The sequence below is a fragment of the Phallusia mammillata genome, chromosome 6 (assembly GCF_965637545.1).
Source record: "Phallusia mammillata chromosome 6, kaPhaMamm4.hap1.1, whole genome shotgun sequence".
Lineage (NCBI taxonomy): Eukaryota > Metazoa > Chordata > Ascidiacea > Phlebobranchia > Ascidiidae > Phallusia > Phallusia mammillata.
In genome coordinates this window covers 23,703,233-23,775,321 of record NC_137257.1, presented here as the reverse complement: position 1 = coordinate 23,775,321, position 72,089 = coordinate 23,703,233, and the positions used below count along the sequence as shown (strand labels likewise).

General features: G+C 39.1%; 3 protein-coding genes and 1 pseudogene across 3 annotated transcripts; 3 read left to right on the top strand and 1 right to left on the bottom strand.

Annotated features, from left to right (window-relative positions):
- The first annotated feature begins 5,511 nt into the window (after positions 1-5,511).
- LOC145234643 (atlastin-2-like) lies at positions 5,512-8,786 on the top strand. Its single transcript, XM_080099357.1, has 12 exons — positions 5,512-5,687; positions 5,768-5,899; positions 6,046-6,201; positions 6,276-6,332; positions 6,387-6,618; positions 7,025-7,200; positions 7,271-7,339; positions 7,404-7,601; positions 7,674-7,736; positions 7,875-8,039; positions 8,163-8,234; positions 8,298-8,786. Exons 1-12 carry the CDS (start codon positions 5,643-5,645, stop codon positions 8,568-8,570), a joined length of 1,638 nt encoding a protein of 545 aa, XP_079955483.1. The 5' UTR covers positions 5,512-5,642; the 3' UTR covers positions 8,571-8,786.
- Positions 8,787-39,824: 31,038 nt separating this feature from the next.
- On the top strand, positions 39,825-44,047 carry LOC145234094 (caspase-6-like). The gene is made up of 6 exons (XM_080098872.1): positions 39,825-39,990; positions 41,096-41,217; positions 41,325-41,507; positions 41,769-41,952; positions 42,869-42,949; positions 43,548-44,047. The coding sequence occupies exons 1-6, from the start codon at positions 39,915-39,917 to the stop codon at positions 43,706-43,708; spliced, it is 807 nt and encodes a 268-aa protein (XP_079954998.1). The 5' UTR covers positions 39,825-39,914; the 3' UTR covers positions 43,709-44,047.
- A 6,479-nt stretch (positions 44,048-50,526) lies between these two features.
- LOC145234538 (uncharacterized) lies at positions 50,527-57,833 on the bottom strand (annotated as a pseudogene).
- Positions 54,884-61,260, top strand: LOC145234536 (atlastin-like). The gene is made up of 13 exons (XM_080099253.1): positions 54,884-58,069; positions 58,128-58,321; positions 58,402-58,533; positions 58,680-58,835; positions 58,910-58,966; positions 59,021-59,252; positions 59,658-59,833; positions 59,904-59,972; positions 60,037-60,234; positions 60,307-60,369; positions 60,496-60,678; positions 60,814-60,885; positions 60,949-61,260. The coding sequence occupies exons 1-13, from the start codon at positions 58,039-58,041 to the stop codon at positions 61,258-61,260; spliced, it is 1,875 nt and encodes a 624-aa protein (XP_079955379.1). The 5' UTR covers positions 54,884-58,038.
- The last annotated feature ends 10,829 nt before the right edge of the window (positions 61,261-72,089 follow it).

The following is a 72,089-nucleotide window of genomic DNA, read 5'->3' as shown; positions in this document are numbered from 1 at the left end:
CTGTTGTTTCGTATTTTTCCCGGTTGGGACTCGCTACCCAAGCTGAATACAACGTTTAAGCAAAATACACAACTTAGCAAAACCAAACCTCAAGCGAACTACTGAAAGGCGATTTTCACAATTACTCTCTTTGTTAGTTGTGATCGCCTAAAGGGGCATTGATGTGCCATTAAGTACGGATGTGGGGGTCATAAGCTTTCGGCGACCCAACATCCACTAAGACTGAACAAAAATCAAAAAATATTGCTTTCCTGGTGCAGAGTACAGTACCATGGTCCTAAAAGTGTTATGACATCGAATACTGCGTTTTTTGTTGCCTTTAGGCCGCAGACTGCCTATCCTGGTTTAGATATTGGTTGAATTTTTCAAATACAATCTCATTTACAATTTAACGCATTGGTGAAAAACTAAAGGTCGTTCTGCCGGCGAAGTCTTGCTCTAAAGGTACCCCGTGACTGTGCAACTGGTAAATCAAAGTTCAATTTTTGTATCTTTCTAGTACCTGTAAATGTGTGTCTGTGATTCGGTCAGCCAACCTAGTCGATAGAGCTACTAACACTCACAGCACACACGGTTTGCTAATTACCGATGAAGGGCGTAAATAGCGGAGCTATTTTTAAAAAAAAGTGAAACTGGGATAGCGTTAAATTTACCTAAATTTACCATCAACAACTAGGTTTTTAGGTTAATTTTATTGTTGTTATTTTTATGGAACCTCAGAATAACTCTTATAGCCCTAACCGTCAGCATTTTTTTTTTCACAAATTGCATTTAAAATGTTTAAGTGCGCTGAGTGTATGTGTTAGTAGTCTTTCTATCTAATTCGGAATGTAATTACGTGCATTCATTTACCTTTTCGGACTTTTCTCTTCAGGAAAGCACAAAAAAGGCAGCAAAGGGGAAAACTATTCAGATATTGTGGATTATATATCAGCCTTTGTTTTTTGGGAGAAATAAAAAGATATGTCCGAAGCATTTAACAGCCCGATACAATTTTTGACTTTTTCCGGTCACGCTTTTTAGGTTTTGGGTAAATACTGTTTGTTGTATTAGGAATGTGCCACAGACGTGCTGTGTATCGGTTATCAAATTTTTATCAGTTGTAGCCTATAGGTTTTCAACAACGAACAATGCTTGTCTGCATGGCAAGGTAGCAACCATCAATAAATTTAAACAATGAAATACGACTCCAATGACGCTTTAACGATAAAAAGCCACTGTTGTTTCATAAATAGACATTTTCTCGTTGCGGTCCAACAAGGTTACTCTCAAACCGTAATTTGACTCATTTGTTTTTAAATAAAACGGGAAGAGGTTCAATAAAATTCCAGAAATTCTCTTGAACCATGAGCAATATAATTTTAGCACAACAGAAAACAATTCCTAATTATTTTCAGCAAATAGTGCAATGCACGATGCTTAACCAAGTAACCGAAAGTCAAAATACTGGGCAAACATTCAACCGACATACAAAAAACATTTGGATGGGTACTCATAGTGGTCATTTTGGGTTCTTCTTGTGGCCCATATATAACCAAATTATGCAATGAGCGATAAGCGAGCAACACTTAGTTGGTAAACTAATGTTTTAAATTTTAACTGAACTTTACGAACAAAATCATTGATTAAAACAGGAGTTACAGCAAATCAGCATAGAATGGCAAAATTTTTTGGTTCCGCTGTCAAAGCTAAAGTTTGCTCAACGTATTACAATGTTGTTGCCGTAACTGTAGCAACGCGGGACCCGTGTTTACTATTTCAGATATCGGTTGATATTGAATTTTCAAATACAATGCGATTTGTATTTTAACCCTTCATGGATGAACTATAGGTCGTTCCGCCGGTGAAACTAAAGTTTGGCTCAATATGGATGGCGTGACTGTTCAACTTGGGTTTGTAAGTGCCATGCGTAGTACAAAACAAACTGTGGGCATCACTTTATATCATGTTCATTTACTCCACAAAATCAAACGAACGTTTACATTCGCTACACACTTTGTTTTGTAAAAAGCTTCAAGTAAATTATAAATAACGTACGTTTGGCTGAACATTTGTCATCTCAAGTTTAATTTTACAAACCCATCTCATATCTCTGTTGAGTGGTAAAATGTTTCTGTTAGTTGCGTTTCTGGTAATATTTGTGAAGGTGACTTTAAAACTATTTTGGGTGCCTTTGTGGTACCTGTACATGTGTGTCTTCTACCCAGTCAGCCAATCTAAATCCAACTGAAGCGTGCATTCATTTACATTTTATTTCACCACCGGAATTCAAACAAAGGAGGCGTCAGCAAACCTTTTGTAAAGTTGTTTGTAAGGCTCTTCTCAGTAAGGTGTAGCTGATGTGCCTAAACACGGCAACTGAATCGTCAGAACTCAAAGGGGATGACAATCATTAGTCCGACGTATGGTGATTTATCACCCTTCTTTTGTGGAAATTAATAGATAATTCCTAAACAGTTTACCCCAACCAGTGGCGTTAGTTTTTGTTAGCTAAAAGCGTCGTTCTACGGGGTTTTTGTTTTTTGTTCCTTTTGAGTAATTAGTTGGCGTATTTGCTAGCCTGGCAACCAAGTTTTATTTCTTTTTATGTAAAGTCATCGCTACAATATCTTTGATATCTAAAATGCCTTTTACTGATCCGATACTAGTCAAGCAGTAGCATCAATTAAATCGATTTGTTTCTCGCCCTGTTTCCTGGACAACCAAACCGCTTGCTTAAGGTTGAAATAAACGCTTTAGGATTGATTCCAGTAATGAATATATGTTCACCTTGGCTAAATACGAGGCGTTGCGTTTTGCGTGTCAACAACGTTTAAGCAAAATAAGCACCTTAGCAAAACCAAACCTTAAGTCAGTGGTTCCTAACCGGGGTGCCAATTGCAATGCTCAGGGGTGCCGCGAGGTATATATTTTGCAATACTGCGACGCATTCTTTATTTTAACGTTATACTGCGACCCATTTCTTCTTTATTTTAACCCCATAAGTGCGGGATTTATTTATTTCTAACCGAGTTTCAGTGTGAATTAAGTTTCGCGTCTCGCAGTTATTCCCAGCTCCTTTCTGGAGAGTCACTGCGTGGGGAAGTCGCTGGCGGTAAGTAGATACTCCGCGGTAGGCCTTTGGATTCTCGCCCAGGATAAAAAAGAGTGAAAGAGATTTCGACTCGTTGCGTTTCTATCCATAAAAAAGTTTGAATAGCATAATGATGGAAATTTAAAGCGTATGCACAAGCAGATGCCCCTCGACGCGTTCTGGATAAAAATTTAAAATGAATATCCTTGCGTTGGAAAGAAAGCCACTGTGTTTTTGTTGCAGTTTTTCTCGTCATACCTATGTGAAAGTGCATTTTGCGTATTAACGTAACATAAAAACTAAAAAACGAGAACGACTACTTATAGTCGAGAAAGAAATGCTGGTGGCTTTATCGAATATGCCTTCACATATTAATGGACTTTGTGCAAGAAGCCAAGCCCAATCTTCACACTGACATTGAAAGAAATACATTTATTTACGCGCCCAATACTGTACAACTCATTCTGTGTTGTTTTATACAGTTATTTGAAATACAGAAACCTCTTGATCCAGTTTTGCCAGGGTGCCGCAAAATATTTATTTCTTTGATAGGGTGCCGCAAGGTCAAAAAGGTTGGGAACCACTGCCTTAAGTGAACTACTTAAAGGCGATTTTCACAGTTACTCCCTTTGTTACTTGTGATTGCCTAAAAGGGCATTAATCTGCCATTAAGTACGGGTGTGGGGTCAAAACTTTCGGCGACCCATCTTGGTTCAGCTATTGGTTGAATTTTCATACTATGTAAATTACAAAAAGTGCATCACAATATACCACAACCGTTTTTATTGGGGTAAATCAATTACCGTACAGGTTCTAGTACCTGTGAATGTGTGTCTGTGATTCGGTCAGCCAATCTAATTCGGAATATAGTTACGTGCATTCATTTGCCTTTACGAACTTTTCTCTTCAGAAAGGCACAAAAAAACTGCAAAAGGGAAAGCTTTTTACATATTGTGGATTATCAGTACTTTTTTGTGAGAGAAATAAAAATATATGTTTAAATCATTTGACACCCCGATACAATTCATGACTTTTCCGGTCAAGTTTAACGTTTTTGTTTGGTAAATACTGTTTGTTGTGTTAGAAATGTGCCACAGTCGTGTGTATCGGTTATCAAAGTGTAATCAGTTGTATAGGATAGGTTATCAACAATGAACAATGCTTGTCTAAAGAGGTTGCAACCGTCAATAAACGCATACAATGAAATACGACCCCCATGACGCTTTAACGGCAAAGCCATACTTGTTTTATACATAGACATTTTCTCGTTGCGGCCCACTAAGGTTACCCTCCAACAGTAATTTGACTCATTTGTTTTCATTAAAAATAGGGACTGTTGGGAAGTTTAATAAAATTCTAGAAAACTTAGGTTTGTATGAAGTATCATGCACAAAACAAGGCATCACTTTTGTATCATGTTTGTACAAAACGAGGGCATTGTTCGTTTACTCCTAAAAAATGATACGAACGTTTACATTTGCTATATACTTTTGTTTTGGAAAAAAATAACTTGAAGTAAATGATAAATAACGTGTACATGTGTGCATGTGTGATACATGTTTGTGGTACGAGTACATGTGTGTTTAGCCCCAACCAGTGGCGTTGGAATTTGTTTTCCAGCAGGCTATTATGGAACAGTTTCAAGGTTTTTGTTAGCTAAACGCGTCGTTCTACGGGTTTTTTGTTCCTATTTGTGTAATTAGTTGTGCTTAAGAGTTTCGTGGGGTATTCAAGTTTTTTCAGCAATGTTTTTGAGAATTTTGGAAAATAAAATTTGTTCCATTTTGGTAAGTAAGATTTTGATGTTGAATTTTGGTAAATAAGATTTGGGAATGCGGTTTCGGTGCTGTATAACAAATTCGTTTTGCATAATCAGTCATCAATTTATATCAATTCGAATCTTTGCATTTGTTCAAAAAACAAACATGAGCAAAGTTGTAAAAATGGATTCATTAAATTTTTATCATTTGCTTCTATCTAAAATAAACGCAACGAAAGGGCTATACATAAAAACGTGGTTTTTGGCGTCACATATTTTACGCCGTGCAAGCGCAATCCATTACCGAAACTTGAATGTCGTATTGTTTTAGTTCATACGATCTGGTTTCTGGAAAAGAAAAATTCATATCGGATTTAGCCCGCTTTGGTCACTCTGTTGCGACGCTCTTGAGGAGCGAGTAATAAAAGCAATATAAATAGAGTGGTATAGAAATTAAGCGTAAAGTTAAGATAAACATTTTAATTGACATAATTAGTTGCAGATTTGCTTTATTATTACACAAATTTAAACAACATTTTTTGAGCTTGCAACCGTTTTGTAACTACCGCATCATATCGGAACAACAAGAAGACATGGGTGAAGGTAGGAAATTTATTTTAACAAACGATTGGATTATAAGTGTTTTCGAATGTTTTTTCAGCGCTTTGGATAACTCGTGTGAAGAATAAAAAAACAATCGTCATCAATAAAGATGCTGTTGACAAACTGTTTGCCAACGATGAAGTAAAGAATGCTCCAATCTGCATTTACTCTATTGCTGGTGCAACAAGAAAAGGAAAATCTCTCTTTATGTCCCTTATGCTTCAGTATCTAGAATTTAAGTCCAAAAATGAGGTTTGTGACATATTCTTTTTTGGGCAAACATTAAAGACCTAAGAGCCATGTTCTAAAAAATACAACTTCCATATTTCCAGGCAAATCGATGGAGGAGAAACGAATCTGTTGCGTTGAGCAAGGGATTTGAGTGGAAAGATGGACCAGATGGTGTCACACAGGGCATTGTTATTTGGAGCAAACCGTGTTGGCTTGAAACAAATGAGGGAAAAGTAAGGACCTGAATAATTAATAAATACACTCAGCCTAAAATCAACTAACGGCATATTCCTGAAAATATTTTCTGTTGCTGCCAGGCATAATATATAAAGAAATGGTGCTCTTCTGGCAAATGTTTACACATATACATTATTTTTAGGTTGCTGTTTTTCTCATGGATACCCAGGGTTTATTTGACAAAGAAGCTTGTGAATCTGTTGATATGCAACTTTTTACTTTGAGCACTTATCTGAGTTCGTATCAGATATTCAACTTGGATACGGTGATTGATGCCAACGACCTTGATAAACTTAAGGTAAATCAAGAAATTGAGTCGCGAGTATACAGCAAATAAAACACCATTTTTTCACTTTTGTTTTTCATATGCAGGTGTTTTGTAACTTTTACGATAAAGTTATCTCAGAAGACAAATGGAAATCATATCAGGTAAAATTTTATTGGTAGATACATCATTGAAGGGTTACCGAATGTTATGTTTAGTGTTTACTATTTTTATTGCGGAACTGGCAAAACATGGACTACGAATTCGGGCATGTTGGAGGGAGAAGATACACAAAGACAAAATTCGAAGAAGGCGAAGTGTCCGCCGAGGTGGCGGGCATGTACAAAAAAATTAAGCAATCGTTTCAATCACTTGATTGTGCATTGTTGCCGCATCCTGGGAAAAGAATCACCCAGCGCAGACCCAATGCTGGAGTTCCAACGATTGATGGTAAGTAAAGCTTTCTGGTTTGGAGCGGAATAGTGTTACCATGAGACTAGTTCTGTAGGCCACGTATTTCACAAATCCCACTTAACTAGCCTGTGAAGTTGTTTTTTGTTGCACAAATGTATTCAAAGCGATTAGAAGAACACTTTGCAGTGTTCTCGATTATGTGTGCCGGTCATACATTTTTTAGTAGAAGGAGTCTATAGAAGAATGCAAGAAGGCCAAGTAAACGTAACTGAATGTATTAAATTTGGGTAGATTTTTAATTTTACGGGTGCTCCACTGCTGTTATATGCATAATAAAAAAAAACGATTTTTGGTTCCTGTTTACGCTATGTTTGACGGCAAACTTTCACTGTCGAATATGAAGTGGAATGATAACAAAATATTCTTATTTTTTTTCATACAGATGTTGATGATGACTTCCTGGAAAGTTGTGATTTAGTGTTTGAGGAAATGTTTTCCAACCCAGCAGTAAAAAAGCTGAGAGCTGAACCATTGGTTGGAATCGATATTACAAACTTGGCTTACACAATCTCAAACCTGATGGAAACTCGTCAGTTTAACGAACACGTCATGTACAAAGTACAAAATGATATTAAAACGTGAGAATAGCAGTAGTTTTTACAATTAATCTGGCTTTTTATTGTTTTAGGCTTGTGTACAAACTCACCTGCAAAAAATTACAATTCGATGCGAGGAAGGTTTGTTCAACTCCATCAAGGTCAGCATAGCGTCAAGTTAAGTAATAAACTACATTCAAAACATTTTTGTTTCGACTTTTTCAGGGGAAAATGGAACGCAAGTATCGATCGAAACAGGAAATCAAACAAATCCACAGCGAGGCTGTTCACGATGCCATGCAGAATTTTGACTCGGAAGCAAAGGACGGGAATCCTGCTGAAATCCGTCGACATCGCGACAAGCTGTTTAGCTCCTTGATGGACCGTCATTTTATGTTTGATTGCTACAACAATTACTTACAGGTACGTTTTTTCAACTGAAAGTGTTGTTGTTTCAACCTTTTTGTTTCGTACCTAAGTAAAGCTTTTCTACAGGCAGGAGTGATCGAACTGTATGAAATATTACTAAAGGAATGTGCTGAACATGTTCTCACAAAGGTAAAGCTCGCTTACTTTTCCGTTTTTTTGTTAGAGTGTGTAGGAAATGGAAATTTTTAACCTCATACCTACATGAGAAATCGCACGATTTCATGTTTTATTTGTATTTCTTTCTGGTCAAATTATTTTGTTTTTCAGAACAATGGGACTCCTTTGGATCAAAAATTGGAAGCTACACGGATGTTTAAAAGTAAATCTGTACAAGATCCACTTGACGCTGAGATTAGAGAAAAATTTATAAACAGACTTGGCAATTTATTTGATAACCAAACTGGTTACGAGTTCAGAACCATTTTAAAGAAAGTAAGAGTGTGAAGTTTGTTTTGTTTTATAAGATGAAAAAAATGAGGAAACCGTGGACTAACAGGGTTATTCAGAAATCTATTTTAAATAGCTAGCAAATTTGACTTCTGCTTATTTTTTAAGGAAACACAAAATGAGACACTGATAAAAACTCAAAACGCAGTGTTGTGGCAAATTTGCAAAGAAATGAATCAAGTTGGTAATTTATATTAGTTTGGTCCCATGATAACATATTTAGACATGTTTATTATCTTGCAGCTGTTAAGTGGCAAAAGTGCAACCGAGCAACATATGAGGCAAATACAAACAGAGGGTTTAGATCAGTTTGAACAAGAGATCAAAAATATGGACCTTCCAGTCTTAACACATGACCAAAAATCATCCTTTGAAATTGCACTGGAAGCTCAAATGTCCAATTGGAAGAAAATCAACATGTTCCATTCAGAGGCTTTTCCAAACTCGACCGGGTGGGATGAGTTTAGGCGTAAACTAAAAAAAGCTATCACATATCCGTTCAGTCAATGGCAATAGAAAAAAGTCATTTTTCGCAGGCCTGAAAGTTGGCGTTAGACAACGAGGGCAATAGTCATAAATGTGCTAACTGCACACACCTATCATCTTTGTATATAAGTGTGACCGTAGTTTTTATTCTAGCCTACCACTGAAACCATTAACGTAGTGTGGATAACACTTCTTGTAAAAATTCGATTGAGTAGAATGTAAAAATGTGTGTTAGTATTGCTTGGATTTGAATAAAGGCATAAAAACGAATGGCAAGTCTGTGCAGTGACAGCACCTTTAAAACTATTATTTTTTATAAGACAACGCACATTCGTCATACATTAATAGCTCACAGGTGTCAAAATGTAAACAGCGACGGAATGTAACACAAGTCCAACATGGCCTGTTTAGGGGCGTGTGAATACATTTCAGAACCGCATTGGAACGGAACGATTACAGGCAAAACATCAGGAAGTTGAAACACATAGAGTTTGTCATTTTGATATCCATCTCTATTTTAATATATTTAAAACACGATACACCAGGCCCATTGAAGGCGCCATACCGAATATGCCGCTAACTAGGCATTCACTATAGAGGATTTCCGAAAACATAGGCAGATAGTTTTCTACACAAACCAGACCAATACCTGAAAAAAATAACATTCCAAAATACTGCATATATCAGTGGTAGAAGTGCTAATAAAGTTGTCATTACAATAGTGGCCATAAATGCATGTAAAAAACTGTGAATAACATTAGGACCAAAATTTAAATTTTCTCCTTGAGATTCACTAAAAAGTAGTGTGGTATTACTGAATATAGATGAACACCCTTTTCAACACAATAGATTTGATTGTACCTGAATATGGTTTTTTTCCCTATTATTCCTGCTTAAAAAACACATTTCAGGTTCTTATTTAATAAAACAAACACAAAGCGTTTCGACAAATGCTAACCCTATCCAACACACAGCAAAATTTTGATTGTAAATGGCTACATTCAACAACACATTTATGTCAGTCTCAATCAACAAATGGTTTTGCCTCAGCAGACAATTTAGTTGAGGCATGTCGGCCTTGTGTAGAGTCGTACGTACCCGTTTGTTACCAAGTGTAGAATCGTACGTAAAAACGGTCATCTTTGAGAGCCTACATCTCGGCTTTGCGACGAGCTAGCTACAAGCGGGAGCCATCGCAAGAAAGCTTAGGGCCCCTACCGTCGATTGATGCACCCCCGGTAGATATGTCACCGGAGGGCGCTGCACAGTGCCCCCTCTCCCAAAGGACCTTTTTTAAAAATGGTAATTGTGACGTCACAAAGTCATTTTTTGGAATTCGAAGTCGGCAAAGACGGTAAAAAGTAGATACAAGCCTCAAGAAGGCTGATGAGCAATTTCAAGTCGATCGCTTGATTACTTTTCTCTCAGCAGACAATTTAGTTGAGGCATGTCGGCCTTGTGTAGAGTCGTACGTACCCGTTTGTTACCAAGTGTAGAATCGTACGTAAAAACGGTCATCTTTGAGAGCCTACATCTCGGCTTTGCACGAGCTAGCTACAAGCGGGAGCCATCGCAAGAAACCTTAGGGCCCCTACCTTCGATTGATGCACCCCCGGTAGATATGTCACCGGAGGGCGCTGCACAGTGCCCCCTCTCCCAAAGGACCTTTTTTAAAAATGGTAATTGTGACGTCACAAAGTCATTTTTTGGAATTCGAAGTCGGCAAAGACGATAAAAAGTAGATACAAGCCTCAAGAAGGCTGATGAGCAATTTCAAGTCGATCGCTTGATTACTTTTCTCTCAGCAGACAATTTAGTTGAGGCATGTCGGCCTTGTGTAGAGTCGTACGTACCCGTTTGTTACCAAGTGTAGAATCGTACGTAAAAACGGTCATCTTTGAGAGCCTACATCTCGGCTTTGCGACGAGCTAGCTACAAGCGGGCGCCATCGCAAGAAACCGTAGGGCCCCTACCGTCGATTGATGCACCCCCGGTAGATATGTCACCGGAGGGCGCTGCACAGTGCCCCCTCTCCCAAAGGACCTTTTTTAAAAATGGTAATTGTGACGTCACAAAGTCATTTTTTGGAATTCGAAGTCGGCAAAGACGGTAAAAAGTAGATACAAGCCTCAAGAAGGCTGATGAGCAATTTCAAGTCGATCGCTTGATTACTTTTCTCTCAGCAGACAATTTAGTTGAGGCATGTCGGCCTTGTGTAGAGTCGTACGTACCCGTTTGTTACCAAGTGTAGAATCGTACGTAAAAACGGTCATCTTTGAGAGCCTACATCTCGGCTTTGCGACGAGCTAGCTACAAGCGGGCGCCATCGCAAGAAACCTTAGGGCCCCTACCGTCGATTGATGCACCCCCGGTAGATATGTCACCGGAGGGCGCTGCACAGTGCCCCCTCTCCCAAAGGACCTCTTTTAAAAATGGTAATTGTGACGTCACAAAGTCATTTTTTGGAATTCGAAGTCGGCAAAGACGGTAAAAAGTAGATACAAGCCTCAAGAAGGCTGATGAGCAATTTCAAGTCGATCGCTTGATTATTTTTCTCTCAGCAGACAATTTAGTTGAGGCATGTCGGCCTTGTGTAGAGTCGTACGTACCCGTTTGTTACCAAGTGTAGAATCGTACGTAAAAACGGTCATCTTTGAGAGCCTACATCTCGGCTTTGCGACGAGCTAGCTACAAGCGGGCGCCATCGCAAGAAACCTTAGGGCCCCTACCGTCGATTGATGCACCCCCGGTAGATATGTCACCGGAGGGCGCTGCACAGTGCCCCCTCTCCCAAAGGACCTTTTTTAAAAATGGTAATTGTGACGTCACAAAGTCATTTTTTGGAATTCGAAGTCGGCAAAGACGATAAAAAGTAGATACAAGCCTCAAGAAGGCTGATGAGCAATTTCAAGTCGATCGCTTGATTACTTTTCTCTCAGCAGACAATTTAGTTGAGGCATGTCGGCCTTGTGTAGAGTCGTACGTACCCGTTTGTTACCAAGTGTAGAATCGTACGTAAAAACGGTCATCTTTGAGAGCCTACATCTCGGCTTTGCGACGAGCTAGCTACAAGCGGGCGCCATCGCAAGAAACCTTAGGGCCCCTACCGTCGATTGATGCACCCCCGGTAGATATGTCACCGGAGGGCGCTGCACAGTGCCCCCTCTCCCAAAGGACCTCTTTTAAAAATGGTAATTATGACGTCACAAAGTCATTTTTTGGAATTCGAAGTCGGCAAAGACGGTAAAAAGTAGATACAAGCCTCAAGAAGGCTGATGAGCAATTTCAAGTCGATCGCTTGATTACTTTTCTCTCAGCAGACAATTTAGTTGAGGCATGTCGGCCTTGTGTAGAGTCGTACGTACCCGTTTGTTACCAAGTGTAGAATCGTACGTAAAAACGGTCATCTTTGAGAGCCTACATCTCGGCTTTGCACGAGCTAGCTACAAGCGGGAGCCATCGCAAGAAACCTTAGGGCCCCTACCTTCGATTGATGCACCCCCGGTAGATATGTCACCGGAGGGCGCTGCACAGTGCCCCCTCTCCCAAAGGACCTTTTTTAAAAATGGTAATTGTGACGTCACAAAGTCATTTTTTGGAATTCGAAGTCGGCAAAGACGATAAAAAGTAGATACAAGCCTCAAGAAGGCTGATGAGCAATTTCAAGTCGATCGCTTGATTACTTTTCTCTCAGCAGACAATTTAGTTGAGGCATGTCGGCCTTGTGTAGAGTCGTACGTACCCGTTTGTTACCAAGTGTAGAATCGTACGTAAAAACGGTCATCTTTGAGAGCCTACATCTCGGCTTTGCGACGAGCTAGCTACAAGCGGGCGCCATCGCAAGAAACCGTAGGGCCCCTACCGTCGATTGATGCACCCCCGGTAGATATGTCACCGGAGGGCGCTGCACAGTGCCCCCTCTCCCAAAGGACCTTTTTTAAAAATGGTAATTGTGACGTCACAAAGTCATTTTTTGGAATTCGAAGTCGGCAAAGACGGTAAAAAGTAGATACAAGCCTCAAGAAGGCTGATGAGCAATTTCAAGTCGATCGCTTGATTACTTTTCTCTCAGCAGACAATTTAGTTGAGGCATGTCGGCCTTGTGTAGAGTCGTACGTACCCGTTTGTTACCAAGTGTAGAATCGTACGTAAAAACGGTCATCTTTGAGAGCCTACATCTCGGCTTTGCGACGAGCTAGCTACAAGCGGGCGCCATCGCAAGAAACCTTAGGGCCCCTACCGTCGATTGATGCACCCCCGGTAGATATGTCACCGGAGGGCGCTGCACAGTGCCCCCTCTCCCAAAGGACCTCTTTTAAAAATGGTAATTGTGACGTCACAAAGTCATTTTTTGGAATTCGAAGTCGGCAAAGACGGTAAAAAGTAGATACAAGCCTCAAGAAGGCTGATGAGCAATTTCAAGTCGATCGCTTGATTATTTTTCTCTCAGCAGACAATTTAGTTGAGGCATGTCGGCCTTGTGTAGAGTCGTACGTACCCGTTTGTTACCAAGTGTAGAATCGTACGTAAAAACGGTCATCTTTGAGAGCCTACATCTCGGCTTTGCGACGAGCTAGCTACAAGCGGGCGCCATCGCAAGAAACCTTAGGGCCCCTACCGTCGATTGATGCACCCCCGGTAGATATGTCACCGGAGGGCGCTGCACAGTGCCCCCTCTCCCAAAGGACCTTTTTTAAAAATGGTAATTGTGACGTCACAAAGTCATTTTTTGGAATTCGAAGTCGGCAAAGACGATAAAAAGTAGATACAAGCCTCAAGAAGGCTGATGAGCAATTTCAAGTCGATCGCTTGATTACTTTTCTCTCAGCAGACAATTTAGTTGAGGCATGTCGGCCTTGTGTAGAGTCGTACGTACCCGTTTGTTACCAAGTGTAGAATCGTACGTAAAAACGGTCATCTTTGAGAGCCTACATCTCGGCTTTGCGACGAGCTAGCTACAAGCGGGCGCCATCGCAAGAAACCTTAGGGCCCCTACCGTCGATTGATGCACCCCCGGTAGATATGTCACCGGAGGGCGCTGCACAGTGCCCCCTCTCCCAAAGGACCTCTTTTAAAAATGGTAATTATGACGTCACAAAGTCATTTTTTGGAATTCGAAGTCGGCAAAGACGGTAAAAAGTAGATACAAGCCTCAAGAAGGCTGATGAGCAATTTCAAGTCGATCGCTTGATTACTTTTCTCTCAGCAGACAATTTAGTTGAGGCATGTCGGCCTTGTGTAGAGTCGTACGTACCCGTTTGTTACCAAGTGTAGAATCGTACGTAAAAACGGTCATCTTTGAGAGCCTACATCTCGGCTTTGCGACGAGCTAGCTACAAGCGGGCGCCATCGCAAGAAACCTTAGGGCCCCTACCGTCGATTGATGCACCCCCGGTAGATATGTCACCGGAGGGCGCTGCACAGTGCCCCCTCTCCCAAAGGACCTCTTTTAAAAATGGTAATTGTGACGTCACAAAGTCATTTTTTGGAATTCGAAGTCGGCACAGACGGTTAAAAGTAGATACAAGCCTCAAGAAGGCTGATGAGCAATTTCAAGTCGATCGCTTGATTACTTTTCTCTCAGCAGACAATTTAGTTGAGGCATGTCGGCCTTGTGTAGAGTCGTACGTACCCGTTTGTTACCAAGTGTAGAATCGTACGTAAAAACGGTCATCTTTGAGAGCCTACATCTCGGCTTTGCGACGAGCTAGCTACAAGCGGGCGCCATCGCAAGAAACCTTAGGGCCCCTACCGTCGATTGATGCACCCCCGGTAGATATGTCACCGGAGGGCGCTGCACAGTGCCCCCTCTCCCAAAGGACCTCTTTTAAAAATGGTAATTGTGACGTCACAAAGTCATTTTTTGGAATTCGAAGTCGGCAAAGACGGTTAAAAGTAGATACAAGCCTCAAGAAGGCTGATGAGCAATTTCAAGTCGATCGCTTGATTACTTTTCTCTCAGCAGACAATTTAGTTGAGGCATGTCGGCCTTGTGTAGAGTCGTACGTACCCGTTTGTTACCAAGTGTAGAATCGTACGTAAAAACGGTCATCTTTGAGAGCCTACATCTCGGCTTTGCGACGAGCTAGCTACAAGCGGGAGCCATCGCAAGAAACCTTAGGGCCCCTACCGTCGATTGATGCACCCCCGGTAGATATGTCACCGGAGGGCGCTGCACAGTGCCCCCTCTCCCAAAGGACCTTTTTTAAAAATGGTAATTGTGACGTCACAAAGTCATTTTTTGGAATTCGAAGTCGGCAAAGACGGTAAAAAGTAGATACAAGCCTCAAGAAGGCTGATGAGCAATTTCAAGTCGATCGCTTGATTACTTTTCTCTCAGCAGACAATTTAGTTGAGGCATGTCGGCCTTGTGTAGAGTCGTACGTACCCGTTTGTTACCAAGTGTAGAATCGTACGTAAAAACGGTCATCTTTGAGAGCCTACATCTCGGCTTTGCGACGAGCTAGCTACAAGCGGGAGCCATCGCAAGAAACCTTAGGGCCCCTACCGTCGATTGATGCACCCCCGGTAGATATGTCACCGGAGGGCGCTGCACAGTGCCCCCTCTCCCAAAGGACCTTTTTTAAAAATGGTAATTGTGACGTCACAAAGTCATTTTTTGGAATTCGAAGTCGGCAAAGACGGTAAAAAGTAGATACAAGCCTCAAGAAGGCTGATGAGCAATTTCAAGTCGATCGCTTGATTATTTTTCTCTCAGCAGACAATTTAGTTGAGGCATGTCGGCCTTGTGTAGAGTCGTACGTACCCGTTTGTTACCAAGTGTAGAATCGTACGTAAAAACGGTCATCTTTGAGAGCCTACATCTCGGCTTTGCGACGAGCTAGCTACAAGCGGGAGCCATCGCAAGAAACCTTAGGGCCCCTACCGTCGATTGATGCACCCCCGGTAGATATGTCACCGGAGGGCGCTGCACAGTGCCCCCTCTCCCAAAGGACCTTTTTTAAAAATGGTAATTGTGACGTCACAAAATCATTTTTTGGAATTCGAAGTCGGCACAGACGGTAAAAAGTAGATACAAGCCTCAAGAAGGCTGATGAGCAATTTCAAGTCGATCGCTTGATTACTTTTCTCTCAGCAGACAATTTAGTTGAGGCATGTCGGCCTTGTGTAGAGTCGTACGTACCCGTTTGTTACCAAGTGTAGAATCGTACGTAAAAACGGTCATCTTTGTGAGCCTACATCTCGGCTTTGCGACGAGCTAGCTACAAGCGGGCGCCATCGCAAGAAACCTTAGGGCCCCTACCGTCGATTGATGCACCCCCGGTAGATATGTCACCGGAGGGCGCTGCACAGTGCCCCCTCTCCCAAAGGACCTTTTTTAAAAATGGTAATTGTGACGTCACAAAGTCATTTTTTGGAATTCGAAGTCGACAAAGACGGTAAAAAGTAGATACAAGCCTCAAGAAGGCTGATGAGCAATTTCAAGTCGATCGCTTGATTATTTTTCTCTCAGCAGACAATTTAGTTGAGGCATGTCGGCCTTGTGTAGAGTCGTACGTACCCGTTTGTTACCAAGTGTAGAATCGTACGTAAAAACGGTCATCTTTGAGAGCCTACATCTCGGCTTTGCGACGAGCTAGCTACAAGCGGGAGCCATCGCAAGAAACCTTAGGGCCCCTACCGTCGATTGATGCACCCCCGGTAGATATGTCACCGGAGGGCGCTGCACAGTGCCCCCTCTCCCAAAGGACCTTTTTTAAAAATGGTAATTGTGACGTCACAAAGTCATTTTTTGGAATTCGAAGTCGGCAAAGACGGTAAAAAGTAGATACAAGCCTCAAGAAGGCTGATGAGCAATTTCAAGTCGATCGCTTGATTACTTTTCTCTCAGCAGACAATTTAGTTGAGGCATGTCGGCCTTGTGTAGAGTCGTACGTACCCGTTTGTTACCAAGTGTAGAATCGTACGTAAAAACGGTCATCTTTGAGAGCCTACATCTCGGCTTTGCGACGAGCTAGCTACAAGCGGGCGCCATCGCAAGAAACCTTAGGGCCCCTACCGTCGATTGATGCACCCCCGGTAGATATGTCACCGGAGGGCGCTGCACAGTGCCCCCTCTCCCAAAGGACCTTTTTTAAAAATGGTAATTGTGACGTCACAAAGTCATTTTTTGGAATTCGAAGTCGACAAAGACGGTAAAAAGTAGATACAAGCCTCAAGAAGGCTGATGAGCAATTTCAAGTCGATCGCTTGATTATTTTTCTCTCAGCAGACAATTTAGTTGAGGCATGTCGGCCTTGTGTAGAGTCGTACGTACCCGTTTGTTACCAAGTGTAGAATCGTACGTAAAAACGGTCATCTTTGAGAGCCTACATCTCGGCTTTGCGACGAGCTAGCTACAAGCGGGAGCCATCGCAAGAAACCTTAGGGCCCCTACCGTCGATTGATGCACCCCCGGTAGATATGTCACCGGAGGGCGCTGCACAGTGCCCCCTCTCCCAAAGGACCTTTTTTAAAAATGGTAATTGTGACGTCACAAAGTCATTTTTTGGAATTCGAAGTCGGCAAAGACGGTAAAAAGTAGATACAAGCCTCAAGAAGGCTGATGAGCAATTTCAAGTCGATCGCTTGATTACTTTTCTCTCAGCAGACAATTTAGTTGAGGCATGTCGGCCTTGTGTAGAGTCGTACGTACCCGTTTGTTACCAAGTGTAGAATCGTACGTAAAAACGGTCATCTTTGAGAGCCTACATCTCGGCTTTGCGACGAGCTAGCTACAAGCGGGCGCCATCGCAAGAAACCTTAGGGCCCCTACCGTCGATTGATGCACCCCCGGTAGATATGTCACCGGAGGGCGCTGCACAGTGCCCCCTCTCCCAAAGGACCTCTTTTAAAAATGGTAATTGTGACGTCACAAAGTCATTTTTTGGAATTCGAAGTCGGCAAAGACGGTAAAAAGTAGATACAAGCCTCAAGAAGGCTGATGAGCAATTTCAAGTCGATCGCTTGATTATTTTTCTCTCAGCAGACAATTTAGTTGAGGCATGTCGGCCTTGTGTAGAGTCGTACGTACCCGTTTGTTACCAAGTGTAGAATCGTACGTAAAAACGGTCATCTTTGAGAGCCTACATCTCGGCTTTGCGACGAGCTAGCTACAAGCGGGCGCCATCGCAAGAAACCTTAGGGCCCCTACCGTCGATTGATGCACCCCCGGTAGATATGTCACCGGAGGGCGCTGCACAGTGCCCCCTCTCCCAAAGGACCTCTTTTAAAAATGGTAATTGTGACGTCACAAAGTCATTTTTTGGAATTCGAAGTCGGCAAAGACGGTAAAAAGTAGATACAAGCCTCAAGAAGGCTGATGAGCAATTTCAAGTCGATCGCTTGATTACTTTTCTCTCAGCAGACAATTTAGTTGAGGCATGTCGGCCTTGTGTAGAGTCGTACGTACCCGTTTGTTACCAAGTGTAGAATCGTACGTAAAAACGGTCATCTTTGAGAGCCTACATCTCGGCTTTGCGACGAGCTAGCTACAAGCGGGCGCCATCGCAAGAAACCTTAGGGCCCCTACCGTCGATTGATGCACCCCCGGTAGATATGTCACCGGAGGGCGCTGCACAGTGCCCCCTCTCCCAAAGGACCTTTTTTAAAAATGGTAATTGTGACGTCACAAAGTCATTTTTTGGAATTCGAAGTCGGCAAAGACGGTAAAAAGTAGATACAAGCCTCAAGAAGGCTGATGAGCAATTTCAAGTCGATCGCTTGATTACTTTTCTCTCAGCAGACAATTTAGTTGAGGCATGTCGGCCTTGTGTAGAGTCGTACGTACCCGTTTGTTACCAAGTGTAGAATCGTACGTAAAAACGGTCATCTTTGAGAGCCTACATCTCGGCTTTGCGACGAGCTAGCTACAAGCGGGCGCCATCGCAAGAAACCTTAGGGCCCCTACCGTCGATTGATGCACCCCCGGTAGATATGTCACCGGAGGGCGCTGCACAGTGCCCCCTCTCCCAAAGGACCTCTTTTAAAAATGGTAATTGTGACGTCACAAAGTCATTTTTTGGAATTCGAAGTCGGCAAAGACGGTAAAAAGTAGATACAAGCCTCAAGAAGGCTGATGAGCAATTTCAAGTTGATCGCTTGATTATTTTTCTCTCAGCAGACAATTTAGTTGAGGCATGTCGGCCTTGTGTAGAGTCGTACGTACCCGTTTGTTACCAAGTGTAGAATCGTACGTAAAAACGGTCATCTTTGAGAGCCTACATCTCGGCTTTGCGACGAGCTAGCTACAAGCGGGCGCCATCGCAAGAAACCTTAGGGCCCCTACCGTCGATTGATGCACCCCCGGTAGATATGTCACCGGAGGGCGCTGCACAGTGCCCCCTCTCCCAAAGGACCTCTTTTAAAAATGGTAATTGTGACGTCACAAAGTCATTTTTTGGAATTCGAAGTCGGCAAAGACGGTAAAAAGTAGATACAAGCCTCAAGAAGGCTGATGAGCAATTTCAAGTCGATCGCTTGATTACTTTTCTCTCAGCAGACAATTTAGTTGAGGCATGTCGGCCTTGTGTAGAGTCGTACGTACCCGTTTGTTACCAAGTGTAGAATCGTACGTAAAAACGGTCATCTTTGAGAGCCTACATCTCGGCTTTGCGACGAGCTAGCTACAAGCGGGAGCCATCGCAAGAAACCTTAGGGCCCCTACCGTCGATTGATGCACCCCCGGTAGATATGTCACCGGAGGGCGCTGCACAGTGCCCCCTCTCCCAAAGGACCTTTTTTAAAAATGGTAATTGTGACGTCACAAAGTCATTTTTTGGAATTCGAAGTCGGCAAAGACGGTAAAAAGTAGATACAAGCCTCAAGAAGGCTGATGAGCAATTTCAAGTCGATCGCTTGATTACTTTTCTCTCAGCAGACAATTTAGTTGAGGCATGTCGGCCTTGTGTAGAGTCGTACGTACCCGTTTGTTACCAAGTGTAGAATCGTACGTAAAAACGGTCATCTTTGAGAGCCTACATCTCGGCTTTGCGACGAGCTAGCTACAAGCGGGCGCCATCGCAAGAAACCTTAGGGCCCCTACCGTCGATTGATGCACCCCCGGTAGATATGTCACCGGAGGGCGCTGCACAGTGCCCCCTCTCCCAAAGGACCTCTTTTAAAAATGGTAATTGTGACGTCACAAAGTCATTTTTTGGAATTCGAAGTCGGCAAAGACGGTAAAAAGTAGATACAAGCCTCAAGAAGGCTGATGAGCAATTTCAAGTCGATCGCTTGATTATTTTTCTCTCAGCAGACAATTTAGTTGAGGCATGTCGGCCTTGTGTAGAGTCGTACGTACCCGTTTGTTACCAAGTGTAGAATCGTACGTAAAAACGGTCATCTTTGAGAGCCTACATCTCGGCTTTGCGACGAGCTAGCTACAAGCGGGCGCCATCGCAAGAAACCTTAGGGCCCCTACCGTCGATTGATGCACCCCCGGTAGATATGTCACCGGAGGGCGCTGCACAGTGCCCCCTCTCCCAAAGGACCTCTTTTAAAAATGGTAATTGTGACGTCACAAAGTCATTTTTTGGAATTCGAAGTCGGCAAAGACGGTAAAAAGTAGATACAAGCCTCAAGAAGGCTGATGAGCAATTTCAAGTCGATCGCTTGATTACTTTTCTCTCAGCAGACAATTTAGTTGAGGCATGTCGGCCTTGTGTAGAGTCGTACGTACCCGTTTGTTACCAAGTGTAGAATCGTACGTAAAAACGGTCATCTTTGAGAGCCTACATCTCGGCTTTGCGACGAGCTAGCTACAAGCGGGAGCCATCGCAAGAAACCTTAGGGCCCCTACCGTCGATTGATGCACCCCCGGTAGATATGTCACCGGAGGGCGCTGCACAGTGCCCCCTCTCCCAAAGGACCTTTTTTAAAAATGGTAATTGTGACGTCACAAAATCATTTTTTGGAATTCGAAGTCGGCAAAGACGGTAAAAAGTAGATACAAGCCTCAAGAAGGCTGATGAGCAATTTCAAGTCGATCGCTTGATTACTTTTCTCTCAGCAGACAATTTAGTTGAGGCATGTCGGCCTTGTGTAGAGTCGTACGTACCCGTTTGTTACCAAGTGTAGAATCGTACGTAAAAACGGTCATCTTTGAGAGCCTACATCTCGGCTTTGCGACGAGCTAGCTACAAGCGGGAGCCATCGCAAGAAACCTTAGGGCCCCTACCGTCGATTGATGCACCCCCGGTAGATATGTCACCGGAGGGCGCTGCACAGTGCCCCCTCTCCCAAAGGACCTTTTTTAAAAATGGTAATTGTGACGTCACAAAGTCATTTTTTGGAATTCGAAGTCGGCAAAGACGATAAAAAGTAGATACAAGCCTCAAGAAGGCTGATGAGCAATTTCAAGTCGATCGCTTGATTACTTTTCTCTCAGCAGACAATTTAGTTGAGGCATGTCGGCCTTGTGTAGAGTCGTACGTACCCGTTTGTTACCAAGTGTAGAATCGTACGTAAAAACGGTCATCTTTGAGAGCCTACATCTCGGCTTTGCGACGAGCTAGCTACAAGCGGGCGCCATCGCAAGAAACCTTAGGGCCCCTACCGTCGATTGATGCACCCCCGGTAGATATGTCACCGGAGGGCGCTGCACAGTGCCCCCTCTCCCAAAGGACCTTTTTTAAAAATGGTAATTGTGACGTCACAAAGTCATTTTTTGGAATTCGAAGTCGGCAAAGACGGTAAAAAGTAGATACAAGCCTCAAGAAGGCTGATGAGCAATTTCAAGTCGATCGCTTGATTACTTTTCTCTCAGCAGACAATTTAGTTGAGGCATGTCGGCCTTGTGTAGAGTCGTACGTACCCGTTTGTTACCAAGTGTAGAATCGTACGTAAAAACGGTCATCTTTGAGAGCCTACATCTCGGCTTTGCGACGAGCTAGCTACAAGGTTTGGTTTCTTCCTGTGCCATTTGTGCAAAATTCAGGTCACAGCAACAACGCCAACCGTTAGAACCTCACCAAGCTCCTTCTTATCCGTTTCAGAAAGTGGCAACTGACCTGTTCTATTGGAACCGAAAAATGTTTTTGGTAACAGTGGACTACTACTCCGGATATCCAGAAGTCACCCCGTTGACTACAACTTCTGCGGCGTCTGTTATAAGTGGTTTGAAAACTATTTTTTCCAGGTTTGGAATTCCCGAAACTGTTATTAGTGATAACGGTCCTCAGTTTTCTAGTGAGGAGTTTGCAAAATTCGCCGAGGAATGGGGCTTTGTTCATTTAACCTCGAGTCCACATTATCCACGATCTAACGGACTGGCTGAGAGGAGTGTCCAGACAACGAAGCAACTACTTAAAAAAGCTCATGCCAGTGTACAGGATTTTAACAAAAGTTTGTTAATATTTAGGAGTGCTCCTCTCCTTTGCGGAAAAGCACCTGCACAGCTTCTCATGGGTCGGCAAATCAGACACACGATGCCCCTGGATATCGAAACGTTAAAAAGTTCAACTTGCCGTCCGTTTGGAAAAGAAAGAAAACAACAAAAGAAGTATTATGACAGGGGAACAAGAAATATGCTGCAATTACAAGTGAACACTCCTGTAAAACTGTACAATACCCAAAACAAGCTATGGGATCAACAAGGACTATAGAAAAACAGTTATCTCATCGCTCTTATCTTGTAAAAACTAGTGATGGTGTATTGTATCGGCGTAATGGTGTTCATTTACGTCCATTGAATGTTATTGTGAATCCTTACCCTTCGAGACGTCAGTTAAGTTCAATTTAAACGAAGGGAAGTTGTGATGTATGTATTTACCGCTAGATGTCATCCCTGAGTTATGACGTCACGTTTCGTATATAACCGTGTACCGCGTCTTAAACGTGGCAGTCAATACAGGTAACCGCTTAAAGGTGTGTGCGTTCATGACAGAAAGCACGAAAACGAAACTGTAAAGGGGAAAACTCTTTAGATAATGTGTGTTATCAGTACGTTTTTGTGGGAGAAATGAAAAGATATGTTCGAAGCATTTGACAGCCCAATACAACATTTGACTTTTTCAGGTCACACTTTTTAGGTTTTTGGTAAATACTGTTTGCCGTATCAGGGATGTGCCACAGACGTGTGTATCGGTTATCAAGTTTTATCAGTTGTATCAGTTATCAACAACGAACAACGATTGGCTGGCGAGGTAGCAACCATCTGTAAATTCAAGCAATGAAATACGACCCTAATGACGCTTTAACGACAAAAAGCCCCCGTTGTTTCATATATATACATTTTCTCGATGCGGTCCAACAAGGTTACTCTCAAACTGTAATTTGACCCTTTTGTTTTTTTAAAAAAACGGGAATTGTGGAAAGGTTTAATAAAATTCCATAAATTATCTTGAACAATGAGCAATACAGTTCTAGCGTAACAGAAAACAATTCCTAATTCTTTTTAGCAAATAATGCAATGCACGATACTTAACCAAGACAGTAACCAAAAGCCAAAATACTGGGCAAACATTCAACCGACATACAAAAAACATTTGGATTGGTACTCGAGGTCATCGTGGGTTCTACTAGTATTTTACACAACCAAATTATGCAATCAGCGATAATCGAGCAACACTGAATTGGTAAACTAATGTTTTGAATTTTAACTGAACTTTACGAACAAAATCATTGATTAAAACTGACATTACAGCAAAATAGCATAGAATGGCAAAATTTGAACGCTTCATTGAACAGCAAAGGTTAGTTCATCTGACAAGAATAAAGTATCGCTCAACGTAGTTCCATTGTGTCGCCGCACCTGTAGCAACGCGGATACTGTTGTTTATTAGTTGAGCTATAGGTTCAAATACACTGCGATTTACGTTTTGACGCTTCATGGATCAACTATAGATCGTTTCGTCAGCGAAACTAAAGTTTGGCTCAATATGGATGGCGTGACTGTTCAACTTTTGTAAGTGCCATGCGTAGTACAAAACAAACTGAGGGCATCACTTTATATCATGTTCGTTTACTCGAAAAAAAATGTAACGAACGTTTACATTCGCTACACAGTTTTGTTTTGTAAAAAACTTCAAGTAAATTATAAATAACGTACGTTTGGCTGAACATTTGTCATGTCAAGTTTAATCGCACAAACCCATCTCATGTCTCTGTGTAGTGGTAAAATGTTTCTGGTAGTTTCGTTTCTGGTAATATTTATGAAGGTGACTTTAAAACTATTTTAGGTGCCTTTGTGGTACCTGTACATGTGTGTCTGCTATTCAGTCAGCCAATCTGAATCCAAGTGAAACGTGCATTCATTTACATTTTATTTTGCCACCAGAATTCAAACAAAGGCGGTGTCGGCAAACCTTTTGTAAAGTTGTTTGAAATGCTCTTCTCAGTAATTGGTGTAGCTGATGTGCCTAACACGGCAACTGAATCGTCAGAACTCAAAGGGAGACAATCATCAGTCCGACGTATGGTGATTTGTCACCCTTCTTTTATGGAAATTTGTAGATAACTCCTAAACAGTTTACCCCAATCAGTGGCGTTAGAATTTGCTTCCTAGCAAGCTATTATGGAATAGTTTCAAGGTTTTTGTTAGCTAAACGCATCGTTCTACGGGGTTTTTGTTTATTGCTCCTTTAGAGTAATTAGTTGGCGACGCGTGTTTGCTAGCCTGGCAACCAAGTTTTATTTCTTTTTATGTAAAGTCATCGCTACGATATCTTTGATATCTAAAATGCCTTTTACTGATCCGATACTTATCAAGCAGTAGCATCAATTAAATCGATTGATTACTCGCCCTGTTTCCTGGACAACCAAACCGCTTGCTTAAGGTTGAAATAAACGCTTTAGGGTTGATTCCAGTAATGAATATATGTTCACCTTGGCTAAATACGCGGCGTTGGGTTTTGAGTGTCAACAACGTTTAAGCAAAATAAGCACCTTAGCAAAAACAAACCTTTAAGCGAACTACTTAAAGGCGATTTTCACAATTACTCCTTTTGTTACTTGTGATCGCCTAAAAGGGCATTAACCTGCCATTAAGTACGGGTGTGGAGTCAAAAGCTTTCGGCGACCCATCTTGGCTCAGCTATTGGTTGAATTTTCGTGCTATGTAAATTACAAAAAGTGCATTTAATCAGTGGTATAGGTTTTCAACAACGTACAATGCTTGTCTGACGAGGTTGCAACCATCAATAAACGCATACAATGAAGTACGACTCCAATGACGCTTTAACGACAAAGCCACACTTGTTTTATACATAGACATTTTCTCGTTGCGGCCCACAAAGGTTACCCTCGAACAGTAATTTGACCCTTTTGTTTTCGATGAATATATGTTCACCTTGGCTAAATACGAGGCGTTGGGTTTTGAGTGTCAACAAGCAAAATGAGCACCTTAGCAAAACCAATGCTAAAAAACGCGCCACCAACCAAACAACACAAGAGAAAAGAAATGCACGTGACGGTGCCACATCAGGAAAACAAAGTGAACAAAACATCATATTCGTGCATGACCAAAATATTTGGTCACAGTTTGAGTCCACCACTTCGGCGAGTCCCAATACTTTCTGCTAAATTAGTTATGTTAAAAGTCTGCCGGCAATGCCAACTGATGTTCACCACAACGTTTGTAAATCCACATTGAACGTGACGTTGTTTTGCATCTGCCTTTTTGTCTGCGAAGAACATATGTGGTCGAAAAAATTAAAAAAAAAAATTTTTTTATAATTATGTGGCCGTGAACATGTGTATTATAAAATAAACGCAATTCAGCTTTAAAAGCCGTATATCAGACCGACCCAGCAGCCACAAGCGTTAGACTTTTGACGAGCCTATTGCTATGTAAAAATGCAAACAAACAAGGTGTTAATATGGAAGGTGACTTTGATAAACAGTTTAGACCAGTGTTTCTTAATACTTTTAGCGCTCGTACCCTTTGAGCTTTCATGAAATTTTCTCGTACCCCCTGTGTACAGTAGGTGACGGAAGTAAATAAAATTGTAATAATAGGAATTAAACTCAGTGTATTTATAACTTGCGTGTTGAATGCATGCATTAAAACAGTCTTGTAAGTTTAACAATATTTTCAGCACACCAACAATTTCTCAACTCAAATTAGTCAAAGACATATAACAAAGTAATTTAATACGCATTCTGCCTAAATAGCGTATAATTTTACACTGCATGTCGCACCCCTGCCTTGGCGCTTCGTACCACCAAGGGGTACACGTACCCCAGGTTAAGAACCCCTGGTTTATAGACTGATTGCAAAATCGTTCAGCTGAATAGATGGGTAGTTGATAGATAAATCCCATTGCTTTACATCAGTATTATATAAACAAAATTCCACTAGGTTGCCGAAAAGGTAGTGCATCCCTTGCCTACGGCCAAGGCCTTAAAAATTCCAAAAAAAGAGTTACGACGTGTTTGTCGTTTGTGAGTTTATCAAACTGTGTTACGTTTTCTTTTTACTTTATGACAAGAAGTCATACATGAAACCGAACAATTTCTACCAAGTTTTAGCTTCGAAAATGCTAGTCAACATTTTAAGCTTTGAAATCGCGACACGTTGGTTGAAAAAAAACGCAGCAATATCATTAAAGGAGAAATGATATAAGATGGATGGGCTAGGAGAAGTTTTATTGTACAAAAATAGCGTTCTGTTTATGACCCAACATGAGTTAGTATTTTGATGTGTATCGTGAAAGTTTATTATAAACTTTTTTGTAACTTATAACTTTTTGACATGGTTATAAACTTTTTTGTAACTATATAGACTTTTTGACATGGTACGATACAAATGTGACTGAGTTTGTAGTCAAAGTTAAACCGTTCATATTTAAGGTTAGGCTGAAATTTATGCTGGATTCACAGGTCCTGTACGATTAAAGTTAATTGAATTCAACGTTTTGAAATAGTGGTGGGAAACTTTGTTTTCCGGTGGAATGTTCTACACTTCAGCTGGTTACTGTTAGTATTAGCAAGACAGTACGAAGACTGTGTTTTGAATCAACACCCAGCATCCGTTGGCTTTCGCTTGAATTTAATCTACCGTTTGAAAAGCTAATATAGTTGCGTGGAATTTTGATGGAATATGATTTATTATTTTATCTTACAAATTACTTTAAAATAGGGTACGTAGAGATGAAATCGTTAGTAGACCTTTTTTACCGCAGTCAAACTAGCTATATACTCTGTTCAAATGTGTTAGCCGGCAAAAAATGGCACCTAAGCCTGAAGTTAGAAAAACAAAAACGAATTAGTCCAAACATTGAAACTTACCAACGTGCAATTACGACAAAAATGTGGTCGAGTTTGTGGTCAAATTAAAGTCGTTTATACCTAAGCCTAATCTGAAAATAGCTGCTCTGGTTTGATACGATTGATGCAATTGAATTCAAGTTTACCACAGGTGGAGGGCAAGTTTTTCTCCAGTAAAATGTTTTAAATTCAAGTGGTGCCTGACAGTATCAAGGAGACAGTTAGGCGTGTGTTTTGAATAACCACCTTTTTGAATCGCTTGAATTTGGTCTGCCGTTAATTGACAGGCTAATAATATTTATTATTTTTCCTTGCAAATCACTTTGATATAGGGTGCGTAGAGAAGACATTATGAGTATTGTAGTGTAGCGAATGATTACTTTGAACCAAAAAACAGTGTTTAGATGTATAAAAGTGTATGTTTACAGTGATCCATAAATGTTCAAGCTTTGATATAACGCAAAAGGATCAGGCTAACATACTTTTGTCTTTCACCAAGCCAAAATAAAAGGAACATACTCGCTATTACAGTACTTTTTTCGTTGAAAATTTGATATGTTTGTAAGTTATTGCCACAAAGTAGACCACTTTTAAGTTAACAGCCTTGTGACTGAATCGCTTTTTTACCCACACCGTCCAGTATCCGGTTGAAATCCACAATATAACAGCGGAACCTAAGGAGTCAGATCCAATTCCTAATCCACAGGAGACAGGCATTTTATATTGATAAGGCAATGACTATGCGTTTGTTTTATGGGTGCTACATAAAGGTTAAGTAATAATTAAGCAAATCACAATGAAAGAAGTATGATTGCAGAAACATTTTTTTGTATTTGTGCTCCCTTTAGCGACAGCAAGCAGTCCAAATACTTTAATTCATTGACACCACGGGGTGCGATAAAGAGAAATTACGTGACGAAAAACCTGACCAGCCTTTGTTACAGGGGTGATTTTAAAACTATTTCACACATCGGCGAATAAATGAGGCCAACATATTTAACACAAACTGTTAATACATATTCCAACAACGGTTTTGCAGTAAGCTGTGAAGTAAATATTTAACAATATGTTCAGTAACTGTGGCAGCGCAAATGTCGTCATCAGTCATGTGCCCCTTTGTGTGACGCGTGGAAAACCTGGTGGTTGTAAACCAACGGTTCTCAAGTTGGGGTCCGTGAAGGGGAACCTTCGAGAGATTGAAGTTTTTCTACGATCCTATTTGGCTTCAGATCGTGCTATTGAATAAGTTTAAATCAAAGTAGAATTACACCCTACTGAAAATACCCTTTATTCCATCACAGCTAACATATATGCAATTGTTCGCGCACAACTCGTATGTATTTATTTGCGATGTCACAAACTGCCTTTGGATCACTGTTATGCGTGATCTTGCAAAACTAGCTAAGTTTCTGCATCCCGCTATAGGAGAAATGGAAAATGAACTAACATTGCTTCTGTGTTGTGACTAAAGTAACGTTTATTTTTATTTGCATTCACTTCATCACATTGTCATTGTTAAACGGTTACGTTAAACAGCCAGGACACCGAAAAACATGGATCATCGAGTTAAGTGTATTGTTTTACGGGTCATTGCAGATTATAACACATGACGTTTGCTTTTTCACGTTGATTGTAACTTAAGAATAGCGACAATAGTTTCGGTTGAGCAGTGATGCCAAACCGTGTGGATTTGCGCTGCTGCAGTTACTGAATATATATTGTGACACTTACGCCATAAAGCGTGAAGCTTGACATTTCACACGGGAAGGTTTTGAGTTTCTTCGACTCACTGAGCGTCAAAAACATCCAGGCAAAGAGACGAATTTGTGGCAGAGGTTTTAAATTCCAAGTTAGTTCCGCTATAGGGGTCTGTAGGCAATACTGCTTTTTTAACTCCCGACATTAACTTTTAACATGGCAAAATCCTATTAAACGCTAAATGTGATAAAAGTGAATGACACAGATATCATGAGTGATGTTAAAATCCATATCTTTCAAAAGTCGTCAAACAACAAATGCTTTTACTTTTGAACTTTAAGTTGACTGCAAATTGGTTTAGCACAGTGGTTCTCAAACTGTGCGTCGCGACGCCCTGGTGCGTCGCTTTAATTTTCCAAGGGCGTCGCAGAAAAGTTTTGTTTCGTGGTTTTTTGTTGTTGTATCAATAAACCCAACTTTAATAATAAGTTTCCTCATTAACTTTTATTTCCTGGTGCGTCGCAAGTCCAGAAAACTTGTCCAGGGGCGTCGCAACAAAAAAAGTTTGAGAACCAGTGGTTTAGCATCAGATTGCGAGTACGAAAAAGCGGCTAACAGCTCTACTTCATTTAACACACGCGAAAAACTAGACCAGTTTTGTGTGTTTAATACCAAATTTTATGAATTGTGGAGATTGTGTCGGTGATCAATGGCAAACAACGCCTATTTGTCGTCATGGCAACTATTAGTACAGCAACCAACGCGATGTAAGTATCGCGTTATTGCAACAGTAGAACCTAAGACGGTTTAGTAAAATAAAAATCTAGCTTGGTTAGGGTAGTTTTAACATGTGCCGCAGTTGTGAGTTGTAGGCAGTTGTAAGTATCAAATTTCAGATTAACAATGTGGGTGTTTTATTGGTTTTCAGCAGTCGAACAACGGCTGTGTGTCAAAGCAGCTACTATCAGTTACAGCAACCAACGCGATTTTGTATGGCTGGGACGGTTTAGTATAACAAAAGAGAACAAAAAAAGTTGATAGACAAAGCTGCGCCGACTTAAACGGCAATGTGATCTCAATTCATTTTTCCAAGGTCAGGGTAGTAAAGCAAAATCGAAATTCAGCTGCACGATATAAACTTAAGTGCATGACGAAATATCGAAGAAATACCACAAGTCATGTATAAAAAGGATAAACAATATAAGTCGATTAGTTGTCTGGTGTCCATAATAGCCAATCGAAATAACGGAAAGGTTTACGAATAAATTGTGGCAGAACATGTGGCGTACAAAACTTTGTGCAGTTGTAGCTAGTTTGGTTTATTAAGTTCACAGAAAGTGTTAGCAGTTGTACGAATTGATGCAATGAAGTCGATTATCGCTAAAAATTTTGTATCATGGTGTGCACCCTGAAATGACTTGTTTACATTTTCTAAAACAATACATCGGAGGTTGGATGCTGTGAAATATGAGTTGTGTATTTTACCTTTTATCACTGCTGTAAACAGATTGGCAACTATTGTTTTTTTTTAGGTCAAATACCAACCTTCCCAACAGTGTACGTAGGCGTCTTGTTGTTGGAAAGGCGACACGTATTTGCTGGCCTGTCAACCAAGTTTTATTTCTTTTAACTTAAAGTCTTTAAAATCGCTAAGATATCTTTGATATTTAAAACGCCTTTAACTAGTCTGATACTAATCAAGCAGTACCATAAATTAAATCGATTGATGACTCGCCATGTTTCCAGGACAATCAAACCGCTCGCTCAAGGTTGAAATAAACGCTCCAGGGTTTATTCCAGTGATAAATTTATGTTCACCTTAGCTGAGTAAGAGGCTTTGGGTTTTCAGAGGTAACACAGTTTTTAGTTCTTATACCTAGGACAGTGGTTTTAAAACTTTTTGATTTTCTTAACTGTTGTTTCGTATTTTTTCCCGGTTAGGACTCGGTACCCAAGCTGAATACAACTTTTAATCAAAATACTCAACTTAGTAAAACGAAACCTTAAGCGAACTACTAATAGGCGATTTTCACAATTACTCTCTTTGTTACTTGTAATCGCCTAATGGGGTGTGCCATTTTATGTGCCATTAAGTACGGATGTGGGGCCATGAGCTTTCGGCGACCCAACATCAACTCAGACTGAACAAAATTCAAAAAGTATTGTTCTCCCCATATTTTTCTTCGACTAGTGCAGAGTGCAATACCAAGGTTCTGAAAGGTGTTTTGACATCGAAAACTGCGTTTTCCGTTGCCTTTAGGCCACAGGCTGCCCAACTTTGGTTTATGTATTGGTTGAGTCTTTCAAACACAATCTAATTTACAATTTAACGCATTGGTGAAAAACTAAACGTCGTTCTGTCGGCGAAGTCTTGCTCCAAAGGTACCCCGTGACTGTGCAACTGATAATGTGATATGTGATAGTACTATGTATATTACAAAAAATGCATCACAATATGCCACAACCGTTTTTTTTCTGGTAAATCAAATTACCGTTAAGATTCGTTATGTAATTTTGTTTTAGTAATTCATTTTAAGTGGAACACGAATATTGAAACGCATCTTATGTCTCCGTTAAGTGTCAAATTTATCTTGCAGCCCGTTTCAAGAACATTTACGTATGTAGTTTCAAAACGTATAATTTTTGTATCTTTCTAGTACCTGTAAATGTGTGTCTGTGATTCGGTCAGCCAATCTAATTCGGTAGAGCAACTAACACAAGAACTCACAGCACACACGGTTTGCTAATTACCGATGAAGGGCGCAAACAGCGCAGCTATTTTTTAAAAAAGTGAAACTTGGATAGGGTTAAGTACAAATTTACCATAAACAAATAGCTTTTTAGGTTAATATTATTGTTATTATTTTTATGGAACCTCAGACTAACTCTTATAGCCCTAACCGTCAGCATTTTTTTACACAAATTGCATTTAAAATATTCAAGTGCGCTGAGTTCCTGTGTTAGTAGTTTTACTATCTAATTCGGAATGTAACTACGTGCATTCATTTACCTTTTCGGACTTTTCTCTCCAGGAAAGTACTAAAAACACAGAAAAGGGAAAAAATCTTCAAATATTGTGGATTATCTGTCTTTTTTGTGGGAGAAATAAAAAGATATGTCCGAAGCATTTGACAGCCCAATACAATTTATGACTTTTTCTGGTAACGCTTTATAGGTTTTTGGTAAATAATGTTTGTTATGTTAGGAATGTGCCACAGGCGTGTGTATCGGTTATCAAAGTTTTATCAGTTGTATAGGTTATCAACAACGAACAATGCTTGTCTGCATGGCGAGGTAGCAACCATCAATAGATTTAAACAATGAAATACGACTCCAGTGACGCTTTAACGATAAAAAGCCACTGTTGTTTCATACATAGACATTTTCTCGTTGCGGTCTAACAAGGTTACTCTCAAACCGTAATTTGACCCTTTTGTTTTTAAATAAAACGGGAATTGTTGAGAGGTTCAATAAAATTCCATAAATTCTCTTGAACAATGAGCGATATAATTCTAGCATAACAGAAAACAATTCCTAATTCTTTCAGCAAATAGCGCAATGCACGATGCTTAACCAAGTAACCAAAAGTCAAAATACTAGCAAACATTCAACCCACATACAAAAAATATTTGGATGGGTACTCGTAGAGGTCATTTTAGGTTCTTCTAGTGCCTTTTTTGTCCACGCCACCCTAAGGTGTTTGTCGGGCACTTCACGCCCCCCTGAAACAGGCAAAAAACGACAGTTTTTTTTTTCAAACACATGCAGCAATGGAACTACAAGAAGTTTCCGATGCTTATGTTGTAACCCGGGAATCACCTAATTACAGCCCAGGGGCGTTAAATGGGCAAACATTCATTATACATTTTGGCAATAATTTTACCTGGTTTGACAGGATTACAAGGCATAAGTATCACGCAAAAGCAGTTTGTTACGTCACAGTTAAAAGCAAAGAATAGTGATTGTGAGCGAACAATTGCCTTTTTAGTTCTTTGTGGTAGAATAAACGTCCATTAGTTGGTATGTGACAGTTTTAGATTTTTCATAGTTTCACAATTAAACAGCGGCACAATCTAAATACAAATAAGAGCGTAGGAAGACATGAAGACCCTTTGTGGTCAGGTCAAAATCGCCTCGCGTGTGCCAGTTTGGGAAAGGCTGTGTCAGGGCTTGTAACCCATGCGGCTCTCGCGCGTGATTAATAAAATTATCCGGCCCGCAGTTAAAAAAAATTGGTGAACCCTGTTCTAAACTGACAAACCAAAAACTTTGCCTGGTATGTCATTATTCAAAATTTGTGTTACGCCATAAGGTATCGCATCATAATATTCGTTTCTTTTTTGAAAACGTGGTGCTCGCAAACAATACACTACAATTGCAAAATTAATTTTAGGGGGAGGTGAGTCCAAAGTGAAATAAATTTGCCCCCCCCCCCACCCTCAAGTTTAGAACCCCTGTTCTAGTGGCACACACATAACCAAATTATGCAAAACAACACTGAGTTGGTAAACTAATGTTTTGAATTTTAACTGAACTTTACGAACAAAATCATTGATTAAAACTGACATTACAGCAAATCAGCATAGAATGGCAAAATTTGAACGCTTCATTGAACAGCAAAGGTTAGTTTAACTGACAAGACTATAGTATCGCTCAACGTATTTCCATTGTCCCGCCGTAACTGTAGCAACGTGGGTCCTGTTGTTTATTAGTTGAGCTATAGGTTGATTTTAAACTTTCAAATACAATGCGATTTATGTTTTGACGCTTCATGGATCAACTATAGATCGTTCTAAAACTAAAGTCAGCGAAACTAAAGTTTGGCTCAATATTTCCATTGTTATGTGTTTTGGCTTGTTAACCTCACAAATCTTGAAAAAACTGTTTGAATGTAGGCTTTGGTCACTTTTGTTTGAGGTATTTTCTTAAGCAACAAACTTTGAATTGTGTTGGCGTGACTGTTCAACTTGGGTTTGTAAGTGCCATGCGTAGTACAAAACAAACTGAGGGCATCACTTCATGTTCGTTTACTCAAAAAAAAGAAACGAACGTTTACATTCGCTACACACTTTTGTTTTGTAAACAAACTTCAATTATAAATAATTATAAATAACGTACGTTTGGCTGAACATTTCGTTTAACCGTTTAACCGTTTAACCGTTTAACCGTTTAACCGTTTAACCGTTTAACCGTTTAACCGTTTAACCGTTTAACCGTTTAACCGTTTAACCGTTTAACCGTTTAACCGTTTAACCGTTTAACCGTTTAACCGTTTAACCGTTTAACCGTTTAACCGTTTAACCGTTTAACCGTTTAACCGTTTAACCGTTTAACCGTTTAACCGTTTAACCGTTTAACCGTTTAACCGTTTAACCGTTTAACCGTTTAACCGTTTAACCGTTTAACCGTTTAACCGTTTAACCGTTTAACCGTTTAACCGTTTAACCGTTTAACCGTTTAACCGTTTAACCGTTTAACCGTTTAACCGTTTAACCGTTTAACCGTTTAACCGTTTAACCGTTTAACCGTTTAACCGTTTAACCGTTTAACCGTTTAACCGTTTAACCGTTTAACCGTTTAACCGTTTAACCGTTTAACCGTTTAACCGTTTAACCGTTTAACCGTTTAACCGTTTAACCGTTTAACCGTTTAACCGTTTAACCGTTTAACCGTTTAACCGTTTAACCGTTTAACCGTTTAACCGTTTAACCGTTTAACCGTTTAACCGTTTAACCGTTTAACCGTTTAACCGTTTAACCGTTTAACCGTTTAACCGTTTAACCGTTTAACCGTTTAACCGTTTAACGTTGATTTTAAACTTTCAAATACACTGCGATTTACGTTTTGACGCTTCATGGATCAACCAGCATAGGACGTTTCGTCAGCGAAACTAAAGTTTGGCTCAATATGGATGGCGCGTATTTGCTAGCTTGGCAACCGTTGAACCGTTGAACCGTTGAACCGTTGAACCGTTGAACCGTTGAACCGTTGAACCGTTGAACCGTTGAACCGTTGAACCGTTGAACCGTGAGACGGTTTTGTACTGCAGCAGTTAATAAAAAAAGTCGCATGGTCTCGTGGACCTTTCAAGAAGTGTGAAGCTTGACATTTCACACGGGAAGGTTTTGAGTTTTTTTCCACTCACTGAGCGTCAAAAACATCGAGGCAAAGAGACGAATTTGTGACAGAGTCGGGTTTTAAACTCCAAGTTAGTTCCGCTATAGGGGTCTGTAGGCAATACTGCTTTTTTAACTCCCGACATTAACTTTTAACATGGCAAAATCCTATTAAACGCTAAATGTGATAAAAGTGAATGACACAGATATCATGAGTGATGTTAAAATCCATATCTTTCAAAAGTCGTCAAACAACAAATGCTTTTACTTTTGAACTTTAAGTTGACTGCAAATTGGTTTAGCACAGTGGTTCTCAAACTGTGCGTCGCGACGCCCTGGTGCGTCGCTTTAATTTTCCAAGGGCGTCGCAGAAAAGTTTTGTTTCGTGGCTTTTTGTTGTTGTATCAATAAACCCAACTTTAATAATAAGTTTCCTCATTAACGTTTATTTCCTGGTGCGTCGCAAGTCCAGAAAACTTGTCCAGGGGCGTCGCAACAAAAAAGTTTGAGAACCACAGGTTTAGCATCAGATTGCGAGTACGAAAAAGCGGCTGTGATCTCTACTTCATTTAGCACACGCGAAAAACTAGACCAGTTTTGTGTGTTTAAAACAAAATTTTATGAATTGTGGGGATTGTGTCGGTGATCAATGCCAAGCAACGCCTATTTGTCGTCATGGCAACTATTAGTACAGCAACCAACGCGATGTAAGTATCGCGTTATTGCAACAGTAGAACATAAGACGGTTTAGTAAAATAGAAATCTAGCTTGGTTAGGGTAGTTTTAACATGTGCCGCAGTTGTGAGTTGTAGGCAGTTGTAAGTATCAAATTTCAGATTAACAGCGTGGGTGTTTTGTCGGTTTTCAGCAATCGAACAACGGCTGTGTGTCAAAGCAGCTACTATCAGTTACAGCAACCAACGCGAGTTTGTATGGCTGGGACGGTTTAGTATCAAAAACGAGAACAAAAAAGGTGATAGACAAAGCTGCGCCGACTTCAACGGCAATGTGATCTCAATTCGTTTTTTAAGGTCAGGGTAGCAAAGCAAAATCGAAATTCAGCTGCACGATATAAACTTAAGTGCATAACGAAATATCGAAAAAATACCACAAGTAAAAAGAGGATAAACAATATGAGTCGATTAGTTGTTTGGTGTCCATAATTGGTAACCGAAATAGCGGAAAAGTTTACGAATAAATTGTGGCAGAATATGTGGCTTACAAAATTTGTGCAGTTGTAGCAAGTTTGGTTCATTAAGTTCAAAGAAAGTGTTAGCAGTGGTAAGAATTGATGCAATGAAGTCAATTAGCGCTAAAACGTTTTTGTATCATGATGTGCACACTGCAATGACTTGTTTACATTTTCTAAAACAATACATCGGAGGTTGGATGCTGTGAAATATGAGTTGTGTATTTTACCTTTTATCACTGCTGTAAACAGATTGGCAACTATTGTTTTTTTTTTTTAGGCCAAATACCAACCTTCCCAACAGTGTACGTAGGCGTCTTGTTGTTGGAAAGACGACACGTATTTGCTGGCCTGTCAACCAAGTTTTATTTCTTTAACGTAAAGTCTTTAAAATCGCTACGATATCTTTGATATTCAAAACGCCTTTAACTAGTCTGATACTAATCAAGCAGTACCATAAATTAAATCGATTGATTACTCGCCATGTTTCCCAGACAATCAAACCGCTCGCTCAAGGTTGAAATAAACGCTTCAGGGTTTATTCCAGTGATAAATTTATGTTCACCTTAGCTGAGTAAGAGGCTTTGGGCTTTCAGAGGCAACACGGTTTTTAGTTCTTATACCTAGGTCCGTGGTTTTAAAACTTTTTGATTTACTTAACTGTTGTTTCGTATTTTTTCCCGGTTAGGACTCGGTACCCAAGCAGAATACAACTTTTAAGCAAAATACACAACTTAGCAAAACCAAACCAAAATGCGATTTTCACAATTACTCTGTTTATTACTTATAATCGCCTAACGAGGCATTGATGTGCCATTAAGTACGGTTGTGGGGTCATGAGATTTCGGCGACCCAACATCCACTAAGACTGAACAAAAATCAAAAAATATTGTTTTCCCCAAATTTTTCTTCGACTAGTGCAGAGTGTAATTCCAAGGTCCTAAAAAGTGTTTTGACATCGAATACTGCGTTTTTCGTTGCCTTTAGGCCACAGGCTGTCCATCTGTGGTTTATCTATTGGTTGAGTCTTTCGAACACAATCTAATTTACAATTTAACGCATTGGTGAAAAACTAAAGGTCGTTCTGCCGGCGAAGTCTTGCTCTAAAGGTACCCCGTGACTGTGCAACTGATAATGTGATATGTGATAGTACTATGTATATTACAAAAATGCATCACAATATGCCACAACCGTTTTTTTTTCTGGTAAATCAAATTACCGTTCATATTCGTTACGTAATTTTGTTTTAGTAATTCATTGTGGAACACGAATATTGAAACACATCTTATGTCTCCGTTTAGTGCCAAATTTATCTTACAGCCCGTTTCAAGAACATTTACGTATGTAATTTCAAAACGTTTAATTTTTGTATCTTTCTAGTGCCTGTAAATGTGTGTCTGTGATTCGGTCAGCCAATCTAATTCGGTAGAGCTACTAACACAAGAACTCACAGCACACACGGTTTGCTAATTACCGATGAAGGGCGTAAATAGCGCAGTTATTTTTTAAAAAGTGAAACTTGGATAGGGTTAAGTACAAATTTACCATAAACAAATAGCTTTTTAGGTTAATATTATTGTTATTATTTTTATGGAACCTCAGACTAACTCTTATAGCCCTAACCGTCAGCATTTTTTTACACAAATTGCATTTAAAATATTCAAGTGCGCTGAGTTCCTGTGTTAGTAGTTTTACTATCTAATTCGGAATGTAACTACGTGCATTCATTTACCTTTTCGGACTTTTCTCTCCAGGAAAGTATTAAAAACACAGAAAAGGGAAAAACTCTTTAGATATTGTGGATTATCAGTACTTTTTTTGTGGGAGAAATGAAAAGATATGTTCGAACCATTTGACAGCCCAATACAACTTTTGACTTTTTCCGGTCACGTTTTTTAGGTTTTTGGTAAATAATTTTTGTTGTATCAGGAATGTGCCACAGACGTGTGTATCGGTTATCAAAGTTTTATCAGTTGTATCGGTTATCAACAACGAACAATGCCTGGCGAGGTAGCAACCATCTGTAAATTCAAGCAATGAAATACGACTCCAATGACGCTTTAACGATAAAAAGCCACTGTTGTTTCATACATAGACATTTTCTCATTGCGGTCCAACAAGGTTACTCTCAAACCGTAATTTGATTCTTTTGTTTTTAAATAAAATGGGAATTGTTAAGAGGTTTAATAAAATTCCATAAATTCTCTTGAACAATGAGCAATACAATTCTAGCGTAACAGAAAACAATTCCTAATTCTTTTCAGCAAATAGTACAATGTACGATGCTTAACCATGTAACCAAAAGCCAAAATACTGGGCAAACATTTAACCGACATACAAAAAATGTTTGGACGGGTACTCGAAGTCATTGTGGGTTCTACTAGCCTACATAACCAAATTATGCAATGCGATAAGCGAGCAACACGGACTTGGTAAACTTATGTTTTAAATTTTAACTAAACTTTACAAACAAAATCATTGATTAAAACTCTCGTTACAACAAAACAGCTTGGAATGGGAAATTTAAACGCTTCATCGAACAGCAAAGGGTAGTTCCGCTGTCAAAACTGAAGTTTCGCCTAACGTTACCATGCTGTTGTCGTAACTGTAGCAACGCGAGGCCTGGTGTTTGGTAGTTCCGCTATCGGTTGACATTGGAATTTTCAAATACAATGCGATTTGTATTTTAACGTTTCATGGATCAACTATAGGTCGTTCCGCCGGCGACTGAAGTTTCACTCAATAGGTACGGCGTGACTGTTCTAAAGGTTGTATAAAACACCATGTATACTGTATAGTACAAAAGAAACCGAGTGCATCACAAAATATCATTTTTGTTTGTTTGTTTTTCTAAAAAAATAAACTTAACGTTTAAAATCGTTACATACTTTTGTTTTGTTAAAAACAATCACTTGCAATTATAAATAATGTACGATCAAATATTTCGCTCAACACTTTTTATCTCAAGTTTCATTGCGCAAAACCCTTTTCATGTCTCTGTTTTGACAAAATATTTCTTGCAGCTCGTTACAAGAACATTTATGCATGTGCCTTTGAAACTACTAATTTGTTGGCCTTCTGGTACATGTAAATGTGTATCTGTGTAAATAATCACCTTTTGTTATGGAAGAATAAAAAAATAAAAAATAGGGTTTGTAGAGTTAGGAATGTGCCACAGACGTGTGTATCGGTTGTTAAGCTTCAAATTAGTTGTATCGGTTTTCAACAACGAACGATTTTTTTTAGCGAGGTAGCAATCAGCAGTAAGTTCTATGAACGCAATACGACCCCTCAGAACGCTTTAACGATAAAACCCAGGGCGGTTTCAAAGTACATTAAGGCATTACTTCTCATCTTATAGGTCACGACCCAAAGTTGGGTTGCCAAAAAATTCTGTTGGGTCGCTTGTTTTCGTGAAAAAAGCATCTACTTCATAACTTCGTTTAGTGGCGATTTTTTTATTCTCCGCGGATTAAATTGTTGCGAATTAAATATTTCATCCTAACTTTCTTTGACGTGATATTGGTCGATTTGGTTTATAACGGAATACGTTCTTTGCATAATAGTTACTTCGTGGCCTCTTAACCCAGCCACCGCCTACTCGGCGCAATAAAGCTAACTTACACATACGGACAAAGGTCTTAAAATTAGCATACAAACTTCGTAGCTGTTAATATATAACTTTAAACAAACATTTCACCATACACAATAAATGAAAAGCACGTAAACAAAACCCTTCACGTGAATAGAAAGCTATTGTCATTTCTAAAGTTGTGCTCACTTTGGCAAACCTGGGAACCGCATAGGCTTAAATGTAGCCGTGTAGCAGAAAGTCAGTTTGAATACTCAGTGAAACGTCATGTCAGAAATTTATAACTGAGAATGAAAAATGATTTCCAAGTAACAGAATCAGTCAATGAATAAACATGGAATATGTATAACTCGCGTAACTGACATCTTCAGTTCCTTATTCTATAGCAATATATTCAGTGACTGATTTTGTTACTTGAAAATCATTTTTTTCTCAGTTATTTATTGTCATTAACTGTGATTGTCAATTACCATGTTGTCTGTTGGTGGGTATGATACTGTTCAGTATAATCAATCATGGTTTAGAAATTTTTAGGTAGTGATTTGTTAAGAGGCTACTAACATTGGAATAAAATGACTTGCCAACCGGAACGGTACCCATTGAATGAACTGTTTAGAAAGTTTTATGTCTTCAATAACATGGAATTCAGTAAGTTTAGAATCAAATGACACAATGGGTCAAATAGTTGAAACAAATGTCTGACACACTTAGATCCTTTGCTTGCGTTTTACTGATATATAATTAACGTAAGCACGTCAAAGCCTATTTAAAATGCAAACAAATTTATATTGACAAAACCTCTCATAAAAATGGGGCTGCACTGTGTACATCAGTGGTTCTCAAACTTTTTTGACCACGACCCAAATCTAAGTTTGATGAACATTTCACGACCCAAGCCCCAAACATCAAAAAATTTATTTTTTTCTAAAATGCATGGAACAGAAAAAGACACAGACAATTACAAAACAAATGATTTATTTCTTTAATGTGATTGATACACTGAAATTTTTCCTTCATAATATCTTCAATGCACGGCTCTATTTTTTATTCGGGAGACCACTTGATATTGTACATTCAGTGAAAGGTCTGTGATTCGACTTTTAACTGTGCTGTTCGATAACGAGACGGACCGCAATTTCGAGGCTACATCGTCGCCGCATAGGAGTCTGGCCATGTAAAAATGGCTGCAGGCTGAACGAGCTCTTCACACGAGCTCGATTTGTTTGACAATTATACTGCATAAAGCAGCACACATTGTGTCTTTGCAGCACCGTGATCACTGATAGAAGTGAATCCCCAATCTAAAAATTTTACCTTGTACGAATACTTACTCATCGACGCTAACTATTCCATCTCCACGTTCAGTTTCGCATGATTAACTTGTCCTATTATTTCCCGTGCTATGACGTTACAATCGCCATGTGAGTAACAGTAAAATTGGAAGGCTATTGTCTGTATGTGGTAATGATTGGTATATTTTCCTGTACACCGTGGTCGAGTGAGTTGACTTTATTACTGCGTTGAGTAAATTCGTTTGTGTTCACTTAATGCAGCAATAGAATTGAATTTGGGCAGAATTGAATCACCATAGCGCGACCCATTTTTTGACCCTGCGCGACCCATGTTTGGGTCGCGACCCATACTTTGAGAACCACTGGTGTACATAATGGGCCAACTACAGACCTGTACGCACTTGACTGACATTGTTAAACGGAGAGTAAAAACTATTTAGCTTTAAATCACGTTTTCGCAGACAAATTGCCGAAACGCGAGGGTTCAGATCTCGATGCAAAGAATCTTAACGAAGTGGCCAACAAATACAACTTTTTAACACAACAACCATATGAAAACCTTACAGCAGGGATGTTTTATCAGGTAAAACTTTATCGCTTTGTTGATAACCATAATGTTTAGGCTATAGCTATTGGTTTATTCTAGGCTTGTTTTTTTATTTCTTTTATTTGCTTGTTGCGACTTGGCAGAAGTTGGATGAAATTTGTCACGAGGATTATTCGAAGATAAGTTGTCTGGCCATCGCATTTCTCTCCCACGGATCCGAAGGACAGGTTGAAATGAAAGATTATGGAGTCACCTTCGACAACATTGTTGAAGGTCTAAGTGGAATTAAGGGTTTGCAAGGAAAACCGAAAATACTTATACTTCAGGTAACAGTGCACGCCGAAATTCAAACGTCTGACTTTTAATGTTTCATTTACATAAGTAATACCGAAATGTGTTTGTATTGTTATTTTGTTTAGTAACTATAATCAGAAGTGTTTGAGAGTGTTAACTTATTTAGGTAAATCGAAGAAGAAAGGAGTTGTAGTTACATTAAACACAGAAACGTGGACAAAATTTATATCTATTGTCTTGTTCATGTTACCAATTTTCTGCGGAAATAATAAACTAATAATAAACTGTTTAAGGCCTGTCGGGGAACTAAGACTGCAAAGGCAGGAACGAGTCAATCGTGTGACTGTTCTGATGACCAAGAAGATGGTCCGGTGTCTGAAGGTGGTAACAAGAGTGAGTACGAGGATGAGGGCGTAACATTGCTTTCTGGCCTTCCCCTCGGGGCGGATTTTATTATGTGCAATTCTACAACTAAGAGTAAGTAGAAGGACATTGATTTATGGTCCGGGCGCCTAATCCACGGACTGGTATAAACAATGTAACAGGAATTCGTACTGGTGAAAGATAGCAGAAGTGGGAGGACAGCAATTTGGTCAAATGGTTCTAGGGCGCCTAACCCATATACATACAAATATTTGGGGGATGTGAAAATTTACATTGCATAAGTCAGTGGTCTTTAATCTGCGGGTCGCGACCCCAAGTGGGGTCGCCCAAGCTTTGTCTGGGGTTGCTTCATATTTAATTTATTGGCGTTAAAATTTATTACCAAAAGAATGATACGGATTTTGCAGTACAGCTTGGTACCTCTTGCCACAATTCAATCATTGTGATGCAATGACAGTAATCAAAAACCGAATAGTTGCGGGCCTAAAAAATATGTAAAACAGAAGTTGCGTCCAAAATAATAGAGCGGGTGCAGGGAAAATTACATAAATATACTGATTTCTGCAAACGGGTGAGCTTTAACGCGAATTAGATTGGCCAAATTCAATAAAATTTGTCGCTCTAACATTTGAGCACGCTGAATGCTAAATTAATGTCTGCTTGAAAATTAAGCGGGCATATTTACATGAAAACAGTTTCAGTTTCGGCATTACTTGAAACATTTTTCTCCCTATCGGAAAAAAATGGGTCGCATGTAAATGCGGATTTAGTTTTCTTTCAAATTGTGGTCGCTTTCAAAAAAGGTTGTAAACACTGGCATAAGTTACTGTTGTGATTTGAGTGTTTATGTTAGATTAAACCGATTTCATGACTCTTTTGTTTTGGTTGTTTTTGTTTTGGTTGTTTTTGTTTTGGTTAGATGCAAATCTTATCCATTCCGTCTGACAAGCACAACATGAAGGTTTATTTTCCCAAACTCTTCAACAAGTTTTCAAATGTTTATTTTCAGATCACGTGTCATTCCGCAGCCCAACCGAAGGCTCAAGATTCATTCAAAAGTTTTGCGAAGTTCTTCGTCGCTATGTCAATGGTAAACAACAAAAATAATGGTTTGTGAAGGGTTCTTTACAAATACAAGCAAATAGTAAAAAAAAAAAAAAAAGTAGGCAGTAGCCTATATAGGCGATTTAAGTCCAAAACTTAATATGCCATGCGGCAGAAAAAATGTGGAGCGACGGCATGTCAAGAACACTAGTCGAACTTTTAAAACAAAATCGTGTAAAAATAAGCAAAAACTTGACCGAATGGTCCGGCGCGTCTGGCACATATGCAGACACACAAAAAAAAACTGATCGGGATTCGTCCCCAGGGTCGGGAGTGTCTGAGTTCGAACTCCATAAAAGAAGATTGTGTAAAAATGTTGGCGGTTAAGACTATATTTTGGGGAAGGTTTAATAAAAATCTGAGTATCACGCCTAATTTAAATAAGTGTGCTATTTCAAACTTTTCTGATATGATGTTTGTTCGTTAGTATAGCTTGAGAACAACCCTCAACAAGAATAACTTCTTCCTCACAGATGTCTTTTTATATATAGATGCTACTAAACCCCTTAAATTTTTGTTTACAACTACGAGCAGTTTCCGCAAAAGTACGTATTCTGGGTATTAATTACAACATAAAATTTCAGAACCGAACGAGATAGACTTTCTTCAACTCCTGACAAAGATTTCGATCGAGGTTGCGATGACAAATCCAGCGGACAAGAGAAGACAAATTTCTTCTTTCACTTCAACTTTAACCAAGTCCTTGTACTTGCCACGAAAACCAACAACCACACCGACCCAATAATTGCCCGCTCGGCGCAAATGAGAAGTGAAAATTACAAACAAAAACACAAAATTTCAAGAGCCTCGTCTTCTTTGTAAATAGCTTTGTACATTAATACTGTTTGCCTATTCTCAAATAGTCTTACTTTGCAAAATGGTTTGTAACAACTTTGTTACAATTTTGTAAGTATATGTGTTATAGGAACACTACATACTGATCAGTTCCTAAGTTTAATGATGAACGACTCAAAAAACATGTCGCTTTTTACGTCTATCGTGGCTGTTATATTCCTCTATTATACCTTATCTTCAATAATAGTTATAACTTACAATTGTGTAAAATGTGTAAAATAAATTGATTGTGTGGAAATAAATTTTTGAGATCTTTTTTTCAACGTGAGTTTTGAATAAAAGGTAATATCGGGGAACAGGATGTTAGTTTCGCTCTGGGTTGACCTATTTTACGTTTACGGGCACCCAGTCGCCCGTTGGCACCTCATTTCCAAAAGATTTCCAAAATCAGAACGCTGCATCTATAGTTCGCCAAGACATGCTGCATCATAGGCAGATTCTTTTTCAAGTAATGTACCAGATTAATCTAACCAAAGACAAACAACTCATTGGAGCATTTGCACAATTGCAATATGGTAAAAATATATATTTTAAAAAATAATTTAACACCAAAGATCATTTCCAATGGAAATCTAAAATGACCATGTTGTTTATTTGTTAAGCTCAAAGTAGGAAAGGGTTTTAGTCATAAAGGCCTTTCAGAATTTTACTAACAGTCATGTGGGCAGCTACATTTTAAGGTGGAAATTTTTAATTTTTTAACACAAAGTAAGTTACACTTAGACGCTCTATTGAAGAACTGAAGGTCCGTCTGCCGGCGATACTAAAGTTTTGCTCAAAAGGTACCCCGTGTCTGTGCGATTGAAGATGTGATAAGAGATAGTACTAAACGGACAACCGTTGTTTCTGTTAAATCGAATTACCGTGCAGATTCGTGACAAAAAATCAATTCTTCTGTGACCCACTTTAATGTAAGTTGGTTAAATTAAACAATAAAATTGTTGTAATTGAACAGCAATAATCACTGCCATAACCAGTAGCAGGGTTGAAAATAACACTGAAAAGACAAAAGATAATGTACGAAAGATCATGAGCAAAGCCAATGATCTAAACTTGCGTTACAGCAAGTTAGCCGGGAACAGGAAAACCTAAACGGTTCATCGAACACCAACGGTTAGTTCCGCTGGAAAAACTTAAGTTTCGCCCAATATTTGCCGTAACTGCGACCTCACACAGGTCTTGGTGTTTATTAGTTTAGATCAGGGTTCGAGAACCTTTTTGCTCACAAAGACAACCCAACATTTTAACAACACTCGTTTAGGTCACATAGCTTATATTTCTTATGCCTTGGACAGTGATTTTTAAACTTTTGTATTTACGTAACGGTCGTTTCATAGTTGTTCCCGAGTAGGACTCGCGATCCAACCTGAATAAAACGTTTAAGCAAAGTAAACATTTAGCAAAATTAAACCTTAAGCTGACTACCAAAAGGCATTTTAAAAAATAACTTTCTTTCTTACTTGTGATAATGAAGAATACAACGTGAACAATACAACGTAATGTAGGATAAGAAAAAAGGTAAATATAAGTCGAAATATATTGTATTTTCCCTACACATTTTTGACTGGTGCAGAATGCAGTATTAAGGTCCTATAAAGTGTTTACATCGAAGGCCGCTTTTTTCACTAAAGGCCGCATTTTACATAACGCAAAATATGTTTCTAATCCCTTGAATTTTTTGAACACAACGTAATTTACACTTCAACGCTTCATCAAAGGACTGAAGGTCGCTTCGCTGGCAGAACTAAAGTTTTGCTCACAAATAGGCACACAGTGACTTTGCAACTGAAAGTGAGTTATAATATGGTATTATGTATATTACAAAAAAAGTACATTACCTTATACCCCAACCGTTTTTTTTAATCAAATAAACGTATAATTTCGTTTCATAGTTTTGTTTTGGTAATTAGTTTTAAGTAAAATAAGAATGTTGTACGATCAGCACTTGGCTTGACATTTGTCGTTTGAGTTTACTCAACACAAAACGCATGTGACTAAAACTGGTGTTTAGTTCATTCGAGTCGATTTTGAGATAATGACCTGGTTCCTGTAATTGATTGCGTAGTTTTTGATTTTAGCGAAGTGTTTTACAAAGCAGGATTCATGTAACAGAGTCGCGGTAGAAATAAGTTGAAACACTATAACATTAGTTTAAATTTTGCTGTCAATAGATTATTTGAACAACACATTATGACAAGACGTTTTAACTGTGAATGCAATAAGCAACAAGCTTTGCGACATTTTAGCTACAAAGTATGTGGATTCTCAATACCGCGATCACGTTTGCGGTCAGGAGGGAGAAGTTTGACATTTTTAACGTCAGGTTGTTTTCAAACAGCCTTCTCGCTCAACTGAACACAGATGAAACTGCCACAAAGACCTACACTGTTAAAATAGTTGGGGTGTTTCCGCTCGACACTTAATTGGTTTACATCACGCGACGTTTCGAACCAAGATTAAAAGCGAAATATCTGCAGTATTACCAGATTTTTTTAAAGTGTAGGTTGACCAGTGATGCAATTATCCGTGTGGATTTGTTTTATGTTACGTGGCATTCACCCCATTAACACAGTTTTCGATTTTGCCATTTATCTCATGTGCACATAAAACATTTGTAAATAGGCTTGTAGTTTCACAAATCTATATCTGCATTCGGTCGTTAAGTAAGCAATATTTAAATGTTATTTAAAACTCGCTTAAAGTGGCAAATAAAAGTTGGTAAGTTTTGCGTATGACACAGAATTGGGTCGTACCTTGAAATTTAAAAAATACCTAAAACTTTTATGTGTTGTCCGGGTGTCAAAAAACTACGACTGTGCATCTTTTTACACGAATACTTTATTTTAAGAACTCACGCGGGCCGGATGAATCGGATACGATTTGGCCGTAGTTTGTTGACCCTTGGGTTGTAGTTGATCTTGCAACTCTGCTGCAAAATATTGTTCTGAGCCGGTACATGAGCCAAGAATAGCAAAACGTAAACACTTCATCAACACATTTAATTTACTTTTAACACGTGGTGTCATTAAAACCAATTACACGCCTCAGCACGTGACTGGACTATTTGAAGGGTTTTGCGTGTTTAACAAAACAATATTAAATCTGCAAGATTAGACCCAACGTATTTAACCTAGAGGCATATAGCTATTATAATGGAGAGTTGTGTGTATAATGTTGAGCTGTTCTTAATGTAACCTGGCTACCCCAGTCCCTGCGGTCAATGTATTTTTATCAGCTACAATGATGAGACCTTACAGGTACACGACGTTAACGTAATCAAAGAAGTTTGGTTAAGTCAAAAAACTTATAAATTAAATCCACAGATTTCCTGAAAAACAGGTGCCCTATCGTGTTCAAGGCGTTTTTAGAATAATGTTTAGCTCATCTAAAAAAAATTAAACAGAAATCTGATTTTATACTTTGAATTTGTATTAGCGTTTATTAACATTGCAGTTCGTTTTTGCTTCGCTACGTAGTTATGATACCTAAAAAACTGTTTAAACGAGCGGTTTCGAATTACATTAAGGCAGTGCTTTTCAAACTTAAGGTCACGACCAAAACGAGTGTGTCGTGATCGCTGATTTAAATGAACTCTTAAGGGTTTGTTCTATTACTAACTAATGTGTTTTTACCTAAAGGAGATAAAGTTTTCGTTATGCACCTTGCGATTGTTAATTTCAGTTGGTAAAATCCAGAATTCAAATGTATTCATGCGAGTCTGCAATTAATGCTTTACTGACGCTAACCACAACCATTGGAAATCAATATTTATTTTATTTGGTACCAACCAGTATTGCGAAAACAAGGCCATTACAAACGTATAACTTGATGTCCTATCTGAAAAGAGGCATGTTGTAGGTGTGGTTATTTCTTAAGGCCCTCTTGACAGGTCCGGCCGATGTTTACCCCAAGCCCAGTTCATTCACTGTGTCCCGACGCATTTTTTTGTGAGCTCCAGTCACACAACGCTTTGTAATTGTGTGTGGCTGCAGCGCATGTTTTGCCATTATCAGTCAACCACCGCGTAGTTTAACTGCTTCGTTCGCGTTATCTCATAGTGTATGTACAGCATGAAAAAGTCAAAATATAAATTCAGTTGCAAAAGTTTTAAAAAGGTGATAGAAGTAAAAAGCACTCATATCAGAGGTAGTAAAATCCATATCTTGCATTGGGTCGTTTGATATTTAAAACGCCTTGAACTAACCTGATAATAAACAAGCAGTAGCATCAATTAAATCAGTTGATTGATTACTTGACATGTTTCCCGGACAACCAAACCGCTCTCTAAAGGTTAAAATAAACGCTTCAGGGTTTATTCCAGTGATAAATTTATGTTCACCTTAGCTGAGTAAGAGGCTTTGGGTTTTCAGAGGCAACACCGTTTTTAGTTCTTATACCTAGGACAGTGGTTTTTAAACTTTTTGATTTACTTTACTGTTGTTTCGTATTTTTCCCGGTTGGGACTCGCTACCCAAGCTGAATACAACGTTTAAGCAAAATACACAACTTAGCAAAACCAAACCTCAAGCGAACTACTAAAAGGCGATTTTCACAATTACTCTCTTTGTTAGTTGTGATCGCCTAAAGGGGCATTGATGTGCCATTAAGTACGGATGTGGGGGTCATAAGCTTTCGGCGACCCAACATCCACTAAGACTGAACAAAAATCAAAAAATATTGCTTTCCTGGTGCAGAGTACAGTACCATGGTCCTAAAAGTGTTATGACATCGAATACTGCGTTTTTTGTTGCCTTTAGGCCGCAGACTGCCTATCCTGGTTTAGATATTGGTTGAATTTTTCAAATACAATCTCATTTACAATTTAACGCATTGGTGAAAAACTAAAGGTCGTTCTGCCGGCGAAGTGTTGCTCTAAAGGTACCCCGTGACTGTGCAACTGGTAAATCAAAGTTCAATTTTTGTATCTTTCTAGTACCTGTAAATGTGTGTCTGTGATTCGGTCAGCCAACCTAGTCGATAGAGCTACTAACACTCACAGCACACACGGTTTTCTAATTACCGATGAAGGGCGTAAATAGCGGAGCTATTTTTTTAAAAAAAGTGAAACTGGGATAGCGTTAAATTTACCTAAATTTACCATCAACAACTAGGTTTTTAGGTTAATTTTATTGTTGTTATTTTTATGGAACCTCAGAATAACTCTTATAGCCCTAACCGTCAGCATTTTTTTTTTCACAAATTGCATTTAAAATGTTTAAGTGCGCTGAGTGTATGTGTTAGTAGTCTTACTATCTAATTCGGAATGTAATTACGTGCATTCATTTACCTTTTCGGACTTTTCTCTTCAGGAAAGCACAAAAAAGGCAGCAAAGGGGAAAACTATTCAGATATTGTGGATTATATATCAGCCTTTGTTTTTTGGGAGAAATAAAAAGATATGTCCGAAGCATTTAACAGCCCGATACAATTTTTGACTTTTTCCGGTCACGCTTTTTAGGTTTTGGGTAAATACTGTTTGTTGTATTAGGAATGTGCCACAGACGTGCTGTGTATCGGTTATCAAATTTTTATCAGTTGTAGCCTATAGGTTTTCAACCACGAACAATGCTTGTCTGCATGGCAAGGTAGCAACCATCAATAAATTTAAACAATGAAATACGACTCCAATGACGCTTTAACGATAAAAAGCCACTGTTGTTTCATCCATAGACATTTTCTCGTTGCGGTCCAACAAGGTTACTCTCAAACCGTAATTTGACTCATTTGTTTTTAAATAAAACGGGAAGAGGTTCAATAAAATTCCAGAAATTCTCTTGAACCATGAGCAATATAATTTTAGCACAACAGAAAACAATTCCTAATTCTTTTCAGCAAATAGTGCAATGCACGATGCTTAACCAAGTAACCGAAAGTCAAAATACTGGGCAAACATTCAACCGACATACAAAAAACATTTAGATGGGTACTCATAGTGGTCATTTTGGGTTCTTCTTGTGGCCCATATATAACCAAATTATGCAATGAGCGATAAGCGAGCAACACTTAGTTGGTAAACTAATGTTTTAAATTTTAACTGAACTTTACGAACAAAATCATTGATTAAAACAGGAGTTACAGCAAATCAGCATAGAATGGCAAAATTTTTTGGTTCCGCTGTCAAAGCTAAAGTTTGCTCAACGTATTACAATGTTGTTGCCGTAACTGTAGCAACGCTGGACCCGTGTTTACTATTTCAGATATCGGTTGATATTGAATTTTCAAATACAATGCGATTTGTATTTTAACCCTTCATGGATGAACTATGGGTCGTTCCGTCGGTGAAACTAAAGTTTGGCTCAATATGGATGGCGTGACTGTTCAACTTGGGTTTGTAAGTGCCATGCATAGTACAAAACAAACTGTGGGCATCACTTTATATCATGTTCGTTTACTCCAAAAAATCAAACGAACGTTTACATTCGCTACACACTTTGTTTTGTAAAAAGCTTCAAGTAAATTATAAATAACGTACGTTTGGCTGAACATTTGTCATCTCAAGTTTAATTTTACAAACCCATCTCATATCTCTGTTGAGTGGTAAAATGTTTCTGTTAGTTGCGTTTCTGGTAATATTTGTGAAGGTGACTTTAAAACTATTTTGGGTGCCTTTGTGGTACCTGTACATGTGTGTCTTCTACCCAGTCAGCCAATCTAAATCCAACTGAAATTGTCGTGGGTGGGCAATATCTAAACCTCCAACAGCCGCCATGCATACCGACGATAACTGTGCAAATTGTTAAAAGACTCGAAATTTGAGAGGACTGTCTCAACTGCCAACAGAATCAGTCAGTAAATTAGAAAGTAGGAATATATATTTCGCCTAATAATGGCATCATCAGTTCCTGAAAAACGCAATAGATCAACACCAAAATATCAAGAATGTAAAACAAACACAATGTTCTAAGCAACTCAACAACGCGAGTGTCGCCAAACACAAAATCGTTAAAAACCTTGCAAACCCAGCAACGCCTGGAAAGCCTAAAGGTAACACCTGTGAAAAGCTGGCAAGACCTACACCGTGGACAAAAGTAAAGAGAAAAAGGGGGGTGGCAAAAAGAAACCAAGGCGCTCGCAACTAAAAGCCGATAAAACGATAAAAAAGATAAAAAGAAGATAAAATTAAAATTAAAAATTAAACTGCCGTAAACCGTACCCAAAGGCCGTGCAATAACTGACCACAGACACACACAAGTCACACACAAGTATGAAACACGATCACGAAAATTATCGAATCTTGGGCAGCAACATCTTTTGAATATTAAGCGTTGCGCCAGTAAGTTTCAGCCATTTGGCTTCGCAGTGATCCAAACGATCAACATTGGGTTGCTCCACAAAGGTGACCGTAAAACATTCCGCGATATCTGGTCTCTTCATAAATATATCGTGGTGGTGGATGGCGAAGTGATGGCCCAGCGAGGCGTTGTCATTGTCACCGCTGGTTTTAAACGTGTTCCACACTGTTCTATGGCCAGACCAACGGGTAGAAAATTTGTTTTTAGTTTGGCCCACGTATCTGCTGTTACAAATCCTGCAAGTGGCCACATAGATGCCAAAATTGCTGCAATCCAGGGACTGCCTCAGGGCAATTGTTCTATCGTCTATGCAAAGTTTGTGTTCAGTAGACACCATAGATGTATGTGTACCGTAATGTCCGCATAAAGCACATCTTCCGCAGGGAGCCGATTTAGCAATGACCCCCTGGCTATAATGGGCCAGGCGCCTGTAATTAAGTAAATGGTTGCCCAACGTAGGTGGCTTCTTGTAGACAACTCTTGCCTCAGGCTTTAGTGTTTGTTCTTTTTTGGTCAAACGAAGGAGCCTGGGAAACGACGTTGCCCAGGGGACTACTTCCGTGCTGCGGGTTGTCGATGGAGGTTTGAACCTGTCTTTCCAGCTTTTTGCAGTCTCTATGCAAATGCTGATGATGGAGTCTGGAAACGCGGATTTCTTGCATTTAACCGCGAGCCGCAGCAAACTCGTTTTAAAATCGTCATCCTTTTCGTTAAGCCTTCTTAGGCGAGACGCTTCTCCCAAAACAACAGCGCGGTAGATATGCCTGGGGTGGTGTGAAGTGCCATGTAGAAAACATCTGTCTGTCGCCGTTGCCTTCACGTGGTCCTGTGTTACAAACCCACAGGGTGACGATGACGAATGTACGTGGTCTACATCTAAAAACTCGACTCTTCCATTGTCATCTCTCGAAACGAGAACGCGGAAGGTAAGATTGAGGCCTTCCCTAGCAAAGGCGTACTGCAACTTTGAACGTATGTGGGATGTGGTTTTGATCCCGGATGAGACCCAAATGATGTCGTCGATGTAACGTTTAAACACTTCAGCCCGCTTCAAGGTAGCCGTGATGGACTTAATGATAAAATGCATTGCGATGTTGGCAATAGAGACTGAGTGGTTGTCACCTGTAATGATGCCCTTTTGTTGACTGTAAAGGGCATCGCCATATTGGACAACAACAGCATCGAGCGTGTACATTGTAAAATCAACCAGGCACTTGCGACCGTTGTCGTCAAAATCGGATTGTCCCTGTAATGCGTCGGTAATAGAACGCTGGATAAGATCTTTGCCAACGCTTGGGTACAATGCAACTACGTCGGCTGCTACGACATACAATTCTGATGATTTTTTCGAACCAGACTGTGCTATACATTTTTGCCATTTGATCAATTCTTTTAAATAATGTTGACTGTCTTGGCAGAACTCGTTTACTTTGCACGAGCAGTATCTTTGGCTGATGGGCTTCAGGATGTGTTCCAGCAAAGCTGTGTAGCGTGAACAAAAAGTGTTCCCTGCGGATTGTAGCAGACGAATAGGTATCCTATCGATACTGCACGTGCGTAACTGCTCGGGTGTTAGTTTGTGTGTTTTAAACAGAGGGTACACGTAGGCAGGCTGGGTGTTGCTAAAGTATTTTGCTGACGGTCCCGGGACTTTACGCAAACAGCCAGAGTATTCCTTGCAACCAATTGTGTGGAAAACAATGTTTCCGATATAATTCCATGGTTGTGGAGGGAAACCACAAAAGCGTCACACGTGGTCTTGGTGTGTTTGACAATGCTGTTGAGGCTTGCAGTACTTTGGTCAAGTTGTTTGAACTGTTGTAACTCCCTTTTTATTAGCCGGTCATAATCAGTGAAATCCACAATAACGATCTTACCGTCTTTGTCCGACTTACAGACAACAATCTTTCGCTTCCGAACTGCTGCTCGGAGTGATCTTAGGCTATCTCGTAGTTTGGGTGGCAAGTTGTTGCGGTGCTTGTATGCCTCGTTCACCGTAGTTTCCACATTGCGTAGCTTGGATTCAACAAGTTTGCTGTAGGCAATAGTTTCTTCATTCAAAATGTCTTTATTAGGCCTGGAGTGTCTAGGTATCAACAACTTTTCTGGTATTTGCGGCTATCATTAAGTCCATCACGGCTACCTTGAAGCGGGCTGAAGTGTTTAAACGTTACATCGACGACATCATTTGGGTCTCATCCGGGATCAAAACCACATCCCACATACGTTCAAAGTTGCAGTACGCCTTTGCTAGGGAAGGCCTCAATCTTACCTTCCGCGTTCTCGATCCGAGAGATGACAATGGAAGAGTCGAGTTTTTAGATGTAGACCACGTACATTCGTCATCGTCACCCTGTGGGTTTGTAACACAGGACCACGTGAAGGCAACGGCGACAGACAGATGTTTTCTACATGGCACTTCACACCACCCCAGGCATATCTACCGCGCTGTTGTTTTGGGAGAAGCGTCTCGCCTAAGAAGGCTTAACGAAAAGGATGACGATTTTAAAACGAGTTTGCTGCGGCTCGCGGTTAAATGCAAGAAATCCGCGTTTCCAGACTCCATCATCAGCATTTGCATAGAGACTGCAAAAAGCTGGAAAGACAGGTTCAAACCTCCATCGACAACCCGCAGCACGGAAGTAGTCCCCTGGGCAACGTCGTTTCCCAGGCTCCTTCGTTTGACCAAAAAAGAACAAACACTAAAGCCTGAGGCAAGAGTTGTCTACAAGAAGCCACCTACGTTGGGCAACCATTTACTTAATTACAGGCGCCTGGCCCATTATAGCCAGGGGGTCATTGCTAAATCGGCTCCCTGCGGAAGATGTGCTTTATGCGGACATTACGGTACACATACATCTATGGTGTCTACTGAACACAAACTTTGCATAGACGATAGAACAATTGCCCTGAGGCAGTCCCTGGATTGCAGCAATTTTGGCATCTATGTGGCCACTTGCAGGATTTGTAACAGCAGATACGTGGGCCAAACTAAAAACAAATTTTCTACCCGTTGGTCTGGCCATAGAACAGTGTGGAACACGTTTAAAACCAGCGGTGACAATGACAACGCCTCGCTGGGCCATCACTTCGCCATCCACCACCACGATATATTTATGAAGAGACCAGATATCGCGGAATGTTTTACGGTCACCTTTGTGGAGCAACCCAATGTTGATCGTTTGGATCACTGCGAAGCCAAATGGCTGAAACTTACTGGCGCAACGCTTAATATTCAAAAGATGTTGCTGCCCAAGATTCGATAATTTTCGTGATCGTGTTTCATACTTGTGTGTGACTTGTGTGTGTCTGTGGTCAGTTATTGCACGGCCTTTGGGTACGGTTTACGGCAGTTTAATTTTTAATTTTAATTTTATCTTCTTTTTATCTTTTTTATCGTTTTATCGGCTTTTAGTTGCGAGCGCCTTGGTTTCTTTTTGCCACCCCCCTTTTTCTCTTTACTTTTGTCCACGGTGTAGGTCTTGCCAGCTTTTCACAGGTGTTACCTTTAGGCTTTCCAGGCGTTGCTGGGTTTGCAAGGTTTTTAACGATTTTGTGTTTGGCGACACTCGCGTTGTTGAGTTGCTTAGAACATTGTGTTTGTTTTACATTCTTGATATTTTGGTGTTGATCTATTGCGTTTTTCAGGAACTGATGATGCCATTATTAGGCGAAATATATATTCCTACTTTCTAATTTACTGACTGATTCTGTTGGCAGTTGAGACAGTCCTCTCAAATTTCGAGTCTAAATCCAACTGAAGCGTGCATTCATTTACATTTTATTTCACCACCGGAATTCAAACAAAGGAGGCGTCAGCAAACCTTTTGTAAAGTTGTTTGTAAGGCTCTTCTCAGTAAGGTGTAGCTGATGTGCCTAAACACGGCAACTGAATCGTCAGAACTCAAAGGGGATGACAATCATTAGTCCGACGTATGGTGATTTATCACCCTTCTTTTGTGGAAATTAATAGATAATTCCTAAACAGTTTACCCCAACCAGTGGCGTTAGTTTTTGTTAGCTAAAAGCGTCGTTCTACGGGGGTTTTTGTTTTTTGTTCCTTTTGAGTAATTAGTTGGCGTATTTGCTAGCCTGGCAACCAAGTTTTATTTCTTTTTATGTAAAGTCATCGCTACAATATCTTTGATATCTAAAATGCCTTTTACTGATCCGATACTAGTCAAGCAGTAGCATCAATTAAATCGATTTGTTTCTCGCCCTGTTTCCTGGACAACCAAACCGCTTGCTTAAGGTTGAAATAAACGCTTTAGGATTGATTCCAGTAATGAATATATGTTCACCTTGGCTAAATACGAGGCGTTGCGTTTTGCGTGTCAACAACGTTTAAGCAAAATAAGCACCTTAGCAAAACCAAACCTTAAGTCAGTGGTTCCTAACCGGGGTGCCAATTGCAATGCCCAGGGGTGCCGCGAGGTATATATTTTGCAATACTGCGACGCATTCTTTATTTTAACTTTATACTGCGACCCATTTCTTCTTTATTTTAACCCCATAAGTGCGGGATTTATTTATTTCTAACCGAGTTTCAGTGTGAATTAAGTTTCGCGTCTCGCAGTTATTCCCAGCTCCTTTCTGGAGAGTCACTGCGTGGGGAAGTCGCTGGCGGTAAGTAGATACTCCGCGGTAGGCCTTTGGATTCTCGCCCAGGATAAAAAAGAGTGAAAGAGATTTCGACTCGTTGCGTTTCTATCCATAAAAAAGTTTGAATAGCATAATGATGGAAATTTAAAGCGTATGCACAAGCAGATGCCCCTCGACGCGTTCTGGATAAAAATTTAAAATGAATATCCTTGCGTTGGAAAGAAAGCCACTGTGTTTTTGTTGCAGTTTTTCTCGTCATACCTATGTGAAAGTGCATTTTGCGTATTAACGTAACATAAAAACTAAAAAACGAGAACGACTACTTATAGTCGAGAAAGAAATGCTGGTGGCTTTATCGAATATGCCTTCACATATTAATGGACTTTGTGCAAGAAGCCAAGCCCAATCTTCACACTGACATTGAAAGAAATACATTTATTTACGCGCCCAATACTGTACAACTCATTCTGTGTTGTTTTATACAGTTATTTGAAATACAGAAACCTCTTGATCCAGTTTTGCCAGGGTGCCGCAAAATATTTATTTCTTTGATAGGGTGCCGCAAGGTCAAAAAGGTTGGGAACCACTGCCTTAAGTGAACTACTTAAAGGCGATTTTCACAGTTACTCCCTTTGTTACTTGTGATTGCCTAAAAGGGCATTAATCTGCCATTAAGTACGGGTGTGGGGTCAAAACTTTCGGCGACCCATCTTGGTTCAGCTATTGGTTGAATTTTCATACTATGTAAATTACAAAAAGTGCATCACAATATACCACAACCGTTTTTATTGGGGTAAATCAATTACCGTACAGGTTCTAGTACCTGTGAATGTGTGTCTGTGATTCGGTCAGCCAATCTAATTCGGAATATAGTTACGTGCATTCATTTGCCTTTACGAACTTTTCTCTTCAGAAAGGCACAAAAAAACTGCAAAAGGGAAAGCTTTTTACATATTGTGGATTATCAGTACTTTTTTGTGAGAGAAATAAAAATATATGTTTAAATCATTTGACACCCCGATACAATTCATGACTTTTCCGGTCAAGTTTAACGTTTTTGTTTGGTAAATACTGTTTGTTGTGTTAGAAATGTGCCACAGTCGTGTGTATCGGTTATCAAAGTGTAATCAGTTGTATAGGATAGGTTATCAACAATGAACAATGCTTGTCTAAAGAGGTTGCAACCGTCAATAAACGCATACAATGAAATACGACCCCCATGACGCTTTAACGGCAAAGCCATACTTGTTTTATACATAGACATTTTCTCGTTGCGGCCCACTAAGGTTACCCTCCAACAGTAATTTGACTCATTTGTTTTCATTAAAAATAGGGACTGTTGGGAAGTTTAATAAAATTCTAGAAAACTTAGGTTTGTATGAAGTATCATGCACAAAACAAGGCATCACTTTTGTATCATGTTTGTACAAAACGAGGGCATTGTTCGTTTACTCCTAAAAAATGATACGAACGTTTACATTTGCTATATACTTTTGTTTTGGAAAAAAATAACTTGAAGTAAATGATAAATAACGTGTACATGTGTGATACATGTTTGTGGTACGAGTACATGTGTGTTTAGCCCCAACCAGTGGCGTTGGAATTTGTTTTCCAGCAGGCTATTATGGAACAGTTTCAAGGTTTTTGTTAGCTAAACGCGTCGTTCTACGGGTTTTTTGTTCCTATTTGTGTAATTAGTTGTGCTTAAGAGTTTCGTGGGGTATTCAAGTTTTTTCAGCAATGTTTTTGAGAATTTTGGAAAATAAAATTTGTTCCATTTTGGTAAGTAAGATTTTGTTGTTGAATTTTGGTAAATAAGATTTGGGAATGCGGTTTCGGTGCTGTATAACAAATTCGTTTTGCATAATCAGTCATCAATTTATATCAATTCGAATCTTTGCATTTGTTCAAAAAACAAACATGAGCAAAGTTGTAAAAATGGATTCATTAAATTTTTATCATTTGCTTCTATCTAAAATAAACGCAACGAAAGGGCTATACATAAAAACGTGGTTTTTGGCGTCACATATTTTACGCCGTGCAAGCGCAATCCATTACCGAAACTTGAATGTCGTATTGTTTGAGTTCATACGATCTGGTTTCTGGAAAAGGAAAATTCATATCGGATTTAGCCCGCTTTGGTCACTCTGTTGCGACGCTCTTGAGGAGCGAGTAATAAAAGCAATATAAATAGAGTGGTATAGAAATTAAGCGTAAAGTTAAGATAAACATTTTAATTGACATAATTAGTTGCAGATTTGCTTTATTATTACACAAATTTAAACAACATTTTTTGAGCTTGCAACCGTTTTGTAACTACCGCATCATGTCGGAACAACAAGAAGACATGGGTGAAGGTAGGAAATTTATTTTAACAAACGATTGGATTATAAGTGTTTTCGAATGTTTTTTCAGCGCTTCGGATAACTCGTGTGAAGAATAAAAAAACAATCGTCATCAATAAAGATGCTGTTGACAAACTGTTTGCCAACGATGAAGTAAAGAATGCTCCAATCTGCATTTACTCTATTGCTGGTGCAACAAGAAAAGGAAAATCTCTCTTTATGTCCCTTATGCTTCAGTATCTAGAATTTAAGTCCAAAAATGAGGTTTGTGACATATTCTTTTTTGGGCAAACATTAAAGATCTAAGAGCCATGTTCTAAAAAATACAACTTCCATATTTCCAGGCAAATCGATGGAGGAGAAACGAATCTGTTGCGTTGAGCAAGGGATTTGAGTGGAAAGATGGACCAGATGGTGTCACACAGGGCATTGTTATTTGGAGCAAACCGTGTTGGCTTGAAACAAATGAGGGAAAAGTAAGGACCTGAATAATTAATAAATACACTCAGCCTAAAATCAACTAACGGCATATTCCTGAAAATATTTTCTGTTGCTGCCAGGCATAATATATAAAGAAATGGTGCTCTTCTGGCAAATGTTTACACATATACATTATTTTTAGGTTGCTGTTTTTCTCATGGATACCCAGGGTTTATTTGACAAAGAAGCTTGTGAATCTGTTGATATGCAACTTTTTACTTTGAGCACTTATCTGAGTTCGTATCAGATATTCAACTTGGATACGGTGATTGATGCCAACGACCTTGATAAACTTAAGGTAAATCAAGAAATTGAGTCGCGAGTATACAGCAAATAAAACACCATTTTTTCACTTTTGTTTTTCATATGCAGGTGTTTTGTAACTTTTACGATAAAGTTATCTCAGAAGACAAATGGAAATCATATCAGGTAAAATTTTATTGGTAGATACATCATTGAAGGGTTACCGAATGTTATGTTTAGTGTTTACTATTTTTATTGCGGAACTGGCAAAACATGGACTACGAATTCGGGCATGTTGGAGGGAGAAGATACACAAAGACAAAATTCGAAGAAGGCGAAGTGTCCGCCGAGGTGGCGGGCATGTACAAAAAAATTAAGCAATCGTTTCAATCACTTGATTGTGCATTGTTGCCGCATCCTGGGAAAAGAATCACCCAGCGCAGACCCAATGCTGGAGTTCCAACGATTGATGGTAAGTAAAGCTTTCTGGTTTGGAGCGGAATAGTGTTACCATGACACTAGTTCTGTAGGCCACGTATTTCACAAATCCCACTTAACTAGCCTGTGAAGTTGATTTTTGTTGCACAACTTATTCAAAGCAATTAGAAGAACACTTTGCAGTGTTCTCGATTATGTGTGCCGGTCATACATTTTTTAGTAGAAGGAGTCTATAGAAGAATGCTAGAAGACCAAGTAAACGTAACTGAATGTATTAAATTTGGGTAGATTTTTAATTTTACGGGTGCTCCACTGCTGTTATATGCATAATAAAAAAAAACGATTTTTGGTTCCTGTTCACGCTATGTTTGACGGCAAACTTTCACTGTCGAATATGAAGTGGAATGATAACAAAATATTCTTATTTTTTTTCATACAGATGTTGATGATGACTTCCTGGAAAGTTGTGATTTAGTGTTTGAGGAAATGTTTTCCAACCCAGCAGTAAAAAAGCTGAGAGCTGAACCATTGGTTGGAATCGATATTACAAACTTGGCTTACACAATCTCAAACCTGATGGAAACTCGTCAGTTTAACGAACACGTCATGTACAAAGTACAAAATGATAGTAAAACGTGAGAATAGCAGTAGTTTTTACAATTAATCTGGCTTTTTATTGTTTTAGGCTTGTGTACAAACTTACCTGCAAAAAATTACAATTCGATGCGAGGAAGGTTTGTTCAACTCCATCAAGGTCAGCACAGCGTTTAGTTAAGTAATAAACTACATTCTAAACATTTTTGTTTTGACTTTTTCAGGGGAAAATGGAACACAAGTATCGATCGAAACAGGAAATCGAACAATTCCATGGCGACGCTGTTAACGATGCCATGCGGAAATTTGACTCGGAAGAAAAGGGCGGGAATCGTGCTGAAATCTGTCAACATCGCAAAAAGCTTTCTAGCTCCTTGGAGGACCGTCATTTTATGTTTGATTGCTACAACAATTACTTACAGGTACGTTTTTTCAACTGAAAGTGTTGTTGTTTCAACTTTTTTGTTCCTTACCTAAGCAAAGCTTTTCTACAGGCAGGAGTGATCGAACTGTATGAAATATTACTAAAGGAATGTGCTGAACATTTTATCACAAAGGTAAAGTTCGCTTATTTTTCCGTTTTTTTTAGAGTATGTTTGAAATGGAAATCTTTAACCTCAAAGCTACATGAAAATTTCATGTTTTATTTGTATTTCTTTGTAGTTAAATTAATTTGTTTTCAGGACAATATGACTCTTGCACATCGAAAATTGAAGGCTACACGGATGTTTGAAAGTAAATCAGAACAAGATCCACTTGACGATGAGATTAGAGAAAAATTTAAAAAAAGACTCGGCAATTTATTTAATAAAAAAACTGGTTACGAGCTCAGAACCATTTCAGAACTCAGAACCATTTTAGAGAAAGTAAGAGTGTGAAGTTTGTTTTGTTTGATAAGATGAAAAAAATGGGGAAACCGTGGACTAACAGTGTTATCAGAAATCTATTTTAAACAGCTGGTAAATAAATGGTATAAATTTGACTTCTGTTTATTTTTTCAGGAAAAACAAAATGAAACACTGATAAAAACTCAAAACGCAGTGTTGTGGCAAATTTGCAAAGAAATGAATCAAGTTGGTAATTTATATTAGTTTTGTCCCATGATAACATATTTAGGCATGTTTATTGTCTTACAGCTGTTAAGTGGCAGAAGTGCTAACGAGGACCATATGAAGCAAATACAAAAAGAGGGTTTAGATCAGTTTGAAAATGAGATCAAAAATATGGAACTTCCAGTCTTAACACACGACCAAAAATCATCCTTTGAAATTGCACTAGAAGCTCAAATGTCCAATTGGAAGAAAATCAACATGTTCCATTCAGAGGCTTTTCCAAACTCGACCGGGTGGGATGAGTTTAGGCGTAAACTAAAAAAAGCTATCACATATCCGTTCAGTCAATGGCAATGGAAAAAAGTCATTTTTCGCAGGCCTGAAAGTTGGCGTTAGACAACGAGGGCAATAGTCATAAATGTGCTAACTGCACACACCTATCATCTTTGTATATAAGTGTGACCGTAGTTTTTATTCTAGCCTACCACTGAAACCATTAACGTAGTGTGGATAACACTTCTTGTAAAAATTCGATTGAGTAGAATGTAAAAATGTGTGTTAGTATTGCTTGGATTTGAATAAAGGCATAAAAACGAATGGCAAGTCTGTGCAGTGACAGCACCTTTAAAACTATTATTTTTTATAAGACAACGCACATTCGTCATACATTAATAGCTCACAGGTGTCAAAATGTAAACAGTGACGGAATGTAACACAAGTCCAACATGGCCTGTTTAGGGGCGTGTGAATACATTTCAGAACCGCATTGGAACGGAACGATTACAGGCAAAACATCAGGAAGTTGAAACACATAGAGTTTGTCATTTTGATATCCATCTCTATTTTAATATATTTAAAACACGATACACCAGGCCCATTGAAGGCGCCATACCGAATATGCCGCTAACTAGGCATTCACTATAGAGGATTTCCGAAAACATAGGCAGATAGTTTTCTACACAAACCAGACCAATACCAGAAAAAAATGACATTCCAAAATACTGCATATATCAGTGGTAGAAGTGCTAATAAAGTTGTCATTACAATAGTGGCCATAAATGCATGTAAAAAACTGTGAATAACATTAGGACCAAAATTTACATTTTCTCCTTGAGATTCACTAAAAAGTAGTGTGGTATTACTGAATATAGATGAACACCCTTTTCAACACAATAGATTTGATTGTACCTGAATATGGTTTTTTTTCCTATTATTCCTGCTTAAAAAACACATTTCAGGTTCTTATTTAATAAAACAAACACAAAGCGTTTCGACAAATGCTAACCCTATCCAACACACAGTAAAATTTTGATTGTAAATGGCTACATTCAACAACACATTTATGTCAGTCTCAATCAACAAATGGTTTGGATAATATTTTTGCTGGTGTGCCCAAGAAAGCCGAGTGGCTAGTACCTACGCGATCCTGGCAACCAGCAAAAAAAGGCTCCAGCAACCACGCAAGGGGTTAACTTTAGACCCCAATATCTCGCAATATCTCGAAAACCGTATTAATATTCGTGGTTTTAATATTTTTTCATACGAGTGTCATTGATGGTTTGTAAAGGCTTTATAAAGTATTGTGTTAAAAAATTTTTGTTCAGCTTCGTTAGGTTCGCGAGATATTGGGATCTAAAATGAACCCCTTGCGTGTGTAACGGTTGCAACATTATTGTGCAATGTTTATGGTAACGGTAGCATGTTATTTCGCAATAACGTTTCACACCACTAAAGGGAAGTGTTTACCCTCCTTTCTGCAGAGACTAAGGTTGATATTTCCGTTTCCCGGTAGTCATAAGTTATTTTCAGCCATTTTTATGGTTCCAGAAAGATCTAACACTAAACATAGTATTTATTCCCTTTTGACACATATTTCCGTCGGCATTTTCAGCGTTTCCGCAGTCGTGATTTATGTAGAACACGTCGCTTCCATCCTGTGTAAAAGCATATGGTGTTCACTAAAAGGCGCTATGGCACTATAAATTACATGGTTGCCTTAAAATAAATAATATACAGACATAAAAACCCTGATCGGGATTCGTCCCCGGGAGAGTCCTGGGTTCGAAACCCGTGAAAAAAAATAAATAAATAAATAAATAAATAATATAAGTATTATGAGAAAAAGAATTCATAAACCGGCTTATGTTTCGCACTGTTATATAAGCGTGGCCTTTGATGTTTTCGGCCTTCTATTTCACTTCTATTTTACTTCGAAAAACTTCTATTTTTTGGCTTCTATTTTTATCCCATGTGGATGTGTAGCTGATTTGAACGTTCGCCTTTAACGTTATTCAAGAATACAAAGAAAGAAGAGACATATGTGTGGCTGTTAATCAGTCAGCTGTTATTGAGATGCAAAGATCAGACTCCTCAAACAATTTCCAATGAACATCATAGTTTACATTGTAGCCACCTTTAACAAGTCGTCATCGAGGCAGCCGTGGCTACACGTGGTTGCTGGAGCCTTTTTTTGCTGGTTGCCAGGATCGCGTAGGTGTGGCAAGTGCTGTCACCTTGTGTTGACAAGGTTGTGTGTTCTAATCTTATGACTTGTAACTTTTGAAAAACAGGTAATTTTAGGTGACATTGCCACAAACCAGAGGAACATCATAGGTCAGAAGTGCACAACCTGCGGCCACAGAGACGAGTTTGTGCAGCCGTGGGCATGTTTTTATTAAAATGTATGTATTGTCGGCTATGACGTAAAAAAATGCTGAATGTTTTTATTTTCAAACTGCTTCAAACACATTTTGTGGGATTTGAAAGGGTATTACCAGCCTAGCAGACATTTGCGTCAAATTTTTTGTACGCATATTGTGTGGAAATAATGTGAAAAATCAGGTACCACAAGTGCCATAATAAAGATTATAACGACATGAACAGCTGGATAATCGCCAGACTGTTTAGCTCAATCCGTGTATCAATTTAGAAATTAATCTGGGCTTTTAGGTGCCACTACATGGTATATCTATATGATATAAACCTGTTTCTTTAATATTAACGTTAGTCATTTTGAAAGTGAAACAAGCAGGCAATTGGCGGACGTTGGGGAATATAAAGATCTGCAATGTGGGTGTCATGGCAAAAAGGTTGTGCAGCCCTGTCATAGGTTTGTAGCGATTACGTCATAATTTGTGCAAACCTTGCAATAGTTGTTTACCAAAAAAAAATTGTTTTACTTGCTAAAATGCTCGAGTTTACCCGCTTTAATCGTATGTTTTGTATTGTGCGGTAAATTTGGCGCTGTTTTGTGTGTGAGAAAATGTGCAAGCGCCAACGGCAAAGGCATAGTTGTACAGTTAATGTCACGTGCTATGAATTTATAAAACGTACCGCTGATGTAATGGCTCATAGCAGTTTTAGTCCTACCGCAGTTAACTCTTTGGCTTACTGTTTAATTACTTGCATTGAAATAATGTGTTGGTTGCTAGTTAAACTTGAATTTATATGTAAACTTTATTACTATTAATTTCTAACGACTTGTTTTGTTTCTCAAACATTCTATTTGAATAAGTTCTATTTGAATAAGCATTCTATTTGAATAAGTTCTATTTGAATAAGATTTTATTTGAATAAGTAATAAACAAACAAACCGAAGTGCAAGACACGTGTGTGGAGTTTCCAGGACTCTGTCCTGACAAGCCCAGGAGCTTAGGAGGTTAAGGACGGTGATATACCTCTTTAATTTGTAGTGACGCGATTATATCCTTGAGACTCATCAGCGAACAATACCATAAACATTCGATCACTACAGGTTGAAAATAATGATCCAACAAACTACATAACAGGCAGCTCGGTGGTGAAAAACTTAATATTGCATTAACAATTAGCAAAACAAAATACCTGGTTCAGTTTTAACTTTGGTAAAAAATTTATAAATTTATTTTACAAACAGACCAGGTTATGTTAGAGAATATTCCTTACAAATAATTACCGGCAGATTGCCTTGCTCTAATCTTTTCATTACTTCCTCAGACTCTGCTTTTTCCAATGCCGGATCAAAACTGTAGTAATTGAAATGACACAAAAATATGGTAAAAGCAACCTAGCTTATTTTATACAACACAGCAGCGGCTGTTCTTTTCTTTTTTAGTAAACAAAGTTTAAACATATTATTGTTTCACAACAATTTTGCTATCTGTTATTTCACAAAGTAAACTCAACTCAAGTCGACATTTATTTATCTTAAAAAAACACTTTGGTGTTTTAATATAACATTATTGATAATTGATCACTACCACTGATTTATCTTGAAGAAGTGATGTGTGTTGGCATGTTACCTATGACACTACAGTACATGAATTGTCTTATCACCAAGTAATACATACTAACTTGAATGAAAAAAGCACACCTATATTTATTTGTCATATTCATTACTAACACAATATGCCAGTATTTAAAAAACAGCATTTTGGGCATATGATAGAACAAGACTCTTACCTCTCCTTTTTTATTGTTGGGTTTTGCATTTGATTTGATGCTGGTTCATTATGACTTTGTGCATCTCGGCCTTTTCTATTCGCTTCACCTGCCAGGCCAGCTTCAAAAATGGAGTGTGATTGGATTATCTGTCAATAAAAAAGCTCTTTTGTAGTACACAACAGTAGAAAGATGCCCACAGATTACTCCCATAGTAAACAACCACTCTATCGATTCAAAAAATGTGGTGACAATTTTTAAACAGTAACCGACATCTTGTTGCAGGAAAAGTTGTGATAATAAAACCAGTCCTGAACATAGTAAACTATTTGCGCTGTATTATTATGATGTAGCTCATTGCACATAAACTACTGATGCGCTACTCGTGGCAACAGTATTTTATACTTTATTTTGTTTTTTATTGATAAAATTGTTTTTTATTCCACTGGCCATATTTGTTTTATTTTATTAAATTTCTTCTGCATTACTATTGGAATGATGTCGTTTTGTTAAAAAAGTTGGGTCCCCTGGTTTAGCTAATACCTCTTTGTTTCTAAACCCTCTTCCCCTGTTGTGGTACACTTTTGACATAAGAACACAAGTTTATCTACCAGGAAAACGGTGCAGAATAGTTGCGTTTTATCCTCGCTTTAGTTTTGTGGGCCTCAAGCATGATTGCTAACCTGCCAATGAATTACTGAATTTTGTCAACAAAAGGAAAACGATATTGTTTCAAAAACTATAATAATTAATGCAATTTTTGTTATCGTGTAGTTGAAAGATTGAGTGGTACTAAAATAAGCAGAAAAGACATGTTACCTGCTTTAAATGTATGTTCATAAAACATCATTTTCAGCTGAATCACAACAAATTATTCGGCAAAACCAAATCTTTGCCACAATGCCCAAATCAGCGAAATAAAGTCGGCAAACCGAATATTCGGTACATTTATAGTAAACACTTCTCAACCTGTACTTATATGTGACATATATATGTGAGAATTGATACTGTCAAATTAACTATTTGTTACTTACTCCACTTTCGTCCGATCTTTTCTAACGGGAATGTTGGGTGAAAATGTTTTCTGCAACCAACAAACATGTAAAACTTTACTTAAAAAAACAAAAACAGATGAACTCTACTTGAAATATTAAACGACATATTTTAGCAACATAGCACTTTTTAAATCACAGTTGCAATTATTTAACAAAGTTGCAAATAAAACCTTGTTAAAATTCATTTTACAACTCTCGTCACCAGCTGCACTGATGAGACCTTATAGGTCGAAACAGTGTGCACTGTCTGCAGCTTATCATTTATTGGCTCATATGCTTTTATTTTGCAATATTTGTTTACCAAAAAAGTTTTTTTGACTCGCTAACTCAAAGATTGCGCGGAAGATATAATTACTGGAACAACTTAATTCAACTGTATTGACAAATCATGTTCGAACTTTATAATATTACCAGCCGCAGTTAATTAGGATGTAGAAGCGACTTTGCTATCTGGTGTTTACGTGCTTCAACCGAATGTTTCGTCCCGTGATTTGCTGTGATTGATCACTGCTTTGTATGAAAATTGAGCAAGAGCGCATGTGCACTTTTTAACGCCTTGATTATAGTTTGTGGGTCGCAAACCTATTTAGGGGGGACCTTACGAGCTATATATACATATAAATCTGCATTGGTTGGTTTATGTTGTCTTTTCTTTTTGTTCATGTCGGCATCTTTTTGCCAAGAAGCAATAAACAAACGAACCGAAGTACAGGACACCTGTGTGAAGCTTTCAGAACTCTGTCCTGACAAGCTCAGGAGTTTGTGAGGTTAAAAACGCAGGTAGGCTACCTGGTTAATTGCCTTGAGACTCATACAGCGAACTCTCTCTCGGCCAGTCGCCCAAACTACAAACTCGTTTATTTGTATCAGAATTTAATTCATGTAAAGTTTACGCGTAATTAGTAGCCTATGTAATTTTCAAGCAGTTGACGTTACTTTCTAAATTCAGGAATAAAAAAGCCAGAAGCCAAAAAACGACCACAGACAAAGAATAGGGTAAGATCGTTTATATCTTGTACAAGCGGAAATACCACAAAGGAGATAATTTTGCTCCTACCTGTCGAAAGAGGGCAAACATGTTTAGTTGTTATTTTCTTGTTACGTGGTGGTTGACTTTGCTGTTCTTTTGTCTATTTGGGAGAAATAAGCTTGGTATTGAAATTTTTAATGTGCAATTGTCAGAACAATACTATTGGCATCTTGCTTGACGTCTATCACACGTTGACAATCAAAGTTAGGATGTTCACTGGGCTTTGTTGCGGCTTGCGGATATGTATTTAATTAGCGGAAAAAAATCTTTGAGGGGGCACAGTTATACCGGAACTCCCGACACGAAGCGCACCAAAAGTCAGGGGTACATGACGTCATTAAACTTGACGTGAGTCTTGCATTGTACAATTGCCAGGCAAGTGTCGTCATTGTCGAACATTTCCAATGACAGAGATTAACTTCGGGCCGAATAAATCAATTGAGAGGCGGCTGAAAATAGCTCGAACGCTCACATCAGGTTGCTTCCATACAAACAAACGCACACAAGGTCACATTGTACTGTGGGACATGACGAGTTATAATGACTGCATGAATCGATTTTTTGCAGTCAAAAAGATCGTTAAAGTCACCGACTGTTGCACCTGACCTAAGTCAATTGACTATAGCTTAAGCCTTAAGGTGACAACTGAAGCACGGAAGAGGATTTACTAGTCACTACCAGTACCGAAATATACAAAAAAATCGAAATCAGGGGAATCAAACTTATCATTAAACACAAGAAATTTCGTTTTGTGACAAAAAAACATTAAGGTTTTCAAAAATAGTGTAAAAATGGGCTGTGACGTAAGGACAGAATAAAATCCACATCAAAGTGACTTAAATAATCTTGTATGACATGTGTTTAAATTAGGAATGTTAACACACAAAACAAAAGCTCTAAAACGTGATTTTTTTGAATAAAAACACGGATTTTTGTTACTATTGGAACGTTACAATCGTGACTTTAAACTTTTACAATCCAGCAACAGTTGCAAGTAATCAAAGTGGAATGATCTATTTAAATGCGTGAGTTGGCAAACACACAAGACGTTGATCGCTCTCCGTCAAATCCTTTAAATTTGTTCCTATGCCTGCACGTTATAGGAAATCCCACCAATAACTTGGGTGCTCAACCTTTTCGCCATGACGGCCGCATCGCAGATCCTTATTTTACCAACGGCCGGCCAATTGCCTGCTTGCTTGTGTTTTAAAATTACTGATGTAACGAAATATTATATGTCAACCATCTAATGGCGCCTAAAAAGCTTAGATTTGTAACTTGAAGAGCAGATTGAGCTGAACAGTCTGACGATCAGTCTTAGCTGTTTATGACGTCATCATCTATATTGTGACGCTAAGGGAATCTGGTTTTTCGCATTGTTTGCACACAAAGGCATAAAAAAGTCTGCCACATATGGCTACTAGGCTGGTAATACTTTTTCAGTTCTATAAAATGTGTTTAGAGCAGCTTGAAAATAAAAATATTTGACAAATAAGTTTTTATTTAGGTCATGGCCGCCAGTACATATATTTTAATAAACATGTTCATGCCCGCAGGTTGTGACCTCCTGGACCAGTCAAACTAATATAGGCATTTTTGCAGCCAAAACGCAAGCAACCCTCGAATAAGACGTTTTTTGTCTGATGTTGAGTCATTTAAAAATCGTCACACGCAATGTAAATAAACATCTTGAACAACGTATACTTAAATACTGTCACAACTGTACTATCTCACTGTGTGAAAGTTGTATATCTGCAATGTTTAGTTCGTTACGTGCAACCGAATATGGGTCTATAACTTAGATCGTGCGGTCGCTAGGACAACGGAGCAGTTAACGCAACTGCTTTGTGTTCCTACGATTGTGGGCTTTAACGGCTGATGGATGTTTCCAAAACATGGAAAGGTCTCCCCTAAAATTTTGCAAATAATTAAAAAATCGACGCCTATGTTACTAGTCATAACATGATATAATCAAAAATATAGGGTTGTGTTACAATTCGATTGTACATGTGATAGTAGCTAGTTGTTAAAACCGCAATTGTGTACCGTGTCCATAAAATATTGTTTCACCGCAACTGCATATAGGTAACAAAACCTTCTCATTACGGAAAACAGCAGTAAACAACAACTAAGTAAGATCTTGACTAGGGTGGGAAGAATTTTTAGTTGATTAAATTGCACTTAACTCAAACCGAGCAAGTGTAAAAGCTAACGGTTTAACGCAAGTGTTTTTCGGTGGTGCTGGCGATTACTTTTCACTTTGAAAATCAATACGACTTATAAGCGGCCGAAAGTGATTCATACGTAAGCTGTTTTAAACAAATGCTGTTGCAGGTCAATCCGACACCACTAAGTTAAATTAAATGGGGCCAATGGGGCAGCATCGAAACCATGCAATGCTTTTAGTTTTAGTTGACAAGTAACTTAGCATTTGAAAACGAGAAACATATTAAGTTTAACGAACACAAAAATCATATGTTACTATAAGTATGTAGTCATGTGACACAGTTACAACTTAAAACCAATAAGACGTAACAACAGGCGTCAACTAGATGCCTCGCAAGGGACCCAGATTCCTAAAGATCACAATTTTACGGTTAACTCGATTAACCGATCTTTATGTTATTAGGTCAGTGAAGCCCTTCGATATTCAAAGTCTCACCAGTAAGCAAGTGCTGTGTGCCGTTTCCCATTGACACGTAATCGCGGTTTGTAATCCAATTCCGGCTTGAAGAACAAGATCGCTTCCTACAGAGATCTATCGCTGCTCTTATAAGCGATTTTACAGCATCAAATGTCGACAAGCCAGTGTGGGAAATTTTTTGTGTGATTTGACATATTGTCAAGTGCTTTTCAGGTAACAAACATTGCTCTTGATGGTAAAATATTTTACGTGTGAAGAAAGATGTAAATTGCCATTTAGGAAGCATTCAGTCTGTTTTAGGTGCTAAAATGTTTAAATGATAAAGTCATATAACCTCACTCACCGACGAGCTGGGATTCGTCTGTTTAAAAAATGATACATTTTCTGCTTGAAATGTAGTGTTACTTGTTCATAGCATGAAGAAGCTGGAAAAAATGTTCACATTACTTTCGTTAAGAGAAACTGTTTAGTTGAAACTGTTAGATTTTCGCACCCAACATTAATTGCAAAAGGGATCGGCAAACTTTTTTCCACCGCGGATCGTTTTTGAAATTAAAGTTTTATCTCGGACCGGTATTCGAAAACTACAAATATTTAGCAATTAAAAGGTCTAAATTAGTTTATCATCCTGGGAGACACGAGGAAATTTTTAAAGCAATTACCCTGAAAAAGTATACGACCTGGCAACGAACTCCTCGTGGACCGACAGTTGCCGACCACTGATTTACATGACATAAAAAAGCTTGAGTTAGCTGAAATTATAACTCAACAACACTCGTCCAGAAAAATACTGAAAAGAGCAATAATCGTTCAAAACCAAACAGCAATCTGTCAGCAGTACTCGGCGATTTAAGGTAACACAATTGAATTGCATAAGCAGCCTTAGAGCGGACGTTTTGAGTCTACTTGTGTATGCAATAACCCGATGCCGCAATCCTCACAACGCACACGAGGAATTAGATGCAAAATCAAAATGACAAGAAAAAAATATTTGTTGCTAAAATGTTCAAATAACAGTAATTGTAACGCAGTCCTTTCGGAAAAGTGGCCAGCTTCTTCGGACGGCGTAACAGGTCACCTCTGCAATCTCCGTAGTACGTAACTACTCCCCGTGTACTTCACCAAAACACCGACAGCACACCCTCAAATGAAATGCTTTAATCGGCGAATACGAGAAAAGTCAGTTTTTTAACTGTGAGAAATGGCCCACAGAGGTAACTCAGTGAGTGGCAAAGCTGAAATAACATATCACACATGAATAAGGCATTATGACGTCACAGCACATACGATTCACTCACCAGCAATATGTACTTGCAGTCAACACGACTGTGCAGTTTATAGGCGATCGGATGTCACAACTGTAATATTTACATTCAAAATTAGTTTAAATTCGAACACTTTAAGTTAGAAACATATGCAAGAAAGCTTACCACGACAGGAATGCACAGAATCACAAGATCGCCAATCGAATTTCAGTTAATACAATCCAATATTCTTTACAGTTTGCCACTATAACTTACAGCTGCAATAATGTATAGACTAGGTTAGATTACACAACTACGACAGCATTATACATAAATCCCAATCGCTAACCAGTCGACACGGGCAGAAAGAGACAAACCCTGACACACAAACTTGGAAATGATATCAACCACGCTACAGTTCGCGCATGCGCAGGAGTGACGCAACAATCAAACGCTTTTTGTGCAATGCGCAATGAAGCGTGTAACATGAGGTTCTATAAACAACTTGCAAGAGCGCAGAGAAATTCTTACAGTAATCTTACCGCTTTTATTACGTTTATTACCCAAGTATTTTTTTAATTAAAACAAACCGTTGTTAGGCGCGTCAACATGTTAAAACATATTTTAATTAGGTCCATATTCGTAGCTAAAACGCCTCACGAACACTAAACTCAATTCAAACCGGGGTTTTAAACCAGTGGTTCCCAACCTTTTTTGTTACATTCCTCCCTTCGCCCATTTTCGAACTATTCATTCCTCCCCATAAGAAGAAAAACAAATATAACATAAAAAATTATAGCAATTTATTTCACATTACAACTCAATGCGAAATT

Excerpts from the sequence above, each read along its gene's own strand:
- LOC145234643 (XM_080099357.1), top strand. The coding sequence starts at position 5,643 with ATGTCCCTTATGCTTCAGTATCTAGAATTTAAGTCCAAAAATGAG. Across the intron at positions 5,688-5,767 it reads AATTTAAGTCCAAAAATGAG|GCAAATCGATGGAGGAGAAA; the intron begins GTTTGTGACATA and ends CCATATTTCCAG. Across the intron at positions 6,333-6,386 it reads ACAAATGGAAATCATATCAG|TGTTTACTATTTTTATTGCG; the intron begins GTAAAATTTTAT and ends TGTTATGTTTAG.
- LOC145234536 (XM_080099253.1), top strand. The coding sequence starts at position 58,039 with ATGTCGGAACAACAAGAAGACATGGGTGAAG. Across the intron at positions 58,836-58,909 it reads ACGACCTTGATAAACTTAAG|GTGTTTTGTAACTTTTACGA; the intron begins GTAAATCAAGAA and ends TTTCATATGCAG. Across the intron at positions 60,679-60,813 it reads TCAGAACCATTTTAGAGAAA|GAAAAACAAAATGAAACACT; the intron begins GTAAGAGTGTGA and ends TTATTTTTTCAG.
- LOC145234094 (XM_080098872.1), top strand. The coding sequence starts at position 39,915 with ATGACTTGCCAACCGGAACGGTACCCATTGAATGAACTGTTTAGAAAG. Across the intron at positions 39,991-41,095 it reads CTTCAATAACATGGAATTCA|ACAAATTGCCGAAACGCGAG; the intron begins GTAAGTTTAGAA and ends ACGTTTTCGCAG. Across the intron at positions 42,950-43,547 it reads TCTTCGTCGCTATGTCAATG|AACCGAACGAGATAGACTTT; the intron begins GTAAACAACAAA and ends ATAAAATTTCAG.